This window comes from Protopterus annectens, chromosome 8.part0 (genome assembly GCF_019279795.1).
Source record: "Protopterus annectens isolate FY-2018-M chromosome 8.part0, PAN1.0, whole genome shotgun sequence".
In the NCBI taxonomy this organism is placed as follows: domain Eukaryota; kingdom Metazoa; phylum Chordata; order Ceratodontiformes; family Protopteridae; genus Protopterus; species Protopterus annectens.
Window position 1 is genome coordinate 1,732,250,826 of NC_056741.1, and position 72,089 is coordinate 1,732,322,914.

General features: G+C 42.2%; 1 pseudogene; it reads left to right on the top strand.

Annotated features, from left to right (window-relative positions):
- The first annotated feature begins 24,481 nt into the window (after nucleotides 1-24,481).
- Nucleotides 24,482-24,622, top strand: LOC122809807 (annotated as a pseudogene).
- The last annotated feature ends 47,467 nt before the right edge of the window (nucleotides 24,623-72,089 follow it).

Sequence of the window (72,089 nt, forward strand, 5' to 3'; positions counted from 1 at the left end):
TCATTTTTATTTTTGGATTACAGGCTGCATCACACTTCTGTAATCAAACAGTACTTGCAAACTCTCTTACACTGTTACTTGCACTTTTTATTAATAAGTGACTACACTGCACTCTTTTGCAAGCTGTCATACTTATATTTTTTTACAGTTACAGGGAGAGAATTACTGACCTGCCTGGTGGCGCAACCGCACCAGCCTATTGGCATAGGCTCGACGGTTCGCAGAACGGACACCTGCAGCTCCAATATAAATGAAGTAATATTGGAATACACATCTCCATAATATCAGTTAGGTTAATTTCTTACATAAATAATTACATGTAACTTACTCAGTAGTGGGGCATTGGACATTTGCCGGGCCTCCTGGATCCAACGGTTCAGTTGGTCCTGCTTCCATCTCTTCAGGTCCGCGTGGTGATGACGGACCTGTTCACCAGTCCTTGGTATTCCTGTGGCACTGGTGAGATCATGTGCCAACTGGTCCCATGCCTCAGCCCTATATGCTCCCCACAAGACCTGGCCCTGCATGAGTTGGGCGTCATGATCATGGACGAGGAGCCAAACCATATATTTGGCCTCCTCAATGCCCCACCTCTGTGCTCAGAAGCAACTACCCTCTCCTACACCTGCCATCCTGACTGCAAGTCGGTTCCACAATCAGTTATGCTGTGTATTCCCACCTATGGGGCTTATATATGCGGTTTTTCCCGCACTTATCTGTGATTGGCCATTTTGGAATTGTATCAGCTTCACAAAACCTGCTTTGTCATGCTCCTCTTTCCATTCATTCCTATATATATGCTATTACTGCATTTCTAAGAGCAACTGTCATGGCTTAGTGGTTAAGTAGTTTGACTATGGTGCATGGTATCCTGAGTTCGAGCCTGGCCATTGTTTTTTATATTTTATGACTGTCTACACAGGCTAGGAGGTGTGTCTGTGTAAAGGCAATTTTGATACAGCTTGCTCAATGTTGCCCGTCGGTTAGCTTGTTGGTGCGGTGCGCAGCTCCGCGCAAATGGGTCACGCTGGCTTACACGCCATTTGGCTGTCAGCATGCATATTACACTCAGCTCAGCTACGGGCACACAGTTTCAGCGTGTTAGAACTCTGCTCAACCCAGGGCACTCCTTCTACACCTGTTAAACCACTACTCACCTACGGGCACTCATTTTACACCTGTTAAAACACTGCTCACCTACGGGCAGATATGCTCAACTTGTTAGAGTGTAGCTCAGCTACAGGCACATCTGACATTTTTTTTTTTATTATCTCACATTTATTCACAATACATGGCCCATTTCATTACATTTTACATAAAATATAATTTTATATTTGTACATATATGTCAGGGAATTGTTTTGTGCTTATTTCACTAAAAATAAAAGTTGATGTTGTGGGGGCTCGAACCATGACTGCCTCCTCTTCAGCCGATGTCTCTATCGCTACGCTATTGCTTCTTGGCTTAGTTTGCATATTTAGTTCTTATATGCTTTTCCACTGACTGCTAACTGTGGCTAAGTGCTGGGCACACCCGTGCAAACGAGCGCACTCACGGACAAACATCTTTAAAACTTATAAAAAAAATATAACATGTTCATTTTTACATTTTATGTTCATAGTCTGTGGGGGCATGTGTTGTGTTGTGTTTATTCACATTTACACGGACTCTGTCATGGGGGTTTACTTTTGGGACTTTTACTCTTCTGGGGGCGTGTCTGTTTGCAGGGCTCGCCCTATGGACACGCCCCCTACTGTCTTACATGGACCGTGTTAACCTTAGGTGTGATTCAGCATGCCCTCATGCATATGCATGGCATGCTGACGTCACACAGTTTAACTGCAGCCTCCGTGTAAGCCTTGTAACTCTTACATGGAGGCTTTGTGAATCCTGCCCCGTATCTGTTTATTTGCTTTAATCTTTGAGTAGATTATCTATCAGGAAAATTTATTTTTAATTATGTGGTGTAAGAGAAAACTAGTCTTTCTGCAAAGAGGGGGGTACCTGTTTTTTACATACTATGAGATTTATTTCTACTGGATTTTGTTCATGACTGCTGCCATGTTCATAAGGATTTCCTGAGGTATGGAATATATAGTTTATTTTATCAAAATAGTATAAATTATATGGAATGTGTTATCACATAAAGCAAGAAAAATTTAGAGGGTTTTATAATAAAACTTGATGTGTAGATGTAGAAAAGCACGTGTGAAATCAAGGGTGGGTCAGCTTATGGTGCCATTAATGATTGCTTATCCAAAATATATGCTATAGTACTTTGCATGGTACAGTAGGGTGTGGTATGGTGAGGTGTGCTATGGCCTTGTATGATATAACTTTGTATGGTATGGTATTGTATGGCCTTGCTTGTTATGGTATGTAGGGGTGTGCTATTGTGAGGTACACCATGGTTTTGTATCGTATGAAATGGCATAGTATGGTGTAGTAAGTTTTGGCATGGTATAACATTGTATGGGTCTGTATGATCTGGTATTTTATGGTATGGCATGGTATGGTCTGTTATAGTATAATGTATGGTACTGTATGATATGGTATGGTATGGTGTGGTATAACATTGTATGGTATTGTATGATCTGGTATTTTAAGACAAGGAATGGCATTAGTATGGTATAATGCATGGTACTGTATGACTTGGTATGGCATGGTATAACATTGTACGGTATTGTATGATCTGGTATGGTGGGGTGTTACATTGTATGGTATAATATGATATGGTATTTTAAGGCAAGGAATGGTATAGTCTGGTATGGTATAATGTATGGTACTGTATGATCTGGTATGGCATTGTATAACATTGTATGGTATTGTATGATCTGGTATTTTATGGTATGGTATAACCTATGTTACTACATAAAATGGTATGGTATAGTATTTTCTGGTATGGTATGGTATGGTATAGCATTGTATGGAATTGTATGATCTGGTAAGGCATGGTGTAACATACTGTATTGTATGATTTGGATTTTATATTATGACATGGCATGGTATGGTATAACGGGTCTACTGTATAAGTTCGAAAATACACTTCTTTGAACTCACATAGTCGACCCTGGGTTACTCGAAAGTGCACTTAATCGAAAGTGCATTTTCATGAAACCTGCTTCAGCGAACAGGCTATGTGCTGCCGTTTAGTGCAGTAGTCACGAACCTTAGGGTTAGGGTGCGGGTCATAGTAAGGGGACAGCTCGTAGGGCTATCCCCTTACCATGATCCGTGCCCTAACTCTAAGGTCCGTGACTACCGCACCACAGTGGCGGATAGCCTGTCCTCCACTGTGGTGAGGTTGTCACGGACCATAGGGTTAGGGCACAGGTCATGGTAAGGGGATAGGTAGTAGGGCTATCCCTTTACTATGACACGTGCCCTAACCCTAAGGTCCGTGACTACCGCACCACAGTGGAGGACATAGCACGTCTTCCTACTGTCCTCCACTGTGGTGCGATACATTCGTAGAAGCAGAGTTCGTGGAAGTGCACTTTCAAATAAGTGCACTTTCACGTAACTGAACAGTCTACTGCTCTTTTTTGAATACATGGTATTCGATGAAAAGCAGTAGACCCGGTATAACATACTGCATGGTATGACATTCTGTGTTATTTTATGATCTGTTATGGTATGGCATGGTATGACATTGTATGGTATAGTATGATCTGGTACAGTATGGTATGGTAAGCCATTGCATGCTATTGTATGATCTGGAATGGTATGGTATCATATGGTAGGGCATTGTATGGAATTGTGTGATTTGATATGGTATAGTATGGCATGGTATAACATTGCATGGTATTGTATGATCTAGTATGGTATGGTATAATATAGTTATGGATGGTCTGGTATTTTATGGTATGTCATGGCATGATATGGTACACACAGAATTGTATGATCCAGTATAGTATTATATGGTAAGGTATGGCATTGAATGACATTGAATAATAGGGTGTAAAATAGTGTCTCATAGTATGGTGTGGTGTGGTATAGTGCTGTATAGCATGATAAAGTATGATATGTGTTATGTATAGTATGGTATGGAATGTTAAATTGTTTGTTAATTGACTGCATTTATGAAACACAGTCGGACCTTGTAAATTTTCTATCAGTCTGTCAAATCCTTACAATGTTTATATCATAACTTACCAGATGATAAATTGTGCCACAGTTGTTCAGTTTCATACAAAACCTGGGTCTGTAGTCTTAAATCAGCTTTTTTGATATAATGACTATGTATTTTGTGAGATAGGGTTCCACAGATGTACTAAAAATGATAATGTAAAGTGTTAACTATTTTCAGAGAATAGTTAGTCTGTAAATCTTAACTATGGAGAATAAAATAATCCAACAAGATGTTAATTTGTAGGCCAATTAATTAGCCCAATGAAAAACAACTCCAGCATGTCATGGCAGCATAATAAGCTGCTGTGAAGCTTGGACAAAAGAAAAGCAAACAGTTGCCATTTTTCATGCTCACTAAACAGTGCTTTGCTGATTAGCAAGTGTACAGTTAAAAAAGTAAATAGATTAAATTAAAGAACTGTGTGTGTGTGTGTGTGTGTGTGTGTGTGCGTGCGTGCGTGCGTGCGTGTGTGTGTGTGTGTGTGTGTGTGTGTGTGTGTGCGTGTGTGTGTGTGTTTACATGTGTGTGCATCTGTATTTGACAGATATTAGCAAGAAAGACAGCACATACCGTATTTCCCCTAAAATAAGACCGGGTCTTATACTCTTTCCCCCGCCAAAATATGCATTAGGGCTTATTATCAGGGGATGCCTTATTTACCCCCCCCCTGTATAACAATCTGCATTTATTAATTTATTCATGTACAAAAATCGACATTTATTCATGTACACAAATCAACATTTATTCATGTACAAAAGTTTACATTTATTCATGTACACAAATTGACATTTATTTGGTACTTTTCTGTTATTGGGCAACAGTTCTAAGTAACGCATTAACAGTTGTGTGAGAAGTCTACATAAACAGTGCAACAAACATTTCAACTTCAGAATACCTACACCTTGGCTTTCACAGTACAATATTTCATGCTTTACAAAAAGTGCAGAAAAATCTCAATACATGTGTATTGGAGGAGGGGAATAAAACTGAAAGCAGAAGCAATCTATTCTGTTGCTCTGATAATGGAAAATTTATTCAAATACAGTCAGGTCATCTTCTTCTGGGACATTGTCATAAGTCTCCAACCCCCAAATTCTGGCCTGAATTTCTTCCAACTCCATTTCCTGTAAAACCATTGGCCCCAGTCTGTCTTGCCTAGCAATAGAGCTCTCCTTAAATGAGCACTGCTTGTCCAATTAGCCTGCTCGTAGTGCATTGGCAACACAGCTGTCAGTGATTTTATCCCATGAATTTTACACTAAAGTCATGACCTCTTGCAGGCTAGTCTTTACAATTTCTCTCTATTTTATTTTCAATGCAGTCATTGAGTTCCATACACAAATGATCCCTGAATGGCTTGTTTATTGCAATATCAAGAGTCTGGAGATAGCCAGTCATTCCTGCAGGAATCATTATTTGAGCTATTCTTCTCAGAGAAAGGAATTTCTTCATGTCTTTCATGCAATGAGTGCTGGCTGAATCCCAGACTAGCAGACCTCTTTCACCACCTCGCAAAACAAGTGGAAGCATTACATCAACCCACTTCCTTATAACTGCTTGTGTGCACCAGGCTTTTTCAGTTTCAAGAATGTAAATGCCTGAAACACGTTCAATCTTATCTTTCTTGCCCTTACTAATGATTAGAGGTGGGGTTTTCTTTCCATCTAGATGAATTGGCAAAATACAGGTAACACGTGCACTCTTGTAACCGGTGGAGGGAATGTAGATTGATGAGGCACCCCTTTGATCAATTGTTGTTTCAGATCCTTGGCCCATAAACACTGCAATTTCATCCATAGCAATCATGTTGGAGAGTTGGTATTTATAAAAGTCGATGCGATCAGCAAAGGACTTGAACACAAGTGCACATTTAATAACGTCAATATCTTCCAGCTTGAGCAGTGTTGTTGATCTTAGAGACAGTTCATATCACTGAAAGCCATCCAGCCAATGCTGTGATGCTTTGAATACTTCTGGAGATATTTCTAACTGTGGTGCCATTGCAAGGCCAAATGCTTGAATATCAGCCCTGTGCACAACCAAAGCCTTTGCTCTCCTGTTAGCAATCCATTTACAGATGATGTCTTCCAGCTCTGGAAATAATGGTTGGAAACCTGATCCACACTTGCACTTCTTAGCATTTCCCTCATCGGTCTGTTGGCTGAGGTTATTATACACTGCGCACCATTTTTGGACCATTCGGAAATCTAACTTCTTCTCTTTGCAGAAAGCTGTCAGATTCTTTCCCTGGGAGTCCTCCATGATTCCTTTCTTGTACTCGATGGAATAGCTCTTTCTTTTTGCACTCATCTTGTCTGTTGGGGTTAATTGAAGAATTATGAGACTGGAGTAGCAACACAAAATGGCAACGGTTAAGAAGACACAAAAACAGCTGTTTGTTATCAAGTGCGTGTGCTTTACGCACATTGTCTGCATTTTGACCGATCAAAGTACACTTGCCAGTGTTTATGGGCCAAGGATCTCAACCGTCAAGTGTGAGTGATGATTAGGGTTATAGTAAGAATCATGGAACACTCCCAGGGAAAGAATCTTACAACTTTCTGCAAAGAGAAGTTGGGTGTCCAAATGGTCCAAAAATGGTGAGCAGAGTACGATAACCTCAGTCAACAGGTGTCAGTAATATTAGTTTATAATTCAACATGTCCATCATGTGTTGTTGATGATCTTAACTGGGGCTTATTTTTGGGGTAAGGCTTATATCATGATCACCCTGGAAAACCATGCTAGGCCTTATTCTCTGGTTAGGTCATATTTACTAAGAAATACAGTATGTAACCCAAGAAAAAAGCTTTCCCGTCTGGGTAGAAGTGGAAGCCATGAGGTGGTCCCTCCCAATGGAAGACCTTAAGACGGCATCCCCAAAATATGGCAAAGTCCCTGGAGATGCTCTGGATGGGAGAACAAGGGCACATGGAAGTCTTGATGAGGGTCTGGCTGTTGCCTTGCGACCCAGCGGAGTCCCACAAGGCTGGGAAGGATCAGTGGGAAGTTCCCCTGAGAGGCTCTGAGGGCACGGTTGACACATTATGATTTGACAGCCTCCAGGAGTCATGTAACCCAGGAAAAGAGCTCTCTTACCTGGGTAGAAGTGGAAGTCATGAGGGGGTCCCTCCTGATGGAAGTCCTTAAGATGGCTTCCCTTAAATATCACAAAGTCCCCAGAGGTGCTCTGAACGGGAGAGTAGGGGCACATGGAAGTCCTTATGAGGTGTCCTGCTGAGGCCTCGTGGCCCAGCAGAGGTTCCACGAGGCTGGGAAGGATTGGTGGGAAGCCCCCCTGAGAGGCTCCAAGGGCACGGTTGACACATTATGATTTGGCAGCCCCCAGGAGTTATGTAACCATGAAAAAGAGCTCTCCAACCTGTGTAGAAGTGGAAGCCATGACGGGGTCCCTCTTGATGGAAGTCCTTAAGGGAGAGAGAGGTGGAAAATGGCTGGGCTGGGAGAGTTGCCACCTGGGTGAGAGGATCCAGATCTTGCTTCCCTAGAGGGATGGAAGTCCTCTAGGGAGCATCTGGCTGAAGGCTGCATGGCCAGGAGTGCTCTTGCTAGGGTGAGCATGGTCAGGCAGAGCCCCCACAATGGAAGTCTTCAAGGGAGCACTGGGCGGAGGTCTGTGGGGCCTGGAGAGCTCTTCCCAGGGTGAGCAGGGTAAGGAGGAGGCCCCCAAAATGGACATACTTAAGGAGCGAGTGGTGGGTATCTGCAGGGCACAGAGTACTCCTTCCAGGGAGGGGGAAGGCATCTGTCCTTGCCCAGTATACAACTGCATCCCCAAAAAATCACAAAGTTCCCGGAGGTGCTCTGGACGAAAGAGCAGCGGAACACAGAATTCTTGATGAGGGTGGATCTGCCCCTCAGTGGCCATGGGGAGTGTGCTGAGAGCTACCCCCGGGAGCCAGGTATGCGATCCCATCCTCCTAGCCCCCAGTGGTGTGGAGATATGGCCACCATGGCATCTCACACCATGGTCTGACCAGGTGAGTTGGCCAACAGTGCAAGCATGCCAAGGGCCACCCCAGGAAGCCAGGTCTGCAATACCATCCTCCCAACCCCCAGGGGTGCGGAGATATGGCCATCATGGTGTCTTGCACCGGGGACCATCTGCAGGTGCCCAGTCAGCATCTAGTCCTTCACCCGGCACTGCAGGGATGCCACCCTGTGAATAGCACCACTCAAGAGGCAAGGGGGCACGTGCCAGAAAGCTTGAAGCAAAGCAAGTTTGTCAGTGCCTGACACAACCAAGGAGAGAGACGGATGCACGAGACAAAATGGGCTTAGATGCTGGGACCCAGGGCCATATCCTGTAAGCTCTAGGTGGAGGACAAAGGGGAGAACCAGTGTCACAGAAGTCTAGATGAGGGTCTGGATGAGGCCTCATGGCCCAGCAGAGTTCCACAAGGCTGGGAAGGATTGGAGGGAAGCTCCCCTGACAGGCTCCAAGTGCATGGTTGACACATTATGATTTGGCAGCATCCAGGAGTTATGTAACCCGGCTAAAGAGTTCTCCCACCTGTGTAGAAGTGGAAGCCATGAGGGTCCCTCCTGATGGAAGTCCTTAAGGGAGAGAGAGGCAGAAAATGGCCGGGCTGAGAGAGCTGCCGCCTGGATGAGGGGGTCCAGACCATGGCCCCTTCCTTTGGGATGGAAGTCTGGAAGGGGAAGAGAGATAGAAAGCGGGCAGGCAGGGAGTGCTCCCACCTGGGTGGGTGGGTCAAGATTGTGCCCACCTCAGTGGGACAGAAGTCCTAAAGGGTGCATCTGGGAGAAGTCTGCAGGGTTAGGAGTGCTCCTGCTTGGGTAAGTGGGGTCAGGTGGTGCCCCCACAATGGAAGTCCTCAAGGGAACACCTAGTGTAGGGCCGCAGGGTCCGGAGTGCTCCTGCCAGGTGAGTGGGGTCAGGCAGAGCACAATGGAAGTCCTCAAGGGAGCATCTGGTGGCTGGCTGTGGACCTGGAGAGCTCCTGCCAGGCAAGGGGGAAGTTGTCTGACTTTGCCCAGTACCTGATGGCATCCCCAAAATGTCACAAAGTCCCCAGAATGGCTCTGGACCAGAAAGGAGGGGGGAATCAGAAGTCCCGATGAGAGCATACCTGCCCCTCGGCAGCCAAGGGGAGTTCTGTGAGGGCAGCCAGAATCTGAGGTAGGTCCCCTTGAGAGGGTCTGTGGACACTGAGACAGGGCACAGCTTGGTAGCCTGGAGACTGGGACCGTGTTGCTATGGACCCGAAAGGAGGGGGATGTGGAAGCCCCTATGAGAGTGGGCTGCCGAGGGGAATTCTGCAGGGCTGACCCGGATTGGAAGGAAGCCCCCCAAGACGCCTCTGAGGGCATGGGGACAGGGCATGACTTGGTAGCCTTCAGGAGGTCTGGGGATAGACGGGGATCATGGTGCTCTGGACTGGAAAGGAGGGTGACGTGGAAGTCCCGATGAGAGTGGGCCTGACCCTCAGCGGCTGAGGTGAGTTCTGCGGGGCTGGCTGGGATCAGAGGGAGGTCCCCCTGAGAGGCTCTGAGGGCATGGGGACACAGCATGGTTTGGCAGTCTTCAGGGGATATGTGGGAGATGGGGACCATGGTGATCTGGACAAGAAAGGAGGGGATTGTGGAAGTCCTGATGATAGTGGGCCTGCCCCTTGTCAGATGAGGGGAGTCCCTCAAGGCCAGCCGGGATCGGATTGAAACTCTCTGGAGAGGCTCTGAGGGCATGTGTGACACAACATCGTTTTGCAGCCTTTATGGAACATAGAGGTGAGGGGGTTCCCCGAAGGTGAATCAGGAGCAGCGGCCGGGAGAGTCGGCTGACAACACAGGCATGTTGAGGGCTGCATCCTGGAGCCAGATCTGCGATCCCATCCTCACAGCCCCTAGGGGTGCGGAGATATGGCTGCCATGGTGTCTCACACCCGTGGACCATCTGCAGGTGCTGGGTCAGCCTCCAGTCCTTCACCCGACACTGCGGGAATGCCGCCCTATGAACGGCACCACTCAGGAGGCAAGGGGGAACATGCCAGATGGCTCAAAGTAAAGCACGTTCATCGATGCCTGGCACCACCAACGAGAGAGACAGAGGTGTGAGATGAAATGGGCTGAGATGCCGGGATCTGGGGCCATATCCTGTGTGAGATTGAAAGCCCTAGGTGGAAAGTAAAAAGGAGAACCGGCAACACGGAAGTCTGGAAGAGGGTTTGGCTAAGGCCTCATGGCCCAGCAGAGCTTCACAAGGCTCGCAAGAATTGGAGAGAAGCTTCCCTGAGAGGCTCTCAGGGCAGGGTTGACATATTATGATTTGGCAACCTCCAGGAGTTATGTAACCCGGGTAAATAGCTCTCCCACCTGGGTAGAACTGGAAGCCATGGGGTCCCTCCCCCTCCTGATGGAAGTCCTTAAGAGAGAGAGAAGTGCAAAATGTCTGGCTGGGAGAGCTGCCACCTGTGTGAGGGAGTCTGGGCCGCAGCCCCCTCTGGGATTGAAGTCCAGAAGGGGGAGAGATGCAGAAAGTGGTTGGGCAAAGAGCTCTCTGGCCTAAGTAGGAGGGTCTGGATTGTGCCCACCCTAGTGGATTGGAAGTCCTCAAGGGAACATCTGGCAGAAGGCTGCACAGCCAGGAGTGCTCCTGCTTGGGTGGGTGGGGTCAGGCAAAGCCCCTCACAATGGAAGTCCTCAAGAGAATGGCTGGTGGAGGGCCGTGGGGTCCGGAGTACTCCTGCCCTGGTGAGCAGGGTCAGGCGGAGCCCCCCCATAATTGAAGTCCTCAAGGGAGGATCTGGTGGCTGGCTGTGGGCCTGGAAAGTTCCTGCCAGGCAGGGGAAGGCATCCAACTTTGCCCGGTACCCCGACGGCAACCTTAAAATGTCACAAAGTTCCCAGAATGGCTTTGGATCGGAAAGGAGGGGGGCTCAGAAGTCCTGATAAGAGTGTACCTGCCCCTCGGTGGCCAAGGGGAGTTCCATGAGGATGGCCGGGATCTGAGGGAGGTCCCCCTGAGAGGCTCTGAGGGCACAGGGACAGAGCACAGCTTAGCAGCCTGCAGAGGATATGCAGGAGACTGGGACGGTGGTGCTCTGGACCGGAAAGAAGGGGGACGTGGAAGTCCTGATGAGAGCGGGCCTGCCCCTTGACAGCTGAGGGGAGTTCTGTGTGGCCAGGCAGGATCGGAGGGAGGTCCCCCTGAGAGGCTCTGAGGGCACGGGGACATGGCACGGCTTGGCAGCCTCCAGGAGATATGTAAACCAGGAAAAGAGCTCTCCCACCTATGTAGAATTGGAAGCCCTGGAGAGGGTCCCTCCCCATGGAAGTCTGGAATGGAGAGAGGGGCAGAAATCTGCTCGGCTGGGAGAGCTCCTGCCTGGGTGAGGGGGGTCCAGACCACAGGCCCCTCTGGGATGGAAGTCTGAAAGGGGGATAGAGGTGGAAAGCAGCAATGGAGGGAGCACTCCTGCTTGGGTGAGAGGGTCTGGATCGTCCCCTCTCCAGGTGGAACTCCTTAAGGGAGCAAATGGTGGGAGTCTGTGGTGCCTGTAGAGCTCCTGCCAGGCAGGAGAAAGGCGTCCAACCTCGCTCGGTACCCGTCGGCATCCCCAAAATATCTCAAAGTCCCCAGAACCCCTCTGGATGGAAAAGCAGGGGGGACACGAAAGCCCCGATGGGAGCTTACCTGCCCCAGGGTGGCCATGAGGAGTTCCAAGGGACTAGCCGGTATTGGATGGAAGCACCCTGATAGAACCCCGATGGCACAGGGATAGGGCATGACTTGGCAGCCTTCAGGACATCTGAGGAAGACGGGGACCATGGTGCTCTGGACTGGAAAGGAGGGAGATGTGGAAGTCCCAATGAGGGTGGATCTGCTCCTTGATGGCCGAGGGGAGTTCCACGGGTCCAGCTGGGTTCAGAGGGAGGTCCCCCAAAGAAGCTCCAAGGGCATGAGGACACAGCACAGCTTGGCAGCCTCCAGGAGATATGTAACCCAGGAAAAGAGCCCTCCTGCCATGGTAGAAGTGGAAGCCTTGAGGGGGAGTCCATCCCGTTGGAAGTCCGGAAGGGGGAGAGAAAGGTGGGAGGCAGCCAGGCAGGGAGAGCTCCCACATGGGTGAGAGGGTCCAGATCGTGCCCCCCAGTGGGACAGAAGTCCTTAAGGAAGCATCTGGAAGAAGGATGAAGGGCCAGGAGTACTCCTGCCTGGGTGAGCGGGGTCAGGCAGAGCCTCCCATAATGTAAGTCCTCATGGGAGCATCTGGTGGACAACTGTGGGCCTGGGGAGCTCCTGCCAGGCAAGGAGAAGAAGTTCGACCTCGCCCAGTAACCAATGGTGTCCCCAAAATGTAGCAAAGTCCACAGAATGGCTCTGGACTGGAAAGGAGGGGGCATGGAAATGACGATGAGAGCGTACCTGCCCCTCGGATCAAAGGGAGTTCCACGAAGGTGGCCGGGATCTGAGGGAGGTCCCCCTGTGAGACTCCAAGGGCATGGGTATAGGGCATGGTTTGGCAGCCTGCAGGAGACATGGAGGTGGCAGTGTCCCCATGACAAGCCTTGGGCCATGGTTGGGTAAAGAGGTCTCTCTGCAGGGTCTAAGGGGAGGACCTCCATGGTGGGCCCTGATGGAAGTCCTTAACGGAGCTTTGTGTGGAGGGCTGCAGGGCCCAGAGAGCTACTGGCCATGCAGAGGCATCCAACCCTGCCCCATTCTCAAAGGTGTTCTCGAAAAATCGCAAAGTCCCCAGAATAGCTCTGGGTGAGAAAGGAAGTGGACTCGAAAGTCCGTATGAGAGCAGATTTGCCTCTCCACAGCCAAGGGTTATTCCACGGGGGTGGTCACACCCTGCAGGTTTGCTTCACTGATCGCTCAGCAGGCAGGCATGCGGGATCTGGCTTGATTTGGCAGCCTCCAGGAGTTAAGGGATGGCAGGGCGTCTCATCAGAGTATGAGTCTGGGTCCCATCCCCAGAGGAGAATGTTCTACCAGTTCTCTGCTAGGGATCGAGGCACCCTCACAGGCCTCTTCATCATGGCCAGAAGTCCGTATGAGAGCAAATCTGCCCCTTAGCAGCAGAGGGGAGTTCCACGGGGCCAGTCTCACCCTGCAGGTTCACTCCCCCAATCAGCCAGTGAGCACACATGATCCAGCATGATTTGGCAGCTTCCAGGAATTAAGGGACAATGGGGTGTCTCATCAGAGTCCATGTGCCAACCCCGGGTGATGTCCTGCCAGGTGTCCACATAGAATTGATGTGCCTTTACCCACCGCCCATTGATCTATTGGGCTGACTGACTCCCACTGGTGGAGGGCCTCTGCGGTGTGGCTCTTTGGGTCACGGCTTGTGGGTCAAGCTTCTCCGCCCCAAGAACAAGGTGCAGGTGGGAGTGTGGAGTGTTCCATGCCCCTCAGGGTGGAAGTCAAGGTCAGACTAATGAGCCCAGGCTGTAGTGAATGAGTCCTGTGACATGACTGCCATACTCTGGCATCCGTGTGTGGCCAAAGCATGGGGGGTTCTCTCCCAGTTTTTTCTGGCTCTGAGCAGTGACGCACACTGCACCAGCTCATGGCCCTCTGAGGTAGTGGTTACCGGTCCAGGTCCAGCACCTGGGGTGCCCCCACCATGGGGAGAGGGATCTCTCCTGTTGGCAGAGGTGTGAGCTCTGGCCCATCCTCTCCACCTGCCCATAGAGGTGCTCCTATCTGGTTGATCCTGCTAGTAGCATATGCTTGTCTCTAAGATTAAGCCTTGCAAGTTTCAGTGCACACGGACACCACAATGAAACTGTGAATGGCTCAGTAAATCAGTTATGGTTCCTTTGATCGCTCCACCATTACTTAGATAACTGTGGTAATTCTTGAGCTAATACATGCTGACGAGCGATGATCTCTGGGGATGCGTGCCTTTATCAGACCAAAACCAGTCCGGGTCTCAGCCCGGCAGCTTTGGTGACTCTAGATAAATTTAGGCCAATCGCGTGCCCTCGTGGAGGTGACACAACATTTGAATGTCTGCCCTATTAACTTTCAATGGTACTATCTGTGCCTACCATAGTGACCATTGGTAATAGGGAATCAGGGTTCAATTCTGGAGAGGGAGCCTGAGAAACAGCTACAACATCCAAAGAAGGCAGCAGGCGGTCAAATTACCCACTCATGACTCGGGGAGGTAGTGATGAAAAAAACAATACAGGACTCTTTCAAGGCCCTGTAATTGGATTGAGTACACTTTAAATCCCTTAATGAGAATCTATTGGAAGGTAAGCCTGTTGCCAGCAGCCGTGGTAATTCCAGCTCCAGTAGCATATATTAAAGTTGCTGGAGTTAAAAAGCTTGTAGTTAGATCTTGGAATCAGGCTGGCAGTTTGCTGCGAGGTGAGCTACCACCTGTCCCAACCTCTTGACACTCTCTCGATGCTCTTAACTGAGTGTACCTGGGGTCCAAGTATTTACTTTAAAAAAATTAGAGTGTTTAAAGCAGGCCAGTCACCTGAATTCTTCAGGTAGGAATAATGGAATAGGACTTTGGTTCTATTTTGTTGGTTTTTGGAACTAGGGCCATGATTAAGAGGGAAGGTCAGGGACATTTGTAATGTGCCGCTTGAGGTGAAATTCTTGGACCTTCGCAAGATGAATGAAAGTGAAAGCATTTGCCAGTAATGCTTTCATTAATCAAGAATGAACGTTGGAGGTTCAAAGATGATCAGATAGTGTTGTTGTTCAGACCATAAACGATGCCGACTAGCGATCCAGTGACATTATTCCCATGACCTGCCGAGGAGCTTCTGGGAAACAAAAGTCTTTGGGTTCTGGGGAGGAGTATGGTTGCAAAACTGAAACTTAAAGGAATTGATGGAAGGGCACCAGCAGGAGTGGAGCTTGTGGCTTAATTTGACTCAACACGGGAAACCTCATCTGGCCCGGACATGGAAAGGACTGACAGATTGATAGCTCTTTCTTGATTCTGTGGGTGGTGGTTCATGGCTGTTCTTAGTTGGTGAGCAATTTGTCTGGTTAATTTTGATAATGGAGACTTCGCCATGTTAACTAGTTATGCGGCCCAGTGCGGTCGTCTCTGACTTCTTAGAGGAAAAAGTGGCTTTCAGCCACAAGAGATTGAGCAATAACAGGTCTGTGATGCCTTTAGATGTCCGGCACTGCATGCGTGCTACACTGAATGGATCAGTGTGTGTCTACCCTAGGTCGACATGTTTGGCTAATCTGCTGAACCCCATTCATGATAGTGACTGGAGATTGCAATTTTTCCCAACAAATGAGGAATTCCCAGTAAGTTCCGCGGTGCTGGCCAGGATAGGAGGGAGGTCCCCTGAGAGGATCCGAGGGCATGGGGACATGGCATGGTTTGGCAGCCTCCAGGAGTTAAGGACAATGGGGTGTCGTGTCAGAGTCCATGTCCCAGCCCCGGTTGTGCCACCGCTAGTACCATATGTTCCTGAAAATAAGACTGGGTCTTATACTCTTTCCCCTACTGAAATAGGCATTAGGGCTTATTATCAGGGGATACCATATTTGCCCCCGTACAACAATCAACATTTATTCATGTACATAAATCAACATTTATTCGTGTACACAAATTGACATTTATTCATGTGCAAAAATCAACATTTATTCATGTACACAAATTAACATTTATTTGGTACTTTTCTGTTATTTGGCAACAATTCTAAGTAACATGTTAACAGCTGTGTGAGAATTCTACATAAACAGTGCAACAAACATTTCAACTTCAGAATATCTACACCTTGGCTTTCACAGTGCAATAGTTCATGCTTAACAGAAAGTGCAGAAAAATCTCAATACATGTGTATTGGAGGAGGGGAATAAAACTAAAAGCCGAAGCAATCCATTCTGTTGCCCTGATAATGGAAAAGTTATTCAAATACAGTCATGTCATCTTCTTCTGGAACATTGTCATAAGTCTCCAACCTCCAATTTCAGCCTGAATTTCGTGTGACTCCATTTCCTGTAGAACCATTGGCCCCAATCTGTCATGCCTAGCAATAGAGCTAGCAATAGAGCTCTCCTTAAATGAGTACTGCTTGTCCAAGTAGCCTGCTCATAGCACATTGGCAACACAGCTGTCAGTGATTTTATCCCATGAATTTTTCACCAAAGTCATGACCTCTTGCAGGCTAGGCTTGACAAAGTTTCCATGCTGATTTCTCTCCATTCTATTTTCAATGTAGTCATTGAGTTCCATGTGCAAATGGTCCTTGAATGACTTGCTTATTGCAATATCAAGAGTCTGGAAATAGGCAGTCATTCCTGCAGGAATTATTATTTGATCTATTCTTCTCCGTGCAAGGAATTTCTTCATGTGTTTAGTGCAGTGAGTGCTGGGTGAATCCCAGACTAGCAGACCTCTTTTGCCCCCTCACAAAACAAGTGGCAGCATTACATCAACCCACTTCCTTATAACTGCTTGTGTGCACCAGGCTTTTTTGGTTTCAAGAATGTAAACGCCTGAAGCATGCTCAATCTTATCTTTCTTCCCCTTACTAATAATTAAAGGTGGAGGTTTCTTTCCATCTAGACGAATTGCCAAAATACAAATAACATGGAATAGCTCTTTCTTTTTGCACTCATCTTGCCTGGGGGTTAATTGAAGACTTACAAGACCAAAGAGGCAACACAAAATGGTGACGGTTAAGAAGACACAACCACAACCATTCGTTATCAAGTGCATATGCTTTATGCAAGTTGTCTGTCCTTTGACCAATCAAAGTACACCTGCCAGTGTTTATGGGCCAAAGATCTCAACCGTCAAGTGTGAGTGATGATTAGGGTTACAGTAAGAATCATGGAGGACTCCTAGGGAAAGAATCTTATGACTTTCTGCAAATAGAAGAAGTTGGGTGTCTGAATGGTCCAAAAATGGTGAGCAGAGTAAGATAACCTCAGTCAACGGGTATCATTAATATTATTTTATGATTCAACACATCTGTCATGTGTTGTTGATCTTAACTTGAGCTTATTTTTGGGGTAGGGCTTATATCATGACCACCCTGGAAAACCACGCAGGCCTTATTCTCTGGTTAGGTCTTATTTACAAAGAAATACTGTATGCAACCCGGGAAAAGAGCTCTCCCACCTAGGTATAAGTGGAAGCCATGAGGGGGTCCCTCCCAATAGAAGTCCTTAAGACGGCATTCTCAAAATATCACAAAGTCCCCGAAGGTGCTATGGGCGGGAGAGCAGGGGCAAATGGATGTCCTGATGAAGGTCTGGCTGAGTCCTCGCAGGCAGCAGATTTCCACGAGGCTGGGAAGGATCAGTGGGAAGCTCCCCTGAGAGGCTCCGAGGGCACGGTTGACAAATTATGATTTTGCAGCCTCCAGGAGTTATGTAACCTAGGAAAAGAGCTCTCCTGCCTGTGTAGAAGTGGACGCAAAGAGGGGGTTTCTCCTGATAGAAGTCCTTAAGGGAGAGAGAGGAGTAAAATGGCTGGGCTGGGAGAGCTTCTGCCTGGGTGAGGGGGGTCCAGACCATGGTCCCCTCCTGGATGGAAGTCCAGACAGGGGAGAGTGGTGGAAAGCAGCTGGGCAGGGAATGCTCCTGCCTGGGTGAGATGGTCTGGATCATGCCCCTAGTGGTATGGAAGTCCTCAAGGGAGCATCTGGTGGAAGGCTGTGGGGCCAGGAGTGCTCCTGCCAGGATGACTGGGGTCAGACGGAGCTCCCCATGACTGAAGTCCTCAAGGGAGCACCAGGTGGAGGGCTGCAGGGCCCGGGGAGCTCCTCCTTGGGTGAGCAGGGTCAGTTCCAGATTGAAGCTCTCTGGAGAGGCTCCAAAGGGATGTGTGACATGACATGGTTTGGCAGCCTGTAGGTGATATGGAGGTGGCAGGGTCCCCCCAAGTTTGAGTCGAGGACAGCAGCCGGGAGAGTCGGCCAACAGTTCAGGCATGTCGAAGGCCACCCGTGGGAGCCAGGTCTGTGATCCCATCCTTCCAGCCCCTAGGGGTGCAGAGATATGGCAGCCATGGTGTCTCACACCCAGGACCATCCGCAGGCCCCGAGTCAGCCTCCGGTTGTTCACCTGGCACTGCGGGGATGCTGCCCTGCAAATGGCACCACTCAGGCGGAACGGGGGCATGTGCCAGAATGCTCAAATTGAAGCACATTCATCATCACCTGGCACCACCGAGGAGAGAGACAAAGGCACGAGATGAAATGGGCTGAGATGCCGAGACCCAGGGCAATATCCTGTGTGAGTTTGAAAGCCCTTAGTGGAGGGCAAAGGGGAGTACCAGCATCACGGAATTCTGGATGAGGGTCTGGATGAGGTCTTGCTGCCCAGCAGAGTTCCACAAGGCTGTAAAGGATTGGAAGGAAGCTCCCATGACAGGCTCCGAGGTAGGGTTGACACATTATGATTTGGTGGTCTCCAAGAGTTATGTAAGCAAGAAAAGAGCTCTCCCGCCTGGGTAGAAGTGGAAGCCATGAGGGGGTCCCTCTTGATGAAAATCCTTAAGGAAGACAGAGGCAGAAATTGGCTGGGCTGGGAGAGCTGCTGCCTGGGAGAGGGGGTCCACACTGCAGCCTCTCTAGGATGAAAGTCCAAAAGGGGAGAGTGGCAGAAAGCATCTGGGCAGGGAGCTCTCCTGCCTCGGTGGGAGGGTACAGATCGTGCCCCAAATGGGACGGAAGTCCACAAGGGAGCATCTGGCAGAAGGCTGCAGGGCCAGGAGTGCTCCTGCCTGGGCGAGTGGAGTCAGTCGGCATCCCCCACAACAGAAGTCATCAAAGGTGAGCTAGGAGGAGGGCTGCGGGGCCTGGAGAGCTCCTCCCTGAGTGAGCGGTTTCAGGTGGAGCCCCCCCATGATTGAAGTTCTCAATGGAGCATCTGTCAGATGGCTGTAGGTCCAGAAAGTTACTGCCAGGCAAGGGGAAGGTGTCTGACCTCACCCGGTACCTGACGGCATCCCCGAAATGTTGCAAAGTCTGGAGAATGGCTCTGGACCAGAAAGGGGGGGCTCTGAAGTTCCAATGAGACTGCACCTGCCCCTTGGTGGTCAAGGAGAGTTATGTGAGGGTTACTGGGATCTGAGGGAAGGTCCCCATGAGAGGCTCTGAGGGCACAGGGTCAGGGCATGACTTGGCAGCCTTCAGGAGATACGTAACCTGGGAAAATAGCCCTCTCCCCATGATAGAAGTGGAAGCCCAGCGAGGGTCCCTCCCCAAGGAAGTCTGTAAGGGAGAGAGGGGCAGAAATCTGCCAGGCTGGGAGAGCTCCAACTTGGGTGAGGAGGGTCCAGACCACAGTCCCCTCCGGGATGGAAGTCTAGAAGGGGGAGAGAGGTGGACAGGGGCCAGAAAGGGAGCACTCCTGCCCTGCTGACAGGGTACAGATCATCCCTCCCTCCCTCCAGGTAAAATTCCTTAAGGAGCCACTGGTGAAAGGTTGTGGGGCCAGGAGAGCTCTTGCCCTAGTGAGAGGGGGCTGGCAGAGCCCCCACGATGGAAGTCCTCAAGGGAGCAACCAGTGGGAATCTGCATGGCCCAGAGAGCTCCTGCCAGGCAGGGGGAAGGCGTCTGACCTCGCCAGGTACCCAACGGTGTCCCCAAAATATTGCAAAGTCCCCAGAACCCCTCTGAATAGGAAAGCAGGTGGGATGCGGAATCACCGATGGGAGCATACCTGCCCCGCTTTGGCTGAGGGGCATTCCGTGGGGCCAGCCGGGATCGGAGGGCAGACTCCCAAGAGGCCCCAAGGGAATGGATATAGGGCATGACTTGGCAGCCTCCAGGAGATCTGGGGAAGACGGGAACTGTGGTGCTCTGAACCAAAAAGGAGTGGGATGTGGTAGTCCCATGAGAGCAGGCCTTCCCCTTGGTGACTGTGTGGAGTTCCGTGGGGCTGGCCAGGATTAGAGGCATGTCCCCCTGAGAAACTTTGAGGGCACTGGGACATGGCACAGCTTGGCAGCCTCCAGGAGATATGTAATATGGGAAATGAGCCCTCCTGCCTTTGTAGAAGTGGAAGCCCAGAGTGGGAGTCCATCTTGGTGAAAGTCTGGAAGGGGGAGAGAGGCAGAAGGTGGACAGGCAGGGAGTGCTTCCGCCTGGGTGAGAGGGTCCGGATCATGCCCCCCTAGTGGGACAGAAGTCCTTAAGGGAGCATCTGGCGGAAGGCTGCAGGGCCAGGAGTGCTCCTGCCTGGGTGAGTGGGGTGAGATGGAGCCCCATCATGACAGAAGCCCTCATGGGAGCATCTGGTGGATGGCTGCTGGTCTGCAGTGCTCCTGCCAGGTAAGAGGAAGGCATATGACCTTACCCGGTACCACACAGTATCCCCAAAATGTCGTAAAGTCCCTAGAATGGCTCTGGATTAGAAAGGAGGGGGGCTTGGAAGTCCCGATGAGAGTGTACCTGCCCCTCGGTGACCGAGGGGTGTTCTACAATGGTGGCTGGGATCTGAAGGAGGTCCCCCTGAGAGACTCCAAGGGCATGGGAAAACGGCCCAATTTGGCAGCCTGCAGGGGACATGGAGGTGTCAGGGTCCCCTGACACGAGCCTTGAGCCATGGCTGGTTAAAGGGGTCACTCTGCAGGTTCATAGGGGAAGGCTGCCATAGTCGGCCCTGATGGAAGTCCTTAAGGGAGCTTTGTGCAGAGGGCTGCAGGGCCCAGAGAACTCCTGTCCAGGCAGAGGCACCCTACCCCCACCCCATTCTCAAAGGCATTCTCGAAAAATCACAACGTTCCTATAATAGCTCTGGATCAGAAAGGAGATGGAATCTGACGTCTGTATGAGAGCGGATCTGCCCCTCTGTAACTGAGAGGAAATCCGTGGGGATGGTTGCACCCTGCAAGTTCACTGGGTCTATATCACATTATCAAAATTTGAAAAGTTCAAATCACTAAAATTCGAACTTTAATGATTGAACTTTTAAAACTTCGAATATGAATAAAACAATTTTTGAAACAAATCAAGAAAAAAAGTGTAAGCAGGGGGGCAAGCCCCCCCATAGCCCCGCTACTTAAATATACCAACTCCGAGATCACACTTCAGTTCACTAACAGAAGATTTCCATTTCCTATACTGTAGCACTATCTCAGAGTTGGTATATCTAAAAGACAGGGGGTGTGGGGGTGCAGGGGAGCTTGCCCCCCTTCTTACACCTTTTTTCCTTGTTTTGTTTCAAAAAAACATTTTTTTGTCATATTCAAAGTTTTAACAGTTCAATCATTAAAGTTCAACCTTTAGTGATTCGAACTTTTAAAACTTCAGTAATGTGATATAGACCTGGTACTCTCCCCGACTGCCCGGCGGGCACATGTGATCTTGCAGGATTTGGCAGCTTCCAAGAGTTAAGGGACGATGGAGCATCCTATCAGAGTTCAGGTCCCAGCCCCAGGTGGTGTCCTGCCAGGTGTCTGCATGGGATTGAGGTGCCTTTACCCACTGTCCATCGATCGATTGAGCCGACTGACTCCCAGTAGCAGAGGGCCCCTGGGTCATGGCTCTGTGGGACACGGCTTGCGGTTCAAGCTTCTCTGCCCCGGGCGTAAGGTGCAGGTGGGGGTGTGGAGGGTTCTTTGCCCCTCAGGGTGAAAGTCGATGTGAGATTGATGAACCTGGGCTACAGTGAAGGAGTCCTGTGACACGGCTGCCGTTCCCAAGCATCAGTGTGTGGCCAAAGTGTGTGGGGCTTTCTTCCACTTTTCTCTGGCTCTGAGTGCTGACACACACACTGCGCTGGCCCATGGCCCTCCTGGGTCACTGTCACTGGTCCACAACCAGTACCCAGGGTGCCCCCTCCATAGGGAGAGAGACCCCTCCTGTTGGCAGAGATGCGGGGTCCTGCCCCTCCTCTTCGCCCACCTGCTGAGGTGCTCCTCTCTGGTTGATCCTGCCAGTAGCATATGCTTGTGTCAAAGATTAAGCCATGCAAGTCTCAGTGCACACGGACGCTACAATGAAACTGAATACAGCTCATTAAATCAGTGATGGTTCCTTTGATCACTCCACTGTTACTTGGATAACTGTGGTAATTCTAGAGTTAATATATGCTGATGAGTGCTGACCTCCAGGGATGCGTGCATTTATTAGACCAAAACCAATTCGGGTCTCTGCCAGCAGCTTTGGTGACTCTAGATAAACTCGGGCTGATCGCGTGCTCTCATGGTGGCGATGTGACATTCGAATATCTGCCCTATCAAATTTCGATGGTACTATCTGTGTCTACCATGGTGACCACAGGTAATGGGGAATCAGGCTTCAATTCCAGGGGAGAGCCTGAGAAATGGCTACCACATCCAAGAAAGGCAGCAGGCACGCAAATTACCTACTCCCGACTCAGGGGGGTAGTAATGAAAAATAACAATACAGAACTCTTTTGAGGCCCTCTAATTGGAATGACTACACTTTAAGTCCTTTAATGAGGATCTATTGCAGGGCAAGTCTGGTGCCAGCAGCCATGGTAATTCCATCAACAATAGTGTATATTAAAGTTGCTGCAGTTATAAAGCTCATAGTTGGATACTGGGATCGGGCTGGTGGTCCACTGTGAAGTGAGCTACCACCTGCCCCAGCTCCTGCCTCTTGGCACTCCCTCTATACTCTTAACTGAGTGTCTCGGGGGTCTTTAGTGTTTACTTTGAAAAAAATTAGAGTGTTCAAAGCAGGTTGGTCACCTGAATACTTCAGCTAGGAATAATGGAATAGGACTCCGGTTCTATTTTATTGTTTTTTCAGAAATGGGACCATGATTAAGAGGGATGGCTGGGGGCATTCATATTGTGCTGCTAGAGGTGAAATTCTTGGACCAATGCAAGACAAATGAAAATGACAGCATTTGCCAATAATGTTTTCATTAATCAAGAATGAAAGTCGGAGGTTCGAATGCCGATCAGATATCATCATAATCCCAACCATAAATGATGCTGACTAGTGATCCGGCAGCGTTATTCCCATGACCTGCTGGGGAGCTTCCAGGAAACCAGTCTTTGGGTTCTGGGGGTGGGGTATGGTTGCAAAGCTGAAACGTAAAGGGATTGATGGAAGGGCACCACCAGGAGTGGAGCTTGCAGCTTAATTTGACTCAACATGGGAAACCTCACCCGGCCCAGACACAGAAAGGATTGGCAGATTGATAGCACTTTCTTGATTCTGTGGGTGGTGGTGCATGGCCGTTCTTAGTTAGTGGAGTGATTTGTTTGGTTAATTCCAATAACAACTGAGACTCCACCATGCTAACTAGTTATGTGGCCCAGTGTGGTTGTTTCCAATTTCTTAGAGGGAAAAGTGACTTTCAGCCACACGAGATTGAGCAATAACAGGTCTGTAATGCCCTTAGATGTCCGGGGATGCACTCATGCTGCACTGAATGGATCAGCATGTGTCTACCCTTGGCTGACAGGTCCGGGTAATCCGCTGAACCCTATTTGTGATATGGACTGGAGATTGCTTTTATTCCCAATGAATGAGGAATTCCCAGTAAGTGCAGGTCATAAGCTTACATTGATTAAAACCCTGCCCTTTGTATAAACTGCCTGTCACTACTACTGATTGGATGGTTTAGTGAGGTCCTCGGATTGGCCCTGCTGGAGTCTATCACAGCCCCACTGGTGTGCCGAGTAGACAATCAAACTTGGCTATCTAGAAGAAGCAAAAGTTCCGTAGGTGAACCTGTGGAAGGATCATTAATGCTGAGGGTTCCGGGATGAAGCTGTCCTTGGCTACCAGGGCCTCTCCTTGCTCCACTTCCCCGACCCTCTACATCTCTTTCTGACTCCTATCTCTACGTGTTCCCTGGTAGTAGCCGGTGGGACTGAGCACTCAGCTTCCGGGGGGAGGGAGTGAGAGGAGGGGTTGTGTCTGTCCCCCTCGCCTCCTGGTGGTGGAAAGGAGGGGGGTCTCATCCATAAGGTGGGAGGAGCAGGCACTCCTCTGCTGCCCAGAGGGGATGGTGGTGGAGGGTGCACCCAGCCCAGCGATGCGGTCCACCGTGCACCCCAGAGGTGGCTGGCTCCCCATGTGGTAGGGGAGGGAGAGGGTACCATCCCAGCAGAGGTGGCAGTGACCTCCCCTCTGGCCATGTGGGGGCCAACCCTGGGGGTAGCACACTGGAGTCCCCTCCCCTAGATGTCAGTCATGTGTACCTGTGGAGGATGCCCCGCTGCACGTAGGCTGTTGGTTCAAAGACCTGGAAGGTCGGTGGTGCGGCCGCACACCGGCCACCACACGGCCACCACCGGACTCCCTGCCATCCTGATGCACAGGGCCAGTAACTTTGGTCCAGGCGCCCTTGACAACACCTGTGAAACCTCGCTTGCTCCTCTTGAGGTGCGATGCCACACAGGCAGTGGTGCCCCCGGTGAATGAGAACTGTATGACTGGTGGATCACTTGGCTCATGTGCCGATGAAGAACACAGCTAGCTGTGAGAACTAATGTGAATTGCAGGACACATTGATCATCGACACTTTGAATGCACTTTGCAGCCCGGGTTACTCCCCCGGGGGTGTCTGGCCCCATCAAGGGTGTAGCTGGCAAGTTGAGAGAGCTTGTTGCAGGCTCTCCCATCCCCCCAGGGAGAGATGCAGACAGAGGAGAGGAGACCCCACCGCCTCGAATTGGGAAGCCCATCCGACGATGGGAGGGTGCAGGTGCACATCAGGCCCGACCCCCGGAGGCTATCAGTGGTACCACCATCAGGCTGCCCTCCTGGGTTGAAGCTCGAAGCCTGCCCGGTTAACATGCAACGGGGTTGCGTCAGCCGTCGTCCTCCACCACCCAGAGTCTGGGAGTGGGGAGAAGGTGCACAGGGGCCAGAGGAGGACGTATAGTTTGTCTGCCCCTGAGGCCCTCACCATCCCTCCCTCCGTGACCACGCTCGGTACTTGAACTCAGATCAGACATAGTGACCCATCGAATTTAAGCAATTTACTAAGCAGAGGAAAAGAAACTAACCAGGATTCCCTCAGTAATGGTGAGTGAAGAGCCCAGTGCCGAATCCCCACCCAGACAATGGATGCAGGGAAATGTGGCATACAGAAGTCCAGCTCCCCACTGCCAGCCAGGGGGCCAACTTCTTTATGATCGAGGCTCAGCCCGCGGAGGGTGTGAGGCCAGTGGTGGCCCCTGGTGCATCTGGATCATGTCTTCCCAGAGTCAGGTTGTTTGTGAATGCAGCCCAAAGTGGATGGTAAACTCCCTCTAAGGCTAAATACTGGCACGAGACCTATAGTGGACAAGTACCATAAGAGAAAGTTGAAAAGAACTTTAAAGAGAGAGTTCAAGAGGGCGTGAAACCATTCAGAGGTAAATGGGTGGGGTCCACGTGGTCCACCTGGAGGATTCAACTTGGCTGCCGTGCCGGCCACCCGGGCGCGGTGGATCCCCCTCCCCCTCCTTGGGGGTGGAGGATAGTGTCCAGGCTTGCCGGCCGCCGTCAGGCACAATAACAGTTGCTGCACTCAACCCCACCCTTGTGGCAGGGGCCAGGGCCCCCGGTTCCTGGCAGGACTGTTGACTGGGCTGGACTGCCCTCAGTGCAGCCTGACTGTTTCCCGCCACTGTGGCAGTGGGCTCACTCCAGGTGCCTGGGGTCTGCGATGACATCGGTGAACCACGTCTTGAAACACCCACCAAGGAGTCTAACAGGTGCGTGAGTCCAAGGGTGGGCAGGATACCACATAGTGCAATGAAAGTGAGGGCCGGCACCAGCTAGCAGAGGTGGGATACCACCACCCCACATGGGTGGTGCATCGCCGGCTCGTCTCACCCATCCAGTCGAGGAGGTGGAGCGTGAGCTCACCAGGTGGGACCTGAAAGATGGTATACTATGCCTGGGCAGGGTGAAGCCAGAAGAAACTCTGGTGGAGGTCCGTAGTGTTCCTGATGTGCAAATCGGTCATCTGACCTGGGTATAGGGGCAAAAGATTAATCGAACCATCTAATAGCTGGTTCCCTCCAAAGTTTCCTTTAGGTTAGCTGGCACTTGGTGGACCCAGTTCTATCTGGTAAAGTGAATGATTAGAGGTCTTGGGGCCGAAATGATCTCAACCTATTCTCAAACTTTAAATGGGTAAGAAACCCGACTCACTGGTTTGGAGCTGGGTGTGGAATGCAAGCTCCCAGTGGGCCACTTTTGGTAAGAGGAATTGGCACTGCGGGATGAACCAAATGTCAGGTTAAGGCACCCGATGTCATCGCTCATCAGACCCCAGAAAAGGTGTTGGTAATACAGACAGCAGGATGGTGGCTATGGAAGTTGGAATCTGCAAAGGAGTGTGTAACAACTCACCTGCTGAATCAAATAGCCCTGAAAATGGATGGCACTGGAGCATTAGGCTCAAACCCAGCCGTCACTGGCACTGTGAGCTGAGGGGCTTACACTGCGATGAGTAGGGGGGCCGCCACAGTGGTACTAAAGCCCAGAGTGAGGGCCTGGGTAGAGCTGCCATGGGTGCAGATCTTGGTGGTAGTAAAAAATATTCAAAAGAGTGCTTTGAAGGCCGAAGTTTAGAATGGTTCCATGTGAACAGCAGTTGAACATGGGTCAGTCAGTCCTCAGAGATAAGCAAGCACTGTTCTGAAGGGATGGGTGATGGCCTCCGTCACCTTTGTCCGATTGAAAGGGAGTCGGGTTCAGATCCCCAAATCTGGAGTGGCAGAGATGGGCACCTTGCGGTGTCCAGTGTGGTGACGCAAATGATCCTGGAAAAGCTGGCCAGGGCACTGGTAGAGTTCTGTTTTCTTTGTTAAAGGGCAGGATGCCCTGGAATGTGTTCGCCCCGAGAGAAGGTCCCACGCCCTGGAAAACGTTGCAGTTCCAGCGGTGTCAGGTGAGTTCTCACTGGCCCTTGAAAATTTGAGAGAGAGGGTGTAAGTCTCACACTGGGCTGTACCCATATCTGTAGCAGGTCTCCAAGGTGAACAGCCTCTGGCATGTTAGAACAATGTAGCTAAGGAAAGTTGGCAAGTCAGATCCATAACTTCGGGATAAGGATTGGCTCTAAGGGCTGGGTCGGTTGGGCTCAGGCATGAAGTGGGGCTGGGCACATGCTGTGGCTGGATGAGGCATCACCCCCTCACCATGCTCCCCCCTCCCGTGGGGGACAGAGGATGGCAACGATGACTCTGGATTGTCCCAGCTGTGGCAGGTGCCATTGCCGACCAGCATCCCACATTGTCCGGCAACTAGCAGTTGACTTAGAACTGGTGTGGACCAGGGGATTCTGACTGTTTAATTAAAAGAAGACATTGTGAAGATTCAAGATGTGTGTTGATGCAATGTGATTTCTTCCCAGTGCTCTGAATGTCAAAGTGAAGAAATTCAATGAAGTGCGGGTAAATGGTGGGAGTAACTATGACTCTTAAGTTAGCCAAATGCCTTGTCATCTAATTAGTGGCACACATGAATGGATGAATGAGATTCCCACTGTCCCTACCTACTATCTAGCAAAACCATAGCCAAGGAAACGGGCTTGGCAGAATCAACAGGGAAAGAAGAACCTGTTGAGCTTGACTCTAGTCTGGCACTGTGAAGAGGCATGCGAGGTGTCGAATAATTGGGAGGCCTTGGCCACCAGTGAAATACCACTACTCTTATCATTTTTTCACTTACCCAGTGAGGTGAGGGGGCGAGCACCACTTGAGCTCTTGCTTCTGGCTCCAAGCACCCGGGCATTTGAGTGTGACCAGCTCCGGTGACAGTGTCAGGTGGGGAGTTTGACTGCACAGTACACCTGTCAAAGAGTCACACAGGTGTCCTACGGTGAGCTCAGGGTGGACTGAAACCTCCCGTGGAGCAGAAGGTCTCCCAGGGAAAGAATCTTATGGCTTTCTGCAAAGAGAAGAAGTTGGGTGTCCGAATGGTCTAAAAATGGTGAGCAGTGTACGATAACCTCAGTAAATGGGTATCAATAATATTATTTTATAATTCAACATGTCCATCATGTGTTGTTGACTATCTTAACTGGGGCTTATTTTTGGGGTAGGGCTTATATCATGACCACCCTTGAAAACCATGCTAGGCCTTATTCTTTGGTTAGGTCTTATTTACAAAGAAATACAGTAGTAATGTCTTCTGATGGCAGCTGTATTCCTTCCTTTAACAGTAAGAAGTATGAAAGTCTGATGTCTAAGAAAAAGGAAACACTAGTTTTACAGGAATTATATCAACATATGATGTGTTAAAACAGACTGCTGTCAAAAATACTATTTTAAGATCCGTGTTAAAAACCACCTTGCATTTTTATTAAAAACAAGAAAACAGGATTCAAGTTGGTATTGTTTGTTTAACTGACAGCTTATTGAGTAAGAACAAAAGATGAACACTTTCACTCTTGTCAGAGCTTCATCAGATCTAAGTTATATATTTAAGTAATAGGTAATATATACTTTTTCATTTTCCCATATAAAAAGTCATGTAAATTACAATGAAGGTAATAATCCAAAAGCACAGAAACAGATCACATTCAGTGACAGTGATTGCACCAATGGTACATACCTAGTTTGCATTTTATTGTGATTGATGCTGTTTACTCTAAGAAAGTGCAAAAACCTGTTTATCTGGCTGTTATCAGCATGATAGTTATAGTGTCAAATAATCATGTAAACACCTCATCCTGCATTTTTGTTATATTACTATTGTATATAATAAGAGATGATAGTTGGATTCACTTCTGCATGAAATACTGTGATGCTAGAGGGAAGGAACATGGTGGCTATCCAAACTCAAAAATAATTATGCTGCTAAGGGCAGATGTGTAATTAGGACTTAGCAACAGTTTGAGGGTCTAGGAAGTAAACTCTAATAGCTGACATTTTTGACTGATCTTAATCTCCAATGATTTAGTATGGTGAACAATGTGAAATAAATGTTGGTAAGGAATAATAGAAATAGATTGAATAAAAGTAATGAAAATTATAAAATGATCGGCAAATGTGGGAGTTGTAAATTATATAAATATATCTGGGGTAAACTTAATATTACTGTAGTAGAGTATGACAAAATTTTGGAATGTCAAGGATATTGTAATTGTAATACAAAGGGAGTTGTTTATATTGCGACTTGTTTCACATGTTTACATTTTTACATTAGTAAAACTGGATGGAAGATAAAGAGCTGAATATATGAATGTTGTCATAATAGTAAAATGAAAAATTTGAATAGTGCTTGATTTAAGAACACATTAATTTGTAAAGGTTTCAAAATATTTTTGTTTTTATCCTTGAAAAGATACTCATTGATTCTAGCGCTGACTCATAGACTCATGGAAACCAGTTAGAATAATGGGAATTATTATGGCAGTTATGCCTGAATGCCATCCAGTCTGAATGACCCTGTATCCATCACTAGTATTCTTAAAAATGAGATCAGCTAAGTTGTGATGTTTAGTATGGTGATTGAGTTAGATTAATGTATATACATTTTTTATGTTAATTATATTATGCATGTAGTAACAGGAATTGTATACATTTGAAATGTTTAATGTTTTCCAAGTTATTGATGTTTAAATTACTGTTTTTCATTGGTCAATTGAGAACATTTGACACATTATGATGGTGATCCTTTTAAACTAGGTTTTATTTCATTGTATTAGATTCTGATAAAGTTCACTAGAATGAGAGTGCTTAATCTTTTTGGTTTTTAATAAACTCTGTGCCATTCATGATTATGCATAACTGGATTTTTGTTTTATATCTGGTTCTTCATTGAACACAATGGTTGCACATCAGTTTTGTTCTGTTACTAGCAAAGTGATCATTATACTGGGACATTGCAGTACTATGTGGTAAAATCAGGGACAGTAAAGAGGCATGGGGAGAGGGCAGTAGTAATGCCTTACATTCTATGATTTCTTTTATTCATTTGTTCACAATGAGAAATATGAGGTATATTCTCACAACAAAGTAGCTTTAATTACTGGGCAGGTGTGTGTGTGTGTGTGTGTGTGTGTGTGTGTGTGTGTGTGTGTGTGTGTGTGTGTGTGTGTGTGTGTGTGTGTGTGTGTGTCTGTGCCTGTGTAGACATAGATAGTTACATGGGCTCATAAGTCTGTAGATATATACTAGGCTAAAAAAACACTAGGGCCCTCATAAGCCCTACTGTGCAACCCCAATGTGACCCACAAATTATATTTTATTTTCATAGGAGTTTCCAGTTACCCATTCATTGGTTCAATTTGTCTTAAACAGGGAGGAACTCGGCTTTATATGGATGAGGAGCCTGTTACAGAGAATGGGATTTTTTTGAGAATCGTACTTGTCTCTCCATGGGGTCTATATTATAACATCGAATTCTACAAAGATCAAAAGTTATAATATCGAACCCTAAACACAGAAATCCAAAAACATCAAACAGTCAGAATAGCGAATTGTTTCCCAGGGAAAAATTTTGCTATTCCGAGAAACATACACACAACACAAACACACACAAAAAACAGCAATCCACACACATACATTTAAAATCCTACACCTAAACCTAAACTAAACTTTACATACACTGCTAGCTATCCACTTACCTTAACCCAACCCTAACCATAAGGTCCGTTACTATCGCACACTCACCTCACCTGCGCCCCAACCCTAACTCACCTAACCTAATTGTCTTTGATATCTGAGAAGTAGATGACAAAGAGGAGTAGGCCAAGCACACAGCCATGAGGAGGTCCACTGATGACTAGACTCTTTGTGGTGGTGACTTCACTGATTCTTACTTCCTGTGTCCTATCAGTGAGCCAGCTAGCTATCCAGTGTGTTATAAAGGGGTTTATATGTACTTAAATATATTTGTTGATACTGCCCAATTAGGGTATTGCATCAAATGCTTTAGCTAGATCTACGTAGGCAGTATGCACCATTTTTTGTCTCATCTACTGCCTTAGTGACCTTTTCAAAGAAGTCCACCAGATTCAGTAATCATAACCTTCCTTTAATAAAGCAAAACTGGGATGGATCCAGTGTCTGGAGGTCTCCTATGACCTTGTTGATAATTACCATGATAATTCTTTCCATGGCTTTGCAAATATGACTAATCAGACTAGTGAGTCTGTAGTTTCCATGATCTGTTGAAAGTCCTCCCCTATGAAGGATGATAACTGTCAAAGTCCTCCATTCACATAGCACAAAGCCTGTTTTAAGACTGTAGTTAAATCATGACTACAGGGATGCTGATAAGTTGCATTTTAGACTATTCAGGAGGCATCCTGTGATTTTACTGGGGACACCAGTTGTACATCGGCAGAATTCTTAGAATTTTCGCTCAGTCTAGGATAGTGCAACCTCTCCTCTAATATAGTGTATGCAATACCCTTTCCTTAGTACATCCTTAGATTTCTGATTTCTCATTTTTGGACTTCTATTATTTTGTTCTTTAGTAATGTTACTCATTGTGATGTTATTTATTTATTCATTTTTATAATGTTTTCTTTCAGTTATTATTCTATCTCCCTGTGCAATTAATTGTTTATAATAGTTGAGGATAAGATGTTATGAGTTACTGCTAGGAGTGTTATCAAAGTTGGTTTTATCACTAAATAAAGTGTGTTAATAATAAATAAATTAAATCTACACACACACATACACACACACACACACACACACACACACACACACACGCACACACACACATATATATTTACACATATACACACACTCACATATAAAAGATACAGAGTATTAAAAAATTAACCACACCCTTTACCCACATTTAACAGTGAAGACTACCTCATAATACATCTCAAACTTAACAGGTTGAAATACTAAGACAGCAAAACAACTTCTGCACTGGCTATATGACAATATAGCTCATGAAACCATTATAATTGGTGACTTTAACAGAAACTGTGACACAAATACCTCATCAATGAATCTATTTGGTTTCTCACAAATAATAAAAGATACAACCAGGATACATAAAACACAAGCAACAAATCCATCTTAGACTAGATTCTTACAAACAAACCAAATAACATAAATTCCTCTCTCTGCTTTCCTGATAGTATCAGTGACTATCTACCAACTTATGCTGTCAGAAACCATCCTAACAAATGCAAATGGGTAGCCTACAAACAGGTGTGAAATATAAAATACTTTAATTCTAGTGACTTTTTCTCCACAATCAAGCTCTATGACTGGAATTTCCTAAAGACCATGACACTAGATGATGCTGTAACCCATTTCAGTAATACTTTCCTAAACATTCTCAATAGCCATGCACCATTCAGAACTAAAAGTGTCAGGTCAAACCCTGCAGCCTGATTAACAAAATATTCCAAGCAAATACGTCTTCAAAGAGACAAAGCATGGAAAGTATGGCACAAAACCAAAACCCAGGCCAACTACCAGCACTTCAGATACTTAAGAAATCTTGTAAAAAAGTTAATACACAAGGACAAAAAAATCCTATTTCACCAACCTTCAGTAAACACACCCAAACAGTCCCCACCTAATTTGGTGCCCCATAGACAAACTACTACACTATGGACAAAAAGCTACTCTCACACCAACAACCAATAATGAGAAAGACAATACAGTCACCCAGTTCAACTCCCACTTTATAGACTCAGTACTCTCTCTTACTAATGAAAGCTCTCACACCACCCTTGCTACCCCAACCTTATCTAATAGCAATACTATAGCCTTCTGTTTCCAACCAGTCCCAACTAGAATTATAAAACATTCCTACAAAAACTCAAATCAACAACCTTAGAAGCAGACAACCTACCAAAAAAGTACATATAACTCACTTCTGAAACTCTAACCTTCCCTGTTTCTATACTAATTAACTGATCCACAACAGAAAGCCATGTCGCAGGATATGGAAGAAATTTCTCATAAGTCCACTCATGAAGGAGAAAATTCAACTGACTTATCCAACTATAGACCTATAGCTATACTACCACCACTATCAAAATTATTAGAAAAATGCATCTACTCCCATCTCCTCAGATATCTTTCCCCATATTAATCTTTTCTATGTGATCCAACATGGCTCCTGCCCCAGTCATAGCACATTTACTGCTCTTGTTAGCTTTACCAATGCTATCGACCACAACAGAAATAATGGCCACCTAGTATCAGCACCCTTCTTGGATCTGTCAAAGGGCTTTGACACAGTTTCCCATGAAAAACTTCTCAGTATTGCCGCAGTTGACAATATAAACACTGAAACTGTGACAGAAGCCAAATTACTTGGAGTACTTCTAAATGACAAACTCATACATGACCAACATATTCTCCAAACTATCAAAAATACACAGAAATAAACTTTGGCTCCCTGTATAGATAAAATCAATGTCTCACAGTGTCACAGTATCAACAAGGAAATCCATAGCAGCAACCTTGCTACTCCCATCTCTATTGTGTGCATCACCTATCTTCACTAACATCAACAATATCCTCAAGTCTAGATGTGATGCATGCTATAATGAAATAGCAAGATTTGTTATGTATTCATCTAATAAAATCCACCTCTGCACAGTCCTAAAGGACTTACATTGGCTAGAACTCCTAGATCAGTTGACCCACTCTCAACTCACTACTGCCCACAAACTTATCTACAAGCCAGATAATTGCTCCTCTCTAAAAAGCATATTACTACCATACAACAATAACAGAACACTATGTTCCAATAACAAATCTCTCCTAGTTGTAACTAACTTAAAAACTCTGCCAGTAACTCATTCTACTCTTACTGGGTCTCAAAACTGTGGCATTCCATCTCATTAGAGATGAAACTTACAGAAAACAACAAATGCTTTAAAAGTCTGCTAAACCAGCATCTTACTCTACACCTGGAGAATTTCTGATTCTGAAGCAAATATAAGCTGCAATACCTCTAATAACACAGTAGCTGCTCTGTACTTTCCCAGATGATGATTATTGCACTTTCTCTCTACTAATGTAAACTTGTAACTGATTATATTTCTTAACTACCTACTTATACTTAATCCTCATTTTCCCTCATGGTACCACTATTTAATTTCAACCCAAATGTCAATCTTTGTCTTCCCTGTTTTTGCTTTGTATGCCTGTCTGCTACAACCTTATACAAATGTGCAGGTGATCTCTTACTTCCTTTCTTTCTATAGTCACAAATTTTATAATACAAGCTTAGCATTAATAATCTGTTAACATGTAATTATGTGGGCAAAACTGTATATGTAACCAGGATGAAAATATTATATGGAATGTGGAAAATTAAAATTTAGTGTATATTGCCTATGTGTGTGAATATTGAAGCTTTTCTCCCCAGTCCTCTGCTGAAAAAGCATATCTATCCCTGTTGGAATTTCCTGGTCAGCAAAGATAAATAAATATATAGATAGCCCATTCCCTAAGCACAATAATGCCCTCCAAAAAGTGTGTGTTACTGAGAAAATAATGCCCTTCCTGGGGTGTAAAAGCCCTCTACTGCAGTGCCTGGCCTTAAAACCCTCCATGGATCGCCATTATTTCCCCAATAATACACACTCTATCAGGCATTATTGCTTGTGTACCATATGCAGAAACATTTGCAGACAGGCACATAACTGGTAAGCATAAAAAAGGCTGGATAAAAATGACTGGAATTGCTCTCCTCAACATCAGCTAATAAAATATACTTGTTATGTCAAAGTGAAATTCATTGAATCATGCTTTTTGATTTTTTGACTCCATCATTTTTACTAACTCAAGGAAAACTCTGTTTAATATTGGTGACTGATAGAAAGAATCGGTTGTAATACCTGTTTGACTATGTGTGCATGTACATGCTTATCTATGTAGGTGTATGTGTGACAGAGTATGTGAGTATGAGTATTGCTTTCCTACTCTGAGCCTACCTCAGTGCAGTCTAGAACACTAGGGCATATATCAGGGAGCTCACAGACAGCAATGGAAGATGGTAGTCACTGAAAGATATCATGAAGTTTAATCAAACATCAAAGCTGCTTTTGCCTTTACTGAGTACTCTGACAAGCTATAAAAATGCTTCATGGTGACAGAAGTACTAGAATTGACCAAGTTTATCCATGTTCAGTTTTTTTTATCATTCTGTAATGCAGAAATATAATCTGCAGTGTGAATTTTGTTCACTTTCCAGAAAAATAATTGTTAATTTTTTACTCACAAAATTCAAGCAAAGCCTCAGAGCACTCATTTTGCAGAAAACTAGCAGTTGGGGCTCCAGAAAATGTATTTGTTCATCACTGTGATCATAATAACCAATACACGTGAAAAACATAATGTGATTGTTTTGTTTCATGTTGTGCAGGACCACACCTTCAGATTATTTAATATTTTTACTGACAGGAAGAGGAAAAAGATAAGAAAGCAACACAGAAATTCAAGAACCTTCATAAGAACTGAAGAAATCAATTTATTTGCTTATTTTATTTAAATTTGTTTATTATTTTTAACTAGCAACAAAATCAGAACTACTCAGCAATGAACTGCATAGATACCAACAAAGCAAAAAACAAACAGTGTGTTTTTAAGGCTGGTTTGATAGAGACTGTATTGTTGAGACCAAAGCCCATATGTGCACCAAGTCTCAAAATCCATCTCATCTCAGCTTTATCAGTGTGTGTATAAATGTCACCTAACCTGACACTAGCATATAAAACTTGTAGGACTTGAAACTGAAAAGTGTGGGTATCTCCTGCTTAGCTAATGCACTATGCATCGTTCCTTTCCTAGTACAGTACATATGACCACTAATCCGCTCCAGAAGTCTCCACATAGATTGGTTAGGAAATGATTTGTTTTTATACGTATTGTATTTTATTTAGGTGTGTGTTTTTATACAATTATATATTGTACATTTTATATTTTGAGTGTTGATAAGTCATTTAAATATGTACTAGGGCATTAAGACTGTAACATCAATTAGAACTGATGTATTTAATGAACTTGACTGTTAGAGCTTGTTGTCTGATGAAGTATCTTAGAGTGTGAAAGCGGTTACCCTTCATTAAAATTGTTTTGGTTTTAAAGAATTTTGATTTGTTGCCTGTCGTGTTTCTGCACAATTTTCTGCTTTTTGCTGTTTGTTTTTTGCTATTTTTTAACTAGGTTGACAGGCTCATCAAACTGATCCCATTCAACAATGACCTCTGAATCAATTATTCTTTGAGAGAAACAAATCAATAGAATATTTTTATTAGTGGTCTAAAGAAAAGCATTAATGAGTATGTGCTTGGTGTATTGCATGATTTATCCTTAAGAAACAGAATAGCCAGTGGCAGAGTAAATGGTCAGAAATGATGCTGGCATTTATGGGACATAAAACTGACCTTATCTAATGTTGTGGATATCTATAGGATGAGTGAGATTGTGACTGCATATACTTAAAGGAATTAACTAAGGAAAAGGAAGTATAAAAGAATAAACAATAGTCAAATACTAAAGTAAAAAGCAAGGAATAATGCCCAACAGGGTGTGTGTTATTTTGGATATAATGACCACCCAGCAGTGTTCTGAGGCCAGATGCTACAGGTGGAGGGCCTCTACACCACTGGGAGGGTGTTATTTCCACAATAACACACTCACTGCAGGGCATTACTGCACTTAGAGAATGGGCTGTCTGTAAAATTTTTGTGTTTTACCTACTTTTTTTTATTACTATGTTTTTGTATATTTTTGATGTAAAATACTTAGTCTGCCTGATGTTTCAAACTTAGTATAGTATATATTAAAGATGTTGGAGGAAGCATTTACAACCAAAATATAACACTTTAAACATATCTAGGTATTTACTGTATTTTTGGTCCCTTACTCCTAAAATGTTTGGTTTGTTGCTAGTCATTGGGAACTGAAGTTACAAAATAATGACATAGGTTTGAGTTTCAGACTTTTATTTTCTTCAGAAAATTCGTGCTAACACAAATCCTTTTATTTAAGCAAGTTTGTTTTATGAGTAATAACTAAAATCTGTTTCTACTTTTGAGCCTTTGTTTCCCCCCTTTATTTCACACTTTATCCAGCTTTCTTTAGCTGAAAGGTCCAGAGGTATGCAAATCTCTTTACTGCTGCTGCTGCCAGTAGTCGATCGCACTCGCTCTCTCTCAATCTCACACGCACACCTCTGCTTCAGAAAATGCATGCTAACACAAATATTCAAGTAAAATATGTTCCTGTTTTGGGCCTTTGTCCTCTGTTTATTTTAGGATTATCCAGGTATGTTGAGCAAAGAGTAGAGAGCAGAATTCTCAACTGTCCAGGCATTTTGCAGAATGTATGGATTTTTGGCTCATATGTTTGGTTCCAGCCTCATAAAATTTGTAGTTTTCTGGAAAATCACTGGGGATTGAAGTAATTAAATAATGAGAGACAGTTGAGTTTCAGACTTCATATCCTTCAGAAAATACATGCTAATGGAAACCCTGTTATTCTAGCACCTTTCTAAATTTATAAGAGCAGTATTTAAAATCTGCCCCTATTTTTGGTCATCTGTACTCTATTTGTGGCTCTGCCCAGATTTCTTGAGCCATGAGGTTGATAGGTATGGTTGAGAGGTACCCAAACCTCTTAAGTGATGTTGCTACTGCCAGGGTTTACTTGATCGCTCTCACTGTTCACACTCTCTCTCATACACACACACACACACACACACACACACACACACACACACACACACACACACACACACACACACACACACAGTCTGTTCTGCTTTTATGAACGCATTCACTGTCATATGCAGACAGAAACATAAACACACATATACACACATACACACACACACACACACACACACACACACACACACACACACACACACATACACACACTATTCTGTTTCATTTATTTTTTTATACTCGCTGAACAGCAAAAGCACTGCTTAGTGAGCATTAAATAATGGCTAACATTAGTTTTTGTAAGTCTGAGTGGTGGGCTTGTTTTTCAGTGGGCATTACCTGTAGATTAACACTCTGCTGGAGAATGTTCATTCTCCAATCAGGGTGTGATCTACAGGTTTCCCATTATTATCTAGGGAGCAATAACAGTAAGTGCAACAAGGAATTGAGGTATGCAGTATGCAGAAAGTGTGGTACAACTGAAACTCGAGCTTTTTGTACTAGATTTGGCTATAAACAAAAGTGGACGAAGTATCCAGCATTTAATTTGTTTTGTAGAAGTTGTGTTAGAAAGAATCTTTCACAAATATACATAGATGAAGAAAACGCTTCAAAGACTATATAGCAGCAAAATATGAAATCACTTTGTTCGTTTGTTGGTAGTATTAAATTAGAAATAATCGATTCTATATAATTTGACACTAAAAGTGTAATGGATCAAGTTATTTGTCAGAATGATAATGTGTGATTAATAAAAATACTGCTGAAATTAAACTAAGTACTACTGCAGAGTATAGCTTTTTACACTTTTTGTCACAGCATACTTCTGAAGCATTGCATCTGAAAGGCACAGGAAGAAGGCCATTTCACATTAGCTCTTTATTCAGTGCACTAAATAAAGATATTTGGTCAAAAGCTACTGACATGAATATAAAAATGGTTCAATATTTTCTTATACATGACAAAACTGTTTCAGGAAGTTCTTCCGTGTAAAACTTTTTCAGTTACTCCTTTTACAAAAATGCTGGCATTGTGCAATGTATTTCCTGTCTGTATGCATAGCGTGGATGAGCACAGAAGCAGGCTCACAGACATAGAGCCATCACAAATACTTCATTGAACTATAGCAAAAATTTCTTACCTGGTTATGCCGAGTTATTTTTATCCTTGAGCAATTTATCAGGAGAATGTCATATCTAAATTTGTTGAGATGCTGTAGCATTAATACATGAACCAATGAAAATGCCAGTAGCTTTCAGAATAGAATTAGACAGGAATGAAAGGAAATTGAAAGCTTACAATACATTTTGCAAAATGGCAGAATCATGAAACTGGTTTAAGAGTAGAGTCACTATCATGAAGCAGAATCCAAATATCTGGTGAAGTGCAAATAACAAAAGACCAGAAACCAAATGGAAAACGTACCAAACAAGCCTGTATACGAACTCCATTTATTGCAATAAAAACACAACAAGATTAAGTGCTTTCGTCTTTCACATAGAAGACTTCATCAGAATAAAGCACACTGATTCAAGAAACATTTTTATAACAGTACATGTTACATAATGGATAAAACTGAGTCAATGCTTTTTACAAATAAAGCACTATTATGTATTAAATACCTTCAGCATATGCTTAAAAATGCAGGCACAGTAATGCATGTAAAAATGTTAAAATACTTAAAGTTTCATCGATTTTTCTTTCAGGGCTGGAAGTATTGTCAAGGAATCATTTATACCTGATGGAAAATTAGCTACTAGTCTGAGTTGCCAAACCTGCTTTCTTTTTACTTAATAAGTTCTTCCAGTCACCCCCCCCCCTTCAAATCTATGTCCACAGTATCCAAAATACCAAATTTAAAACCTTTCAAATTAAAACAAGTGAGGGAATGCCTATGTAATGCACTTGTATCTTTTTTACTTTTAACATCATATATGTGCTCATAGATTCTGCTTTTTAACACCCTCTCCATTTTCCCAACATAGAATTTGTTGCACTTATCACATAGAGCAATGTACACCACTCTGTCTTGAATATAACCTTAGATGCCATCTTATTAGCTAGGTGGGTTTGAGGTGCTTTGAAAATATTAGCACATTGGGAGCACCTCCCACAAGGTGTTGTACCACAGCCACCTTCTATTGGTAAATTCAACTTGTTCTCCATAAGATGTTTAATATTCATGCCCACCTTGCTAATAAAAACTGGTTTATCTCCCACTGCAGTTAACACATCATTATTTACCCTAAATATACTCCAGTTCTTTTTTAATACGTTTTTCACTTCATATGATATAGGACTGTATTGCACTATACATGTATGCTCACAAGTCTTCGTTTCACCAGGATCTGTGGGGGCTATATAAGTTAATGGGTGGCTTCCTAACAGGAGCTTATATTTTTTACCCATCCTGTGTAAACCTCCTCAATAATTTGTTCCACCATCTGTCTGGGGGTATCCCCTTTCTAAAAACAGATCTCTTAATGTGAAAAATTCCTGCCTCACATCACTCAATTCTGAAGTCATGCATGCAATTCTTATAGCGTGTCCTTTGACCAAGCTCTTTTTCTGTGGAATTGGATGGTTGCTCATATAATAAAGGTAAGAATTACAAAAAGTACTCTTACGAAATATGTTAGATTTGAAACCTGTAGGTGTATTGGAAATTGCCATATCCCAGTAATGTATACCTCTAGTGTTGTAATTATAAGTAAATTCCAAAAATGAAGTAGTTTTCTCTATGTGGTTAATAAAGCCAGGGATATCTTCCACGTTTCCCTTCCACAAGATAAAGATGTCATCCAAAAACCTGCAATATAACTGGATGTTGTTCCAAAATTCGTTGTGGAATACATATCTTAATTCCCAGTCTAATAGTACTATATTTGCATATATAGGGGTGCAGACAACCCCCATGGCAACTCCTCTTGTTTGTTGGAAATATTGTCCCTCAAAGAATAAAAAATTATTCTCTAAGATGAGTGCAGTCATTTCACACACCAGGTTCACTTTATCATGATTCAAGGTGGAATATGTAAAGAGTTTCTCTTCAAATAATTATAGTCCTTCTTGCTTAGGAATACAGCAAAAAAAATCTTTCACATCAATGGTTAAAAATACCAAATTAGCTGCCCATAGATTTTGTTTAAGCTGTCCTAGAAAATCACAAGAATACTTAACTAGATGTACTGCTCTCTCCACTACATGCTTAGTCATTTTATCTACATACAATGCCAGATTATGTGTTTTGGAGCCAATGGCAGCAACAATGGGTCTAAAAGATGGTTCAATGATGCTTTTGTGTATTTTTGGGATGCCGAATATGACCGGTACCGTAGGACAGGAATTGGTAAGAAAATTAAGGAGGCCATTAGTAATGTTTGTCCGGGACATATTCTTCTAAATAACTGTCAATACGTTGATATGCAATATTTATTTGGTTCTTAGAAACCTGTGCATAATTCTCTTCATTAAATAAAATATTCTGCATAATGTTGGAATAATCCTCTGAACTGAATATTACTGTACCACCTAACCCTTGTCAGGGGTCATGATATGCAGTCCTTTGTCTCCCCTCAGGTGATTCATGAGAATTCTTTCATCAGAACTTAAGTTGGCATAAAACTTCCTATTCTGAGCCCCTAATTCATACATATCTTCTTTCACTGCCTTCTCAAAAACATTAATGAAGGGATGGAGTGGTGGATTGAACACACTAGTTTTCTTCAGAATACTTTTGTGTGCACTTGCCTCATTTGTAGGCCCCACTTGACTGAGAAAAAAGGAGATGGAAATTGAACTTCCTAGTGTACATCCGAACATCTAACAAACAGTCAGCAACATCTGATATTTTGGAGGGAACAAATTTAAATCCTTTAGAAAAAAGTGAAAAAAATCTTTAGTGCTAGCCTTGTCTGTGTAATTATAAATCTTAAAGCCTTGAAAAATATGCACAATATGTTCAGTTCCAACAATTAATATCTGTCCCCTCCCTTGTTGGGATGTCCCTTTTGTATTTGCACTGCATGACTGTATATGCATTTCCTCTCTTGATTTCTGTTTGCTATCCTTTCTGAGCATCTTAGTTGCTGAAAACCACCTTCATCCATTTCATTATACATTTCAACATAGTCATTATACATATCATCAGCCATTTCCCTGTCATTACCAGTAGAATTACTGTGCACATCAGAGCCATGAACAAATGTCTCCACAGTTAACCTACTAGACGGGTAAGCAGATTTAGTTTGAGAATGTTTAACATCCCTCTCTAACTTTCTTTATATCTTTAAAAACAATGCATTACATTTCCTTTCTACCCTATTAATATTTTTTTTTCATAAAAATCTTGATACTGTGAAAACAGCAAGTCATTCACAATATTAGTGTTTAAATCTTCTAAGTCTTCGCCCATCTTTGCCTGCATCTGTTCATTGTAAAATAATGCTTTTTCTAGCAGTTACATCCCCCATTTATCAAATAAACACACACTCTTCAATCATATTGGCATCATACATTAAGCCAAAGGGGAATTTAAAAACTCTCAAGCCTTGTGGTATAACTTTTAAATTGATACATTGTTTCAAATACACAATTTCCATTTGCAAACTTTTGCATTTAAAAAGTCTCGTTTCAAAGAAAAAAATCATGTCCTTGAGTGAACCAAAGTCTTGAACATTTCCTGCTACATAATTTGTGTGATGAAAACCAGCCATATCTTGAAAGTTAAATGCTTTAGAAACTAAAGCACCAAATTTACCATGAACATCAACACTTCTAAGGTTAGAAGCCATATTACAGCCTTCAACCCTTTGCATGGATGAAAAATTTTTATTAAGCCTCATTTCTGAGTAAAAAAGTGTATCAGTACGTTTAGCTGCCTTTGGAGACCTTGCATTGATGCCAGAAATATCTGTGCTGATAGAATTCAGGTCTGAACCATGGTAAACAGCTCCATTTGTTGGGAGGGTAACCTAATGGTTAAGGTGCTTGCCTTGCAAACACAAGGTTGAGGGTTTGAGTCTCACAAGAGATAATTGGCTAGGCTCGCAAGGGTAGTTAGCCTCGTGCTAACCTATGAACCTATTGTTGCCTATGTTAGTAATGAAGCAGGACATGATTTGCATTTGTGTTCATCTGCAAAACATAAACACAATTATTAAATACTGTCTACTACTAAGGAAGCTGTTTCAACTAAGCCAAAACTATGGTCTTTTCTCTTCGTATGTATTTATTGGCATTTGATTACTGGGAAAATTTGACTTGGTAGGAGTCCATTTTCAGAGAAGGGTCAGGGGAAAAAAGCTCCAAACTATAACAAAAATGTTAAGAACAATACATTTACAATCTTTAAAAATAATACAAAAACAACTTCAGATTAAATAATTATGCCAAATTAGACACAACATAAAAACATTGGTTAAGAATAGATGCAAGTTAAATGACAATGATTTAATATTTAAAGACATTTTAGCAAGTTTATAGAGAAATTAAAGCTAAGTCAGCATAATACCAACAGGAATTGCAATATTAAGTGAGAGTAAAACAGGCTTATGATATATTTAGAGGGAAAGTCTTGGGAGAGATATTGACAGATGTAAGGGAGTGAAGAAGGGAGAGTATGGAGGTATAAGATATTAATACTTAATTGTTCACATTTAGGAATATAGTTTATCCTGGTGTTGAGCAAGAACAAAGACAACTTTTGGCTGGTTTTAAAAGAAGGGAGGAGGGTATTGACCTGATGGATACAAGTAGCGAGTTCCAGGTCTTAGCAACATGGTATGAGCAGATTTAACAGGTATGTTGACAGAAAGAGTTGTTGGTCATTGGATCATAATGACCAACTGGGAACATAGTTGTGTAGAATTTCATTTAGTGTTTGACAAATAGATGGATGCTGGATAATTTTATAGGTGGTTAGAATCTTTGTTTATGTTAGTTGATGGGGTTGTTTTAACAAATTTAGGCTTTTTAATGCTATACAGTGCTCATTTCTGAAAGGGGTATTTGCTTCAAATTTAGCTCCTCTGTTATAGCATTATTCGGGTCTACTTTAATTAGATGAAAGCAGAATCTGTCGAATATGAATCCGTCGACACATAAACAGCAAAACGCGATAACGTATAGCACGCAAAACCGTGAAATTTAAACATCGAAACGCAATAGTCAGCCAACCCCACTACCCGTAACATGCTACCTACGTAAACACAACAACAAAAAACACATACATACACTAACCAAAACCCTACTACTAACCCTAAATTAAAGCACCAAAATCCCACTTGTAACCCTACACTAAACTCCACATACACAACTATCTATGCACTACCCTTAACTCCTCCCTAACCCTAAGGTCCGTAACTACATTTACCCTACAGAACTATACCCACACAAAGTAAATATTCCACACACATACACTTAACAAAACCCTACACTAAACCTTACATACATTACCTATCTATGCACTTACCTTAACCTGTACCCTAACCCTAAGGTCCGTAACTATCGCACACTTACCTTACGGAGCTATACCGCAGACGGGCCAACTATGATAATTCGACATTTCTGATTTTGCTATTTAGTGCGGTCGATGTTTCTGCATTTCACTGTTTACATGTCGACAGATTCATATTCGATGGATTCCGCTTTCATTTAATTAAATTAGACCCCATTATTCAAGTTTTGATATTTGTGATGCTTGAAGGTTAGTAAGGAATGGAGTGCCATAAAGTAGTGTGGGAGGAGATAAGTAGTGGCAAGTGTCATTTTAGTTGGGTTGGTAAAAAAGTGTTTAGCTCTATAATCCTATCATCCTTAGTTTTTGATGAGTTTTGCTTATGCGGTTTTCTATATGCAGGTCAAATTTAAGATTATCATCCACTATTATCTCTAATAATTTGTTATGAGAAGTGACTTAAATGGCTGTGTTATCAAGAGAGATGGATACATAAGCAAATGATTCTTTCCTGACATCCAGGCATGATACTCCATAAAGGTAGTAACAGCAAGACATAGAAACAGTAGCCGGTGTGATTAACATAACACTGATTAATTCATTAATAACTTTTTATCCATCATATCAATAAAATGTGAATGTATTCCTTAAAAAATGTAAGTGGCAAAGCATTTTTGATAAAACTAAATTAGGCAATAATAACAGTACCAGGTCTACTGCCTGTGCTTGTTAACTAGGTTGGTTAGATGGAGTGGTTCTAAACTGCAAAGCAAAGTGCTGTTCTTATAGTCTTCATTCTAGTCCTGACACTTCTAATGACAGCAGCATCTGTAGCCAGTAGGCTGAGCTCTGCACTGCTATGTCAACGAGACCAAAATTATGGTCTAACTTCTGAGTGATTAGAACTTGAATAAGACTGAGTCTCATGTCCATGAGTTGGATATGAAGAAAATTGACACTCGGCATGTGTTGGATGAGAACCTGTCATCTCTGACAGGGCTCATTGAATGGGTAGTGGGTTAGGGAGTGAAAGCCACAATTCTGTAGTAAGTATTTCTATTTTATTTAATCAAATGAAAATTAGGTTTAAAAGATATACTAGATAAATACTGCATAAATTTAGGTAAATGCAAAAAGAAATGTATGTGATACTACAAATCTGTATCTGTATGTAATCCAACAGTATGAAATGGCATGAACATACCATTATACAAAAATGCATCTATATACAAACATGGAATGTTTATGTGATGATATACTTTTGTATATAAATATAAATGCGTATGAATAACTAAAGAAATTTATAGAAGTAAGCACATATATCTATATAAAATACAGATGTTTAATCGGTATGACTAAAACACTTATTTGCATTGGCACATAATTTTATGTGCAGTAGGTATTAGGTTAGTTATTAATTCAACTACATGCAGAAAAATTTTGTGAAGAAAGGATTATTTTGTTAGTGTTAGTCAGAAAATGTTTATTAGTATGAGAATTGCATAACAGTTATTTCTTCCACAGAATTAACTGCACCACCATTGTAAGGGTAGAGGTTAGGGGAGGGGGTTGAAGGTTAGAGTAGCAAATGAATGACCACCACATGTTTTACTGAGAGACAGCCACTTGTATTACTTCTATATACATTACTACATAATCCTTATGTATGCTTACAAGAATTAAGCAGCAAATTATTAAAGCACACATCGCTTTGATATGCACTACATCCATCCATAACAGTAATTCTATTCTGTTTAATGAAAGTTGATCTTGAAGGATGTAAAACTTTCTTTCAGTTATTGCATTTTTATGTGTGTACAGCTTCTTCCTTTGGGATTGAGGTAAAACTGTGTTACCTGCAAGCCGGGAATGCAAAACAAAGTGGAAAAACACCCATCCGCCAAACAGGTAAGCTGTGCGTAAACAGGCAAGTGTAACAATATGAATGAAGATGCACTTCTACTATTTCTACATGCATTAGAGAAGAAATATAGACAGATGGCTAAGATATAATGACTGCATGACAATCTGTGCTTTACTGCTGCCATGCTTAATTATGAAAGCATATTTCAAAATGAAAATAATATAAGCACACATAGTAAGAGAGTGCAATACTAACCCCAAATGCCTTGCTAAATAGAACTAGTTCTCTTGTCTGAAATATTTAGGAACAAATAAAAAACAGAGAATAGAGAATATAGTGGTCTTAAAACTTTGCTGATGAGCTCAGTCACAATAATTTCCAAAACAATGAAACCCAGGTAGTGCTCCAAAGCAGCAAACCGTTATTTGAAATTGACAAGCAATCCTCAGTAATGAAAACTCAGAAATATTTTAACAATGTTAAACATATCAGCTTTTATATACTTAGAAGTAGGTGTGGAAAATATATGTATTGTTTAATTTTAAACCAGCCTATTCATGGCAAGCAACATAAACAGGGCTATAAAAATGCATTTTAGAACAACAGGTACCCACCCTCACACACTACTACTGATTAGATCAAATTAAATCCTAGCTAAAGAAAAGAAAAACACTACCTATCTATTTGCAACCCACATTCCAAGTTCAGGTGTAAAGAAAAGCATAATATATACATAAAAAGATATAAATAAAATAATATTTTTACTAAAATCACTTTCAGCTAACTAATCAATAAAGCCTTCATCAGGTCTGTGGCAAGAAATAAAACCAAGAACAAGCATAGCCATCTAACCATAAACAAAATCAAACTAAAATACTATAAATATAAAAAAAGTCTGTCTAATAATATCCATCCATGTGTACTAGTGTGCATTGCTTGCATCTTTTACTGGTTAGGGGTCACCACAGTGGAACTCTGGTCCGCTAATAATTGGTAGTAGATTTTTACATGCTGGCTTGCCGGGCCTAATGCACAACCTTTAATGGAGGTACACCCATTCACGCATGTTGCCACACAGAAGACACTCTAACTGAGAATTGAACAGGCAACATCTAACTGTGAGGTGACAACGCTACCGCAGCACCATCACCGCAGTATAGAAAACACTAAATTATTAACAGCTCAGAAAAAATGTCAGTGCTTTGCAAAAAAAAAAAAAAAAAAAACTGTCATGACAGTTTTCAAGTTTACAACCAGAAAAACATATTTATACAAAAATTTCAGAAAACTGTGGATGAAGTATACTACTAATGTGTAAATGTGTGCAGGTGTGTGCATGAGTGTGCATGAGCATCCATCAGTATGACAAATAACTGGTAATAACTTAAGTCTTAGCATTTCCGATAAATTTTGCTTTTCTTGAGTAAAGATTTATTAAAAATAGAAATTCAGCACTGATAAAGATTTAGGTTTATAGGGTAGTTGCCCTGTTGGGCTATTTGAAGCCTAGCCACCAGCTACCCCATGTGAAAATCAAACGCTGCACCTTGTGTTTTTAAGGTAAACACCTTAACCATTATGTCATCCTCCCACCCCTGAGGTGTTTGAAAACTTCACTCATATGGAGTCGACCATAAGAGATTCGAAGTTTTCAGACTTCTAACTTTTAATATAGACCCCCTGCAGCACATGGCACTGAAGTGTGAAGTATCTATAAAATACTGGAACTAAAAAACATACATAGTTAGCACATTGCCATCAAGATTATCTCATGTAACTTATGTAATTCCAAAATGCTAAATGGCTAATTATTCTCTTGGAAGTAAACTATTATTGTCATTGTAACTGTGCATTGCAGTCTTCCATCTGAAAACATTCTTTAATAAGTTAAACAACATAAAAGTGACAACTGTAGCCTTATTTAAAAAAAATAGTAGCTAATGATAAATAATGTGAGGAAGAGATGCTGATGTTGGAAAATATTAAAACTGGCCATCCAGCTTAAAGTATTACATCAAAGTTTAACAGTACCAAAATAAATACTTTATGTCATGAAGTCAGGAATTAACACCCATGTTCAGAGCTAGGCAACAATAATTCTGTCCATTGTAGCCTAAAGGAAGTAGTTAATATCTAGTGGAAATTTTAATCTGTCCACTGTTACCACTTTTCCACAGCCACAGTCCCCACCCCCATTTAGTTTCCATGGAAAATGTTCTGTCGGCACTCTTAAAAGCTGTGATCCCCCAACACTTGCTCAGTAATCAAGGCATGTCAATCCTCACCAATGGCAACATGGGGGATGTACACACTGAGAGGATGACAAGTACACACACAGTAAAGTGCAATTTCCCTTAAGAGCACACAGAGACCACAGTCAGTCTGGGGCTGGTTTTATCCCTCTTTTTCCAGATGCCCAATAAGTCTCACACCAGGCCCAGCTATAGTGTTGAGATCTCAGCAGAGTTGCCAAGCCAAGACCTCTAGTGCCCTCTCCCAGCCAATGCTTCGTATCCCTGCCCAAGAAGATGACACACTCACTCTCAGAGATTTGATTTATACACAAACACACGCACTCTTGGGAAATGCTGGCACAGGTTTACTAGCTATGCCCCCTTGTACCCAGACTATAAGGTAGTTTTGACTGCCACCAGACACTCCTTATCAGCTTCTTTAAGGCCCTTAACAAAGGGGTCCAATCTTACTGTGTATTGCTACTGTTAATATAAATGGTGGTCTAACCAAGAGCAAGGCTATTAAGAGTTGCCTACAGTGTCACCAAATAAATACGCAAGCACTCCCAGAACTTAAAAAATGTGTCACAGATATCAGCCACAATGATAGGTTTACATATATTTAATAATAAACAATAAAAGAACAAGAACATACTCAGTAAACAAACACAGTAACTTTAGAGTTCAAAATCACAGAAGACATTTAAAACAACATTGCAGGACAGTCATAAATATTACTGCTGGGATAGTTGCAGCATGGCATTACTTCTTGTCATCTGACTATCCCAGGTGAAAACCATTGCTGCAGCTATAGTATTTAGCATCTCCCTGTGAAAACATATAGACCTTAGATCTTTGCAGCTGCTGGAAGACAGAAAACAATAAAACACAAAACAATGCAGAAGGCTCCCTACTTTTAGAAATCCTGTCTCCTTGCTGCATTGACACCATCTTTTATAGTGCTAGCTATAAAACAATTTAATTTCAACTAGTTTCTTAAAGTTTTGGAAGTTAACCCTCTATGATATAGTTTCCACTGTTAAAATATACATTTACACAGTTATAATAGTGTATACATATATATATATATATATATATATATATATATATATATATATATATATATATATATTTCTGTTCTTTTCTAGTCGGGTACACTGTGGATACATCTCTCAAGCTCAGCACTGCACAAACCCTGTTCAACACACACTTCTGTACCAGAAGTTTGATATACACACAACATACAGTTCTAATACAGTTGTAACACAAGCATTTGAATGATGTTGATATTCACAAATGGCATATAATTATTTACAAAATTCCAGATAGCTGGGCTGGCAGTATCGCCTTTTGTTACAAAGGCTAACATCATCTCATCCATGGGCTCAAAAAGCATATGAGACTACCTTGTATCAAGTATGACCTGTTTGAATCCCTTCTTAACCTCTTTTATCTAAGCCTCTCTACTTGCCGCATTCATAAACCCTGCAAAACAGTCATTGCAATGCCTTTGCACAACAATGGCCAAGCAACAACCCTGGTAACTATTGACCCATTAGTCTGACCAGCTTCATATTTAAAGTATTGAGCATATTATCCCGGATCTCATCAATCAGCACATTGAAAATCTGTTAGCCCTCATCAATTTGGTTTTGTCAAAGCAAGGTCCTGCCTTTTTAATTTCATGAATTTCTTTGAAAAAGTCACAGACACTGTAGACTGTGGTTACACAGAATGTGTAGCATATCGAGAGCTGGCCAAGTCCTTGGACACTATTCTCTAAGCAGGAATTATTCACAAAATTATAAATCTGAGCATCAGTCTTATATTGTACAGGAGATAGCTAAATGTTTTTCTAAGATAATTTATCTGGTTAGAATTGCATGTGCCTTTTCAGAAAGAAAAAACAAGTCAGTGGTTTACCATAGGGGTATGTGCTTTCCTGTTTGGCATTTATTTCTCAGAACATCAGGCCAACACTCCTGGCCTATGGATATCTAAGTTTCCAGGTAACTGTAAATTGGTATCTATCATTCAATCTTGCAGTTCCTCACAATAGCTCCAAAAGGTGTTAGACCATGTTAATTGGTATAAGGACAATGGTCTCACATTCATTTTAAAAAAAATATAGTATATTTAATTTAGGTAAAGAAAACATTTCCATTTCTATTTATGTGATACCCCTTCAATCAGTCACTGCTGTTAGAGGTCTAGGTACTCTTTTGATAGTTCATAAAATTTGACCACTATGCATCTTCTCTATATCAAGAAAAGTAAAGTCCTAATTCCCAAATACTCCCATCTGATCCATCCCATTATTGAATAAAATGTCACTTTTGGGATGTATTTGTTTAAACATGTAGCTCAACTTGAGAGACCTCACAGGTTTCTAAAAATATTAGGTATCAGAGCAGGCTGGCATATCTCTGCCTTCTTCTCTTTCTATATTTGGTTTCTTACTGGTTTCTTATTGAGGATTTGTGTCTAACCTTTCATGCCACAAAAATCCTTCTCTGTTTGATCTTCTATCCCTTCAAAGAGCAAATTCTTCTTTAAATACCAGGTTAAAGTAACTAAATCTTCATCAGCAAATAAATAAGACATGCTGGTATGATAAATTCATATCTCAGTGTATTCCCCACTTCTAGAAGAAACTTCCAATACATGTCAATCTGAATATCACCCTTGTCACCTTCAAGGCAAACCTAGATAATTGGATAAGCAGCCTCAAATTCTTCCCCTGGTCTATCTTATACTTTTGTCCTTGAGGATGAAGGAACTTTTAAATATGAGATAATAGCTAGACTTTTAATGGTTTGCAGATTGTTGCTTAGTAGTTACCTATGAATATATTTGTGGAGTGGCAAAGAAACAGAAAGCCTGCAAAATGATTGGTCAGTTATAGCAATCTTTCCAACAGGGTAGTACACATTGTGGCAGCTTCACTGTGTAAAGAAATGCTATGTTTTTTAACTTAAAATAAACAAAATAAAAAAAGATAAAAGGCCAGTGCATCAGCAGCTGTGGATATGGCACCCAAAGATAGGATAGAAAGATAGGATCAATAACTAGCATACTTAAGTGGCATGTTATCATATCCTGGAATAATTATAGTAGGACAAATGTCTGCCTAGTAACCTTTATTGTAAATGTAGCAAGCACTCAGGTATACGCAGGCAGTAATGTAATACAGCAGACACCTATATGTAGTGATGGAAAGTTGTCATGTAATAATCACATTGATGATACTGAGTATTGCATTGCATAATAAAATATCTGTAACAGTCAAACCTAGAGATATGTTGTAAGACTTTTGCTTATACTGCATATACAAGGGAAGTAACAGTACAACCAGACTCTAAGTAAACACCACAGATAGGCTGTAGAACTTCCCAACAAATTAAATAATGTATTGCGGGCAGACCAAAATCAACAACCATCAACTTATGGAACGTAGAGCTAGCAGGGTCCAGATATTTATAATAATATGTGCTACAATGTTTTTTAGTACATCATTTGGGTCCAGTTATAAATTCTGAGTAATGCATATACGTTTCTTTAAAAATATTTTGATCTTCTGTGGATAAATAGTCCTACCTGACCAGTTCATGCAGGGAGAAGAATGTCTGCCTTTGCTGACGTTGACCTTGGTTTGATTATTGGCAGTAGTGCAAGAGGGGAATTGTGATGAAAGAAAGGAAAGTTCAGGAAAGACTGCCTCCTCTTTCACAGGAAGAAAGGAGAGAGAATGGAATTTGACTAAAAGTATGTCTATTAGCAGACACTCAAGTAATAGTCCCAGGTAAAAAACTAATGGAAAAGAAGAGAGGTTTGGTGCAGTCAAGAAGTTTAATACTATATAAAAGCACGTCCACCCATAATAGTCACTCTACTGAGTGGGACAATGGTCAAATAATGGGTATCCCAAGGTAAGCAAAAGACATGCTGTTATCAATGGCAGGGAAAGCAATCCACCAGACTGAGAGTTATACACTTGGTCTATAAATGATAATGTATGCGGGGTTTGGGTGGTGGAGTCGATATCACTTTAAAAACACCTGTGTAAGGTTAGATTCAGGTCTACGTACCTTTATATATTTCAGAAGTTCAATTTTAAAATGCAGAATACAGAACTATATCTAAGCAGCTTACAATTTTTTTTTGTTAATTAAGTCTTTCAAAGAGTTTCTCTGTTTATGAGATTTTACATAAATATATATATATATATATATATATATATATATATATATATATATATATTACTGAATCATAATATTATTTTTTTCTTTTGTTATGTCCTGTTGGTTCAAAGAGTTGTACTAGAGATTACAGGTATCAGAATGCAAGAGTTAAAATATTCTCTTAACAATGCTAGCAGAATGCACTTAATTGATGGTTAAGACCACAGTGTACTTTGCTGTTTGGTATACACCAAAGTGATGAACAGGTGTGCAAATCAAGGATTTTCAAATGCTCACCCAAAAACAACTATACCAAATTGGATGAACAAAAACCCCACTTGGAATAAATGGTGCTGTGGCTATACACAAGTACAAAGCAACACAAATTGCAACAGCACAGTCCACAGTCAAAAAAGAACCAATAGAAACATTATTGCACAATAAAAATACTGGTAAGCGCTTTCACACTATAGAGTGCTTCCTCAGACAATGCAAATGTACAAACTAAGATCAATTAAATACAAAAGTAACAAATATTCATCCAATAAAAATACACATATTTAAAAAATCCAAAACAACCAATCACCTATACCATTCAATCAAATAGTATAATAATTACTTAAAGAGATTCCTAGATTTAAGAACTGGTCTCAGGGAAACATGCCCATTCAGTCCTGGAGTTTTATCTGCTTGCAATTTAATAATCCAGTGAAGCTTGCAGTTCTCAGTATATGCTTTATAATCACCCATCCTGATATTTTTATATATCCTCTCTAACACTCTATAAATACAAATATGTGATTATTGCCCCTGTCTAATGCATGCTTTCCAAGGGTATTATTCAAGTCTCCCTTACATATGCAATTTAAATGTTCTCTAATACGCTCTTTAAGGGAGCAATTAGTTTTACTCACATAGAACCCCATGCAGGCTGTATATCTGGCCAAATATACCACGTCAGTGGAATTACAATCAGTATTAGTATTAAATCTATACTCTACTTCAGTAAGAGGATGTATAAATGCAGTCAATGAATCAATATAAACACAAAATCTAAATGCCCAACATGGTTGCACACCTGAATCAGAGTTGTCAATACGTTTAGAACCTCTTTCAAAGTAAGGTAACAAAGTTGTCGTTTTTAGGATTTCTTATTCTTGAAAACGAAACTTGGTCTATCCCCTATTAGCCTAGCAATACGTTCATCGGTTTGCAATATTGGCCAGTTTGTTCTAATGAGATTGCAAACATTATTGATATCACTGGCATAGATTAAGGTGATAGAAACCTTTCATTCATTACATGATTAACTACCAGCAATACTAGTGAACTCAAGAACCCGATCAACATACTTTAAAGAGTAATATGGTTGCGCTCTACTTTCCCAAAGGTAAGAGCATCCTGATACATCTCATTAACTTCAATGGAATGATATTTCCTCTCCTTAAACTCCTCACTCAAGATCTGCAAATTCTGTTTAAACATAGCATGTGAATTACTCAATCTTGAAACTCGCATGATCTGACCCCTAAGAATATTCTTCAAAATATGGCCAGGATTCATGCTATTACGTTGTAAAACAGCATTCCATCTACAGGGTTTCCTGTACAGAGCAGTCTTAAAGGTGTATTCCAAGCCCTTAGATATAGACACATCCAGAAAACAAATCTTGCCCCATGAACATTCATAAGTGAATTTAAAAAAGGAAGTAGCTGCATGTAAATATTCAATAAAACTGGCCAGTCTTTGTGGGGTACTGTCCCACAGAAAAAGCACGTCATCTACAAATCTTTTGCAGAATTTGACATGCTTTGAAAAGTCATTCAGACCAATAACAAATTTGAGTTCCCATTGAGCAAGTACCATGTTGGCATAGCTTTTGGCACATGGTGTGCCCATAGCTACGCCAGCCTTTTGATGAAATAACAGATCCTCAAATACAAAGATATTATTATCAAGGACTATTTCTAGGAATAAACATATCAAATCAATGATCATTTCACTATCATCACTATGAACTCACAGAAATTCCTTAACCATGTTAATACCCTGCATATTGGGAATAATAGTAAATAATAAAACAACATCTATAGTCATCACATAATAATCATTCCCCATCTCAAAAACATCAGAGAAGTCATAGAGAGCCTGCAAAAATTGTTTGGTGTCTTTCAAAACAGTGGTACAATGACCAAGAAAAGGTCTCAAAAATAGAAAATGGCTCAGTGGATGGATTATGCAGGTTCTTATGCACCATAGGAAGACCCTGAAATTATGGAATTAATGGGTTCTCTACTAGCAAATACTGTAATAAATCATTAGTTATCAAATGCTGTTCATAACAATCACACACAGTTGCTTGTAGTATTTGTTGTAAGCCTAGAATGGAATCAGTCGTGATCCCTATCATTCAACATCTCAAAAACAGGCATGTGATAAAAGGTATAGTCTATAGCAACAATTGCCCCACCCTTGTTCGCTGGTTTAATTTACCAAGCTATCATCATTGCGCAATTCTTGTAATGCAACTGATTTGGCTATAGTCAAATTATGAAAATGATTCCTGGGCCATCAGAACTATTAAAAATCAAATGTAAGTCTCTCTCACATTTTTACAAAATGCTTCAACAGCAGGAGTTAAAATTGGTTGAAAAGTACTATTTTTTTTTTAAATATTCATATCAAAATTATCTTCAACATTAAGTTCCTTGCAAATAGTCTAATATTGGCTACTACTTTGCTAAATTCTGATTGTTGTGCTGGTATGAAGGAAAGACCATGCTATAGTAAAGTCATTGTGGAGGAGTCAGATGCTTATTAGAAATATTGAAAACTAGGTTCTGCCTGGATTGTTCCACATTTGTTTGAGGGATTGTGACCCATCTCTCGTGCATCTCTGCCTCTTCCGCCATCTGCTTGGAGACCTCTCTTTCAATTCTCTCCCCATCCTCAAATGTGCAAATAACCTATAAACATTTCATATTTTTAATGCATTACAAGATAATGTGATAGGAAAAGAAATTGCATTTTCGATATTCAGTTGTGTGTATGTTTAAGGCTCAGATGAAGTATTTTTTTCCCTCTAAAAAGTAGTGATCATGTTTGTGACAGAAGATCAGGTCTAATGCTTAAGCATTACACTGTGTAATAGTTTTCAATAAGCAAATGGTGATTAGTCGACAAGACCTCAAAAAAGGATGTAGTAACATAATAACGATGTCTAGCACATTGCTGATTTGAGATAAAGTAAATGGAATTTGAGGTATTTATGCATTGCATATACCTATCATATTTTATAACCATTTAAAAGCATAGGATATACCTGTGGAATTCTTAACATCAGTGAATGTATATTTCTGAGCATTCAGTCAAACAGTGCATGTTTTGAAGTAAAGTACACTGTACTTCGGTCATCATATGTTCTGTTCCTTGCATGTAATAAGTTGTACTCAGAGCTGATTCTCAGTGTGTTTCCAGCTTTTGTTTCTATGGTAACAACAGCATCATTCTCTTCATCTGTTGGCTTTAATAATACAATGAGTTCTGCGCATCTACTGCTTTTGTAGTCTATATCATTTACATTTTAATTCCAAAGAGAAACTCTTAAAATGACCTAAAATTCTTACACAGGCATCCTCTTGAATTATGATTTTGTCATTGTTTGAAAAGAAAAGCAGTGCAAAATAATAGGACTATTTTGTCCTGATTTTTCATGGCAGGCAATAAATGATTGTTCAATTGAAGCATTCTTATCCTCGCAATATAAATGTATCAAATGTCATGGATGTTATAAAATCTTTCTGTACTTCTTCAACACTTTGTTTAAAACTGACTTTGCTGTGTAACCTAAATAAGCGCAAGTGTTTCAGCAGTGTATGGTTGTTTGTTCAAAGGCATTTTTTGGGATTGCACCAGTAACAGTAATGTGCCCAAATCTGAGTATGTATATCAGTACACAGTGTTCATGCCATTGTTATGACTTGTCTAATGTGGAGGTGCTAAATGAGACAAAGTCTTTATTGGGGTCATTCACTATGTATATGCAAGTCGATGACATAGTCTATAGTTACAACAGCCTTCAATGAGCAAAAAAAAAAAGCTTATTTAAATGAAAAATAATATGTTCTGCTGGGAACAGTATTTGTTAGCTACTATACTGATTATTTTATGTGGAATTAAATGGAAGATTATTTCCAAAACCAAGGGAAATATGAATAATGATGTGTAACAACTATCCACATGCTCCTACTCACAGGTCATCAATGCAAACATAACCTGGAAATAAAAGAAAGACATGATTTATGAAGACACTCTTCCCAAGGACATTTAACTTGTTTTAAACTTTTTGGTGTTCAAATATTCTAAAAGCAGAAACTCTAGTACATGGACATGCACACATACATACATTTGTCTGTTTTTCCATGCCTGCTTTTTTTGGGTCAGGGTCATTGAGATTTGGAACATATCCTTTCAAGATATGGTTTAAGGCAAGAAATCAGTTCTGATGGAACAATATTCCATGACAGGATACACATCTGTTCATTTATAGATTCTGTTTGTTAATCTGAAGGACATGTGGATGTGGAGAAAACTGAAACTACAGGTGAAAACTCACGTAGGCACAAGCAAGTCATTTAGAGTTCTCATAGAATTCACTCCCATCTAATACTCAAATAGGACATGTTAGTATTGTGAGGTAGCAGCCATTTCCGCTAAATGTTGTAATTGTTAACCAAAACATATTAGCATGGTTTCCCACAAATATTCCTTTACTCATTCCACAGTAATACATACATAAAAGAGTAAACAGGACATACAGTTAAAACAATTACTAAAAAATTACAAGAAAATCCTAGCCAAGCTAGAGTTTTGTGATTCCTTAAAACCTCTTGTAAAAGAGGATAATGGGATATATGTAAATGAACCCTCAAGGACATTAGGTGTTTCTGCTATTCAGCAGTTCTGAATGACCATGACTTTTTTTTTCTTTTTAAGTCTGTTAATGAACAAACTCAGGCCAGTAAAGCCAAACACCACTAGCAAATATATATGTATGTTTCAGTTTTCTTATGACTTCCTCAGTACAGCATAACTGAACTGTTTCAATAACGTTTAGAAACACAGCTTTGTCATACCCAGCTTATGTCCAAAACCATTAAGGTGTCTGCAAAATATCCCATCTAACAACTTAATAAAAGAGTAAACAGTACACCAAATCAATTAGTAAAAAATTACAAGAAAATCCTAGCTGAGCTGGAGTTTTCACTGTGCGTTTCCTTAAAACCTCTTGTAAAAGAGGATAATGGGATGTATGCAAATGACTCCTTAAGGACATCAGGTGTTTCAGCTATATGGCTGTTCTGAAAGTCCATGACTTTTTTTCTTTTTAAGTCTGTTAATGGACAACTTCAGGCCAGTAAAGCCAAACCCCACTAGCTGTGGACATGCATGTTTCAGTCTTCTTATGACTTCATCAGCACAGCATAGGTGTACTGTTTGCCTAATCTTTAGAAACACTGGGTTGTTGTACCCAGCTGATGTCCATAAGCATTAAGGTGTCTGCAAAATGTCCCTTCTAACAACATGCATGGTGGGTTTCAGTTATCTTTATCATATAAGCTGCCAAATTAAGAACACAACCTTGTAATATTTATTTTATTCTATTTTCACACTCGCTGCTCTGTGTTCTCTTTGAGTAATCACACAAATTCTTAATTTTTGATCTGGGCAAATCCTTTGGTACTTACCTCATGTTAGTGAGTAATCTGTTTTCACATATTGTCACAAAAGGGAAAACTACATATATGCAGATAGCATATAATGCAACTGTGAATTGTAGTTTTGACAAGACATTGTAGATTTTTTGTCAGCTCATTTAACAGAAGAGGTTTTGAAACATGACAAAACATGCTTCAGTTTATTAGCAAATGACTATCCAATTAGTTTCATTTTCAGAAAAGAAAATTTAGATAAAAATAAAATATCAATTTGAACAAACACCACACTCTAAATATGACATAGGCATGAGTTGTAAATCTATCCAGCACATATAATATAATATACTGAACATGTGACTAATTTAATACTAAGAATGTCACCATGTGCAAGTAACAAAGAGGAATTCTATTTATTGCCACCGAAAGATATTTCCCTGAACCAAAGTAACCTTTACTACCAACTATCATTCTACAAATGTGAATGGATCTATTTAGTCCAGAGGTGCTATTTCTCTTATAGGTTCATAGGTTCATATGTTGGTACTGGGCTATCTGCCCGAAGGCATATATTAGCCCAGCCACATTGTGCGGTATTCACCGCCCCTTTAGTAGTTCCCTAGACCCTTGTACTAGCAGCTAGTACCCTTGGCCCCTATCTAGTAGTGCTGTTGGTGTGATCCCTGGTGTGAACTTTCTGCTACCCATCCACTCATCAAGGTTCCTCTTGAAGAGTGATAGTGAGGGGTTCTGTCTTATGTAGATCGGGACCCTGTTCCATAGTAAGGGAAGACTCTGCGAAGTGAATCTATCCCTCCAGCATGTTCTATTCATTGTTGCGTTGAGGTTTATATCCCTAGAGCGTGTAGCTTGAGTAGATTTGGTTTTGCTAAGATGGAGCATGTTCAACAATTCTGGGTTGGACATGGCTCTGTACATTAGACAGAGATCGCCTCTGAGAAAGCGGTATGCAACAGAGAACAGTCTTAGCTTTTTCAATCGTGCTGCATAGGGCAACTGTTTGAGGCCAGTAATCCTCTCTTGGTTAGGTACCTTTGTGGTCTCTCCATCTGTTGGAGATATCTAGCCAGGTACATTCCAATTGGTGCATTGTACTCAATAACGGGTCTGATGAGGGAAGAGTAGAGGGGCACCATTACATCCTTAGATCTTGATGCGAACCCTTTCATGATCAGATGGGTCACATAGAAGGATTTTCTAACCACTTTGTCAACATGGTTATCAAAGGAAAGCGAACTATCTACTTGGGTCCCAAGATCCCTTATTTCTTCTTCAGATTTCAGGGGATTACCTCCTATGGTGTAGTTTGCGGGTACTCTGTTTTTTCCAAAGGGGATTACTACGCATTTTTTTTGCATTTAGCTTGAGACCATGGCTTTGACACCATGCATCAGTCTCATTTAGGCCCTTCTGGAGGATCTCCATGTCGGCCAGAGACTCTATTATAGCACGCAGTTTGCAGTCGTCTGCAAACTTAGTCAGCCACAGCCCTTCCGTGCTTGCCTGTACTTCTGAGAAGTATATGCCAAACAGGAGGGGCCCCAGGACAGAAACCTGAGGCACACCACTCATTACTGGTCTGGATTCGGACATAGATCCCGCTACTCTTACTTTATGGGATCTGTCTGAGAGCCAGTTTGTGATCCATCTTGTGACATAAGGGTTTATGCCCAGGCTGGTGAGCTTATCAATAACACCTGAATGGGGAATGGTGTCAAATGCTTTAGCAAGGTTCAGGTAAGCCATGTGTACCTCCTTTCCCTTATCTATAGCCTGAGTAACTGTCTCAACGAAATCCACCAGGTTCAGGAGGCATGATCTGCCCTTGACGAAGCTGAACTGTGTGGGGTCCAGCGACTGGAGGTTCCCAATCTCTCCATCTATGAGTTCCATAATGATTCGCACCATAGCCTTACAGATCAGACTGGTCAGGCTTATTGGTCGGTAGTTCCCAGGGTCAGTTGTGGCCCCACCCTTGTGTAGCAGGACCACCATTGCTGTGCTCCATTCTATGGGCACATATCCTGTGGAGAGGTTGAGACTGAACAGGGTATTAAGATGCGGGGATAATTCTTTTTGGAGCTCACGTATGACACAGCCTGGGACACCATCTGGTCCCATGGAGGCAGTGTTTTTAGCTTTAGATAGAGCCTTGTTAACCAACGTATCAGTAATAATTGGACTTACACAATCCCCTAGAATGGTAATAGAATGTAGGTGGTGAGGGGGGGGGATTTGCACTGAACTTGTCAGCCAAGATGTTGGCAATGTCAGAAGGGTCAGTGTATTTTGTTCCATTTTGTACTAGCTCAGAACAGACCTGAGCATTGCCATTTAGGTTTTTGACGTAGCCATAGAAGGCCTTATGGTTATCCTTGGCATCCTTGGCAACTTTCTTTTCAAAATTAGCTTTAGTTGACTTGATGAGGGCCCTCAATTTCTTACTAATGCTGATCAAGGATGATTTTTCTACTTGAGATTTGGCCTTTTTTTGTATAAGTCTCCGCCTTTTATTGTAAAGTTTGCTTGTGGCTGGTGTCCACCAGACTGGTTTTTTCTTGCTTGAGGAAGGAGTTTTATTTGGGATAGCATGGTCCATGCAATCCTGAAGATGCATATAGATTGCCTTGGTGTAGGATTCCGCATCCTGGATATCATTATCCTTCTGCAAGGGAATAGTGAAACTTTCCACTTTGGATGCAAGTAGTTTGAAGTTTGCTTTGGAAAGGTTTTTGACTATAATTTCTTTGATTGGGGAGGTGGAGGAGTGAGGATGTCCAGGGTTATCAATTTGTGGTCGGATCGGACTAAGGAGGGGGTGATAACAGGTGTGGTACAACGGGCGCCCATATTTGTGATGATTAAATCCAATATGTTGTGCCCTCTAGTGGGGGGGGGACATACTAGTTGTTCAAGGGCATTTGAATTTATAAATTCTATGAATCGCTGAGCATAGGAGTTGGAACATTGGTAGTTTGCCCAGTCTATACCAGGGTAGTTGAAATCACCCAAGATTATGGTGTTGGGTAGGACCTTTATATTTCCCAATGTCTCAAGGAATGCAGAGTGAGCATCTTAGGACATGGTGGGCGATCTATAACCAGCTACGACTTGAAATGTGGTTTTGCCTGCTGATAGTTGCGCATGGATGATCTCTGGGGCATCATGCTGCACTACTAACCTGGAGATATGGGTATCCTTGATGAATATGGATACACCTCTGCCCTTTGTACTGCAATCTGGTAGCTGAGGCCGGAAGGTATATGAATTGTAACCTATGATATGATATGTTATGATGTCTAGTTTCTAAATTGGGGTCTTCTCTCCACTCATCTTGCTGCAAATAATTCATTATCCTTTTAACCTACTCTGTATTGAGAGGGCCAGGTGTTTCCCAGCTTCTAGTCACTGCTTTCTTTGCTGTTAACAGAATTAAATATAGGAGTTTCTTCTGATGGCAAGAGAGTGAGAGACAGAGAGGTTGTTAGAGGGGGACCCATCAGGGACAATTAATAGGGGGGGGTGGCTAATGGAAGGACCATTTTCACCATGATTTGAAGGCATATTTAAATTCATGAAGTTTATTAAACTCTCAAAATTTATGTCTCCAAATTCCTAATGTTCCCTGGTTACATCTCCAACATGCCCCAAGGGTTTTGATAAACATATATGCTATACAGGAAGGTGTATAGAAATATTTGTGGAGACACTTCTAAAAAAATCTCCTACTTTTGCAAATATTGGCATAGTTGGGGAGGGGGGTGGGGGTCAATGGGTTATCTTCAGTCTGCTGGCAGCAGCAATTAATCCTGCATGTTCACAAACTCCCCTTGAGTACCTTGTTCCCCATTGGCCCTTTTTTTTCAATTATAAAGGAATTCCCAATACTATTCTAGCATGTCCAAAGGTCAGTTGTCAATCTCCTCTCCGGTCCAGCTGGTGAATCTGGGAATCTTGAGGCAATGTTACAACTGCCTCATGTACACAGATAACCCTCTCCTCCTCCCAACAAATTCCAACACATGTGAGAGATGCAACCATATAGCCAAACTGGAGGCTAAGCTCTCTCAACTCAGTACTGGCGTAACCAGTCAGGAGGAGAAGGAAACCACACTCACTACAATTCCAGTCTCACATAAACCTACCACGACAGCAAACCAAACACATAAACACACAAAAACATACTCGGAGGCTCTAAATAAAAATTTGCCTAAGCAGCAGAGACAAGCAGCCGCTGCCCCAAAACAAAACACGTGCAACACATAGCTCACAAAGCCAGTGTGCTGAACAGTCACAGCCCTTAAGGCTAAACAACACACCTGATACACTTGTAATAGGTGAAGATATCGTCAGGCACACTGACGTCCCACTCACCCGGCTGAACAAGGAGAAGGTCACGGTGAGCTGCCTGTTGGGCGCTAGGATCCGCCACATAACACAAGCACTCAGGTCACTCCAAGGCAAGTACAAATATGACTCAGTCATTGTCCATGCTGGTGTGAATGACCTGCGCTGTACCTCCCTGGACTACATGAAAAGAGACATAGAGGAGCTCTCTGAGCATGTAGCCCAGGCCAGTATGACCCTGACCTTGAGTAGCATCTTACCCTCACCAAGGGTGAAGACAAGATGATCAATTTCAACAATTGGCTTAAGTATTGGTGTCATTCAAAGGGGATCCAATGCATGTCAGCCTGGGATGACATGCTCGACAAGCCACGGTGCTTCGCTAGGGACGGCTTGCACCAGTCACCCCTGGGCTTTCGGATATTGGCAAAGGCTCTTGCTACCCCCATAGTGCCTTTTTTATGCAAGGCTCAAAAGACAAACCCACCTCCATAGGTATCACAAGGGATAAGAAACTAAGAGTAATGCTACTCAATGCCAGAAGTCTAAACCTCAAGATGCACGCACTCGAAACTCTCCTTAGCATGGATAACATCGATATCTGTGCAGTAACAGAAACCTCGTTCAAGGCTCCCGAGAGCACCCCAGCACTACCAGGTTATACCTCATACCATGCTTTTCGGCCCCAAAACTTGGACCGAACCACAAAAAGAGGGGGGGTATCAATATTCGTCAAAGATACCCACACCTCCAGGTTGGTGGCACAGCACGAAGCATCAGAGACTATCCATGTGCAACTAACAGTGGGTAAAACTGCCTTCCAGTTTATAGCCTGCTACAGACCACCCTACCAAACCCAAGAACCCCACTCGGCCTTCCTGAGAACACTGGAAAATATGAAGGTCTCTCCAAACACCATTATATTGGGCGACTTCAACTACCCAAACATAGACTGGGAGCATTACTCTAGCTCCAACACCCTAGCCCAAAGGTTACTAGAATTTATAAACTCAAATGCTATGGAACAACTTGTTACCACTCCCACAAGAGGGGAAAACATACTGGACCTGATCATCATCAACATGGGGACTCTATGCTCCAGATCAGAAGTGTATCCCTCACTGGTAAACTCAGACCATAAACTAATCTCACTGGATATTCACATCCCGACCCCACCCCCCTGCCCAGAAAACCACAGTGAAAAACTTCTCTAAAGCAAATTTCACACTCCTCAAAACCGAGGTGGAATCCTTCAAAGACCCGGGCCTGTGGAAAATACGGCCCAGACCGCAGAATCCTTTATAAATGCATTCTATGAACACCTTCAGGAATGCATGGATCATGCAATCCCATATAAAATCAAGACCCAATCCTCCAAAGGCAGACATCCTGTCTGGTGGACCCCAGCCATAAACAAACTATACAATAGAAGGAGGAAGCTACTACATAATAGAGCAAAATCCCAAAAAGGGAAGGTATCTCTGATCAGTATTAGCAAAAAACTACGGGCACTCATAAAATCGTCTAAGGCCAGCTTCGAGAGAAAAATTGCACAGGACACTAAGGATAATCACAAGGCTTTCTTTATTTATGTTAGGAACCTGGGTGGGAATTTCCAGATATGCTCAGAATTAGTCCAAAATGACAAAAAATACACCGAACCCACAGACATTGCCAATATCCTAGCTGACATGTTCAGCGCAAACTTCTCCCCTCCTTCCCACCAAAAGGGCAAATATCTATCCCAGCAGAGTGCTGCCCCCCTGACATCTCAGATGCTCAGGTAAGAGCCGCCCTCTCCAAAGCAAAAAATACAGCATCAATGGGACCAGACGGTGTCCCGGGATGCGTCCTACATGAACTCCAAGAAGAGCTAAACCCAAACATAAAACTACTGTTCAGTCTCAGCCTTACTACAGGATATGTACCCAAAGAGTGGCGTACAGCAACAGTGGTCCCTCTCCACAAAGGTGGTGCCTCAACGGATCCTGGAAACTATCGCCCCATAAGCCTGACTAGCTTGGTCTGCAAAGCTATGGAAAGGATCATCATGGACCTCATAAATAAAGATATTGGGGATCTACAGACACTGGATCCTACCCAGTTCAGCTTTGTTAAGGGCAAATCCTGCCTCTTAAACCTGGTCAATTTCTTTGAAACAGTCACCAAGGCCATTGACGAGGGGAAGGTGGTCCACACAGTTTACCTGGACCTCGCAAAAGCCTTCGATACAATACCCCACTCGGGCATTATAGATAAGCTCACCAGCTTAAATATAAACCCCTATGTCACTAGATGGGTTGCAAACTGGGTCAAGGACAGAACCCACATGGTTAGAATTTCTGGAGCCATGTCAGACGCCAAACCAGTTACAAGTGGCGTCCCACAAGGCTCAGTCTTGGGGCCTCTCTTGTTCGGTATATATTTCTCAGAGGTACAGGCAAACACGGAAGGACTGTGGCTGACTAAGTTCGCAGATGACTGCAAACTGGGCGCCATAATCGACTCTCCAGCAGACACAAGCATCCTCCAAAAGGGCCTCATAGAAACAGACAACTGGTGCCAGAGCCATGGCCTCAAGCTAAATGCCAAAAAGTGTATAGTCATCCCCTTTGGCTAAAACAAAGTGCCCACAAATTACCACGTAGGTGGTAATCCCTTAAGTACAGAAGAAGTAATTAGGGACCTGGGGACCCAAGTTGGTAGCAATCTCTCATTTGACAACCACGTGGCCAAAGTGGTTAGAAAAACATTTTATATAGCCCACCTAATCATGAAGGGATTCACATCTAGATCAGGGGAGGTCATCGTGCCTCTTTACTCATCCCTCATCAGGCCCATAATTAAGTACAATGCCCCTTTTGGGATGTACCTTACCAGACACCTGCAGCAACTGGAAAGACCCCAAAAGTACCTCCCCAAGAGGATCAAAGGGCTCAAACAGATGCCATATGCTGCCCGGTTAAAGAAACTCCAGCTCTACTCAGTGGCATACCGCCTACTCAGAGGATATCTGTGCCTGATGTATAAAGCCATGTCCAACCCAGAATTAATGGACATACTGCACCTCAGAAAATCCAAATCCCATCGAGCTACGCGCTTGAGAGACTTGAACCTCAGCACTGAAATAAATAGGACATGCTGGAGGGACAGATTCATAACCCAGGGGCTCCCTTCACTCTGGAATAAAGTCCCAGTCCAGGTTAGGCAGAGTCCCTCATTGACTCTCTTCAAGAGGAATCTTGATGAGTGGATGGGACATCGTAGGTTTACCCCGGGTATCACTTCTGTGTCACTGTTAGACAGAGGCACAGTATACTAACCTCAAAAAAGGGCATAGCAAAATTAATTTAAAATGGGTAGCGAAAGACAAACACACTCTGGCTAGGCTTATAAATGCCCTAGGGCAGATAACCTAGTATGAATCTATGAACCTATGAACCTATAAGTCTAAGACCCTTCTGCAGCTAAAACCTTTCCTAGACTTTACTCCAATAACTTCATCCTGACTGACTTTTAATCTGATTCTAATATTTGATCCTAATGTTATTGTTTATCCATTTTGTAAAAGCTACCTATTCCACCCTATCCAGATTAGTAGCTCCAATAGAAAGATGCAGACTTTTATCACCTTACTGGATAAGAGGATTCTGGTATGGCTTCTAAGCTGTTTCAGCAGACAGAGAAGAGGAGACATTTACTCGCTCACTCCATTGAGGCTAAATGGGTTGACATTTCATTGTTCTGGATCCTCAAGAGAGATAGTCCCATGTCCTTTCCCATAAAATCTGACTGAGTGAACTGAAAACAAATGATTAGATTTATTTGTACTGTGAGGTAATGCAGTGCAGGGGTTTGAGAATCCAAGTCTACCCTCCTCCCATATGATTAGCAATCTTTTCAAACTCATTACCATATGAAATGTTTTAGATAGGTTTTCATAGTAGAGAAGAATGAGGTTGATATTTCATCCAGAAAAGCTTAAAAAAGAAAGTATGATGTAAGTGACACAACTCTTTGATCCAACTTAAGTGGAAGCTTCATGTGTTGGGCATATCCAAACCTCAAGATATTTAAACATATTGGTCTTCATAGTGTTGAATATTGCAAACCAGAGCCTTATCTTTTTTCCTAAATTGATTTTATATCCATAGATAGTACCCAGATCTGATAGAATAGCAAACATTTTATCCAAATCTTCCCAAGGGTTTTGAAGAAAACAAGGATATTATCAGCATAGAGAGTTGGTTTGTGAACGTCATCCCCATAACAATTCCTCAGAGGTCAAATTCTCCAATCTTTTATAGGTTCATGGGTTCATAGGTGTGTACTAGGCTAATGGCCTTGGAGCCTTTACAAGCCTAGCCCATAGGATTATCTTGGCATTGTGCCACCCAACCTTAGTTCCTAGTGCCTCTGTCAAGTAGAGCCACTGGAGTGATCACTGGGGTGAATTTTCTATTTCCCATCCACTCATCAAGATTTGTTGTGAAGATTACCAGTGAGGTGCTCTCCTTGACATGTATGGGAAATCTATTCCATAGCATGGGCAGTCTCTGGGTTATGAACCTGTCCCTCCAGCATGTTCTGTTAATTTTGGTAGTGAGGTTGAGGTCTCTAGAGCGTGTGTTGTGGAGGGATTGTGATTTCTTTAGATGTAACATTTCTAACAGAGCTGGCAAGGAATTCCAAATATAGGGTGAACTGGAAGGGTAACAGGGGGCAACTCTATCTTGTGTCTTAGTAAGTGGAAAAGGAGGAGAAAGGCCATATCTAAGTTAAATTCTGGCAGACACCCCCTCATAGATTACTGTAATCATATCCGCAAATGTATTCCCAAAACCACATCTGAGGAGAACTTGTCTCAAAAAGGCCTAATCCGCCTGATTTTATCCCTTCTCCCCTTCAAAACTAGCAAGCACTGTTCCAAGGTCTGCCCTCCCAACTCCCCCTAGCAGCCAATGTGCTCTAAGTATATTGTCTGCACCCAGAAAACCTGGTTTAGTACTTATGTTCATGATAAGAATAACCCTGCCAGTACCAATATAAACAACGTATAGTCATAGTTAAAAGCTAATATATGTCTATAAGAACCTGGGAGTTCTGTATTCTTGTCTTCTTTATGGATAACAACCATTATGGCTTCATTCTGTGAGGCCAACCCATAAACAGATTATATATGTTGAGTAATTTCATAGCAGCCTCCTCACCCAGGGATTTCTATAAATCAATTGGCAAAACATCTGGACTAATCATTTGTTGGGAAGGCTGCTTTTTCATCAGGGTATTGAGTGTTGCCTAGTAATCATGGTAGTAAAGCCTGCAGCCTGCTCTTCACTTAGCTGAGAAAGATCTGCATGCCTTAGATTCATGGCCAATATCCATTATTTTAAGGTTTTCTAGGGGCCGCTTGGCATAACTTTGTATAAAATTTCTTAAATTCCTCCAGAATTTCATTGGGATACTTTACCAATCTACTTTTCTGTGTAGAGTAAATCACACATCTATTGAAGATTCCATTATGTCTTATCTTAATTTGATAGATAACTTTTTTCTGATAATGAGGGGAGTCTTTAGAGAAAGAGTTCTTATAGCCTTCTCTCAGAAATTGTAATTTTTTCCTATGATTTCCAGTAATTCCTTTTTCAGTTCAGCATAGCTTTGCTCTTTTATATATTGCCTTCTTTTTTTCCCTATCTTTCTGGTCTATTAACTAGGTCTTCAGTTTACCTAGAACCTTGTTTGTTCTATACCATATCCTCTCTCACCTACTTTCTGACTGTATAGAAAATCTAACTTTTAAGGTTACCCCATCCTTCCAATGGTGGAGAGAATGAGTGATTAGAAGTTTGTATCAGTTCTAACACATGCCTCATGCATTCTTGAAGAAAGAGCTTTTGCTTCAGATAGTATGAGGGTAATATCCAGTGTTTTTTCAAGTGAAGGGAGTCCCTAGAACCACCAAATGGTGGAAAGAGGGAATAGTTTGAGACAATGGTATAATAGGTTTCAACCTGCTGTACCAGGTGTTCATATTCCATTAAGATATAACTTCTACCCAAGCTGGCTTATGTACCAGTCTTTGCAGGTATATGAGTAGAATGTCTTGAGGCATTCACCTCTTGGCTAATTTTTCACCAGATCTACAGTTTTTAGATAAGACTGGACATATTTGTCAGGCCAGGGAATCCTATACTTCCCAGGGCCTTTAGATATATCCTGCTTCACAGAAGTTAAGTTCCAATCCCCATATAAAGGGACAGTCTCTCGCAAACTATAAGGCCTCTATTACTGTCTCTCTAAACTCTTCTTTGTGAAGCTGGGTGGAAAATACATAGAGCCAAATTTACATTTTCTCCCTGCTATTTCTCCTTTGACTATCACAAATATTCCTGTTCCATCAGGGTATGAGTCAAAAGGTCTAAACCAGAAAGAGGGATTAGCTAATATTCATGTCCCCATTTTTCTCAAGAGAGGATGAAGCAAATACCTTTCATAATGCACCTCCCACCCTTCCGTGTTCATCTTTTCTTGAATTATGGTTGTACCAGATTTATATACCAGAATACCCTCTTTCTTTTAATTTGATCAAATAACCCTTTCACATTTTATGAGATAACTAGTAAAGCCCCAAGCATGTTAAACTACATCCACCTTTAAAACTTCCTCCGGTGGACTGCTTCCTAAGGACTAAATGATTCAACTGCATACCAAGTGCTATAAAGATATGAAAACAACAAATCAAAACATTAAGTAAACAACATTTATAATGATTTAGAAAAAGGAGCTAAGCAGGTAATCTCAGTTTCCAGGCAAAATGTATCTGTGCTATAAAAAAAATAATGTTGAGTAGCAGATGAACACATTCTTCGTGTTAAAGATGACCTGTCATCACCCTCTACCCCTTTTTTGTTTACATTCAACAGTTTGATGTATTGTACTATATAGAGCAACTTTTTTTTATTTTACTCAATAAAAACAATGGATGTAGAGCATGCTATATGCATAGAAAATATCCATGTGAACATTTCAAACATATATAAGAAAAATTAACAAGAAAATTTATGGAGTAAAACAAGAAGCCAGCTCTACTGCTTTCTGGACAGTCTGCTCCATGACAAACATTAAAGCAGTGCTCCTCTCAGTAGAGGAAAACACAATGCTGTCTGATCAGTACCCAAGTGAGTCAATATAACTTAAGAGATAATCCTGAGATATTCATACATACATACATACATCTCTCCTATGTTCCGTTTGTCCTGTGAAATTTCTGAAAGTGTTGGTCTTGAGCAGAAACCTCATCCTTTCTTCAATTGCCTGATGATCTCTGATCCTGTGTTTTGTTCATAATTCCCTTCTCAACTGGCCAACCTCTGGGCAATCTCACTCATGTCTGACAAAGACTGAAGCTCTTCCCGCGAAGACAGAAAAATTTTATTTCCACTCAGAAATAATAGTTTTAAGTGGGCTGGGTAAAAATGCCAACATTTATTTTTTTGCTGTCTGCAGTTTCAAGACTGAGAAGAAGGCTGCCCTCCATTGAGAAGTTATTGAGTAGCCATGATCCAAAGCTATTCGTTGGTGCCCTAACTTGCAGACAGATATCACCTGGTCTCTAATTCCTAGAAAGAATCTTTACTTCAGTGCAAAAAGACTTAATGCTAACCACAATATGTCTCAGTCTGCCACCAGTTTATTTACTGAGCATCTGAGAATTCCTTGCACACTTTCCATTTTAATCCTATCCTGAGGTAGGACTAACCATTCAGCCAGGTACTTCTGCTTGAAGTTTAAGTAACTGTCCTCTTCTATCAACTCTGGGACTCCCATCAGCTGGAAGTTCTTTCACCATGCTCTTTCTTCAGCATCTTATCTGCTTCTCTGCTAATTCTTCCATTTTGGATTCAAAATCTAGACTAGCTGATTCCTGGGGGTCAGGCTAATGAATGTAGGTCATCCCTGGTATCTTAGAGGCATACTAAAATCTTTTTTTCTTTCCAGTGCATTGAATTGACATATCTGTTCAAGCTGCCTTATATCTGACTGCCTTCTACAGGTTCATAGGTAAGTATTAGGCTTGCTGCCCTTTTGGATGTTTGTTTTAAGTTTAGCAAATTTCCCTTTTTGTGCTCTTCTTTTGGTTATAGATTGATCTTACCATCACATGGTCATAGTTATATATTACCTCTAATGAGAATAACTGAGACCGTAGCATAGATAATTTGAGAGAACCCGTGCATGGGGTAAAGCATTTAGGAGCTGCCTTTGTCCTTTAGTAGTATAGGGGGCAGTCCTGGAGTAAATTTTCTGCTTCCCATCCATAGTTCTAAGTTGTACTTGAAAATGGACAGGGATGAACTCTTGTTTTATGTGGATGGGCAGTCTGTTCCGCAGCAGTGGTATCGTCTGTGAAAAATACCTGTCCCTCCAAATCATTCTGTTGATGTTGCAGAAGAGATTTAGATCCCTAGACTGAATATTTCTGATGCCATTTGAATTGATGATGTGCAGTAAATCCATCCGTAATGGGTTGGAGAATTCCTTGCATGCCAGACATGGGTCACCTCTTAGCAGTCTGTAAGATACCAAGTATAGTGACAGTGCTTTGAGTTGGTCCATGTAGGACATGTTGTTTACACCTTGTGTTCTTTCAGTATGGTATCTCTGTGGGAGTTCTAGTTGTTGCATGTGTATGGACAGATACATGCCAAATGGGCATTATATACAATGACTGGCCTAAAGAGGGCTGCGTAAAGGGGGACAATGGCATCCCAAGATGTAGACGTGATCCATTTGTTTATAAGTGGTACAATATAGAAAGACTTTCTCACAACAATAGACACATGTTGGTCAAGCATTAGGTCACTGTCCAGCTGGGTCAACTCTTTGGAGAGTATTGTCAATGTGGTAATTCCTTGGGGTAGATGACTTCCCAAAAAATACAATAACAAGAATACAATAAGTGTTTTTATAACTCTACTTTTGAGCTTCAAAAGTGCATGGCATGCATGACCTTATTAGAAACCATTTTCTTTCCTTTCCTTAAGTCAAAGGGAAAGCAGAAGGTCATATATGGAGCAATTGCCTGACACTTGAGAAAGGTATCACATAGCCTTCCTATGGCAGAAAATACATCAGGCCAATATGACCTAAGTTAGATCTGTCATCTTTTTCTCCTTCTGTACACCTTATTTATGGTGGTGAGTTATGCTCAGACCTCTGATTTGGAAGACTTGGTGTACTAGCAGTCATTTTTTCCCTTTTCTAATCTTCTCTGTAAGTGAGCTTTTGGACATAATTCAAAATGGGGGTAACTGAGTGGCTGATCTGGCCATATGTCAACCACATTTACACTTTGTATTTTGTTTCCAGTTGTTCTTATGGTATGATCTTCCTCTTTACCATCTCAAAAGTCATGCAGCTAATATTCAACTCTATTGTCTTTGCTTCTGCTGCTGTCCTTCAATCAAGATTCACTCTAGTTTGAATCATTCCCTTCAAATTCAGATAGGACATTTTCTGCTGTACTATCATTCTAGATTTTCTCTAGCCCTAAAAAAGGCCAGCTTTTGTCTCTGTCTTACCATTGTCTTTTGATCCTTGTGAC